Source organism: Manis pentadactyla, chromosome 13 (assembly GCF_030020395.1).
Source record: "Manis pentadactyla isolate mManPen7 chromosome 13, mManPen7.hap1, whole genome shotgun sequence".
In the NCBI taxonomy this organism is placed as follows: Eukaryota; Metazoa; Chordata; class Mammalia; order Pholidota; family Manidae; genus Manis; species Manis pentadactyla.
This window is the reverse complement of record NC_080031.1, coordinates 22737347-22809435: the sequence shown is the minus strand read 5'-3', so window position 1 is coordinate 22809435 and position 72089 is coordinate 22737347. Positions and strand designations below refer to the sequence as shown.

Below are 72089 nucleotides of genomic sequence, written 5' to 3'. Positions count from 1 at the left end.
TACTTTTCTGAAATCCAGATTTTTTATCTAGAAATTTTCAATAGAAATATATAACTTTGTACTATTTTTGTGAGACACAAATATGGTAAAAACAAAAAAAGCATTGAACACATATCAGACACTGCTTGATCCTTTCATCTTAGGAGAGTCACTTTTGAGACTTGGTCTTCACTTCCATTGCATGGATATAGCATCCCAGAAATTTTAAAACTTTTATTTCATTATCACAGTTACAGTTTGACTCCAAGTACTTTTGACCCACATAAAATGTAAGTTTTTTTCTATTTCTATTATCTTAACATTATTTTTTAACTTACATATAGGCTTACTTTAATTTCTTTTAGATGTCTTACCTTCATTCATCTGAAAATCAAATTACCATGAACACCTATAGTGTGTGTGTACATGTACTGGTATTATAGAGATGTAGATTAGATAAATTTGTGATGGATCATGACATTTCAATTCTGTGGTAATTATATATTCCTCCTCATGAATGACATGCTGGGACACCAAGACAGACACTAAGATTCATAATGTCCCAGAAAACAAAAATAAGTTAAAACGCAGTATATGTGTTATTCTACTGAATTTATTTTAAAAGATTCTTTATTAGGAGGACAACATTGGTAGTGACAAGGTTTTACAATTAAATAAAGAACAACAGCATTAAAAATAAAATGGAATCTTACAACAATTACTAAGGAGGTGGTACATTTTAATACACTGAAATAGATGAATATTAAACGTTCATAATGTAACTCCCAGCATGCACATCCAAGGTACAGCTGTAAATCTGCTCTGCCTGCCGTGAGCACCTAAATTCTATTGGCAGTTCTAACATGTCAAAATTCTATCGGGAATTCTAACAATTCTAACAACGCCTTTATTAGGAAAGCACAGGTAGGGAAAGAAAGTGGCAATAATGGGCTGAAATAGTGGATTCTCTCTAACTCCACTAACTAAAGGCAAGTGTAGCGAATACTACCTGACTTTCCTTCATTTCACTGACATACTCCAACTTCACATAAAGTAACACCATCTCTTTTTTCATCAAACCAGGTTCTTTCCAAGTACCTTTGTGTGCTTCAATCCCCAAAATGTAGATTGTATCTGTAGTGTATTTTTAATTTTTATTTCATTTTGAAAACACACTTTTTTTTTTACTTTCTTGCTTCTTGGGTTTATAGAATTCTATTATCATAGCCCCTATTCACCAATCACACAAGTAGCTGAATATTTCAAGGCCTTCGTAACACTACATCTTAAAAATCCCATATATAATGTCTCAGTTATCTAATAGCCAAATAAAACGATAAGTAATAATTTATTAGAATATTCTTACATTAAATATCATATACATATAAAATTTTTTTGACTTACGTATGGAACTTTTCAAAGCTAAACTAACGATGTAATAAAGCTAACTTCTTGATACACAAAATTAGTTCCTTTGCTTTGAAGTGTTGAAGAGAAAGCAGAATACCTAATTTGAAATATGCTCTGGAGGACTTACCAATCATAGTGAACAAGCTACATGCTGTTTAAGGATCCTCACATGTTTGAACAGATGTGATTATACATATATATGTCTTTCTTCTTATCAAACTAGACTGCCTACTGTGTTGTGAGATTATTTCACAATCAGCAAAGCCAGAATTGAATGCTCAGAAAAAGAAAGAGTCAGGATGAGGATGTTTGGAAAGCTACTAGTTTGTGGACAGAACAAAGAAAGGTAAGGAAATCACGTGCATTATATTTGAGTGCATGGAGGAGTCAGGCTGCACACTATGATACTGATATCTGTAGAGAACCAGTTAAACCGCAACACAAAAAGTATTCATCCAAGGCCCTCAATTAATCTTTTGCTTTCAGAGGTAATTTTGATATGCCATAGCTTTCTCATGGCATTTTTCACTTCTGCATTCCTCAGTGTGTAGATCATGGGGTTGAGAAAGAGTGTCCCAATAGTATAAAATACGAACACCATACTGTCTATGGGGAAAGTGGTTGGGGGATGTGTATAGATGAATATACACGGACCAAAGAATAAGATGACTACAGTGATGTGAGAAGTGCAACGGGAGAGAGCTTTTATCCTCCCTTCTGCACTGTGGTTTCACATAGAATGTAAGATGACAATGTATGAGGTCATCAGAATCACAAAACTGAATGAGCAAAGGGCCCCACTATTAGACACCACCAGTAGGTTGATCACATAAATGTCCATACATGCAAGTTTCAATAAGGGCTGCATATCACAAAAAAAGTGATCAATCAAATTGGGTCCACAGAAAGGCAACTTCAAGGCCAGGTTAATCTGAGCCATAGAATGTATAAAAGACCCAATCCATGCTAGAACAATCAGAATGATGCAGACCTGCTGACTCATGATGGTTGGGTACTGCAAGGGCTTGCAGATGGCCACATAGCGGTCAACAGCCATGAGGTTGAGGACAAAGATCTCCATGGAACCAAATAAATGTAGTGCAAAGATTTGAGTCATGCACTCATTATAAGATATGATTTTCTTTGCAGAGAGAGCATCCACAATTAGTCTAGGGGCTGTAGAAGTTGAAAAGGAGGTATCAGCTAGGGACAAATAAAACAGGAAGAAGTACATGGGGCTCCCAAGTGTTCGGCTGGACTTGATGGTCATGGTAATAAGTAAATTCCCCACTGCAGTTCCCACATAGAATATAAAGAAGATTACAAAGACCATTTTCTGCCTCATAGGATCCTGTGTCAGTTCCAAAAGTATGAATTCAGTTACGCTGTTATTTTGCTGCATTGTTTAACCCACATAGTGAAAGCACAGCTTAGAAATAATCTGCAAAGGAGAAATTTTAAAAATTATAAAATCAATAAAATATTTGGAAGTCAAATACATGTGCTTGGTCGCTTATCAATGCGTAATCACTTAGAGGCTGTGTACTGTTTTTATCTGAATAAAATGCAATCCATAATATTTACTTGATCCTTTTACCTGATTCTTTATGAAAATACTGAAGTAGAAATAGACAAATAATGAAAAAATTAATGATGCTTCACATACAATAATCACTAACTGGGGTGATTTGGCATAAGTGAATGAGTTCTTCAGCTGAACGCTGTCTTTAGTTTTCATCAAGGACTTATCAATATTTACAGCGGCATGTTTTAGAAGCAGAGGAAACTCTTGCCTGATTTACTCAGTATCCCTTTACATTCCTTGAACCAAGTCCAGTTATAAAATACTCTTCCATAACATGTAAATATGAAAGAATGATTGCCTAAATTTAGAGTGTCTTTCTTAATAAACCTAAACACACTCACACACACACGAGATGGGGGTAGGTGTAGAAACAGAGACAATAAAAATGAAATTTTTGCAATTAATGCCCAGGCAGTTGGCCCAGTTCATTATGAGACTGAAATACATTGTTTTGAGTAAGTATGTTTCTTTCATTTTTATCTCTCATACCTTTCTAGTTGTTTAGGCTTAAATTCAGCTGAATTAAACTTTGTACTTTTTTACTCTACTATGTTGTCTAAAGTTAAATCCTTCCCCTATTCATTGTTTTTCTGAGTCTTTCAACACGTTTTATTAATTGGTCAATGAGACTAAAAGGAAGGAAAGAATAGGAGAAAATTTGCTGTAAATCAAAATATTCTTTAAAATTTCTGGTTTACTGTTAAACACCAGGAACTGAGAAATGAGCTCTGGAAGCTCTGAATCACTGCTGAAACTTCGAGTAGAATTTTTGTGATATGTATCTTGAACATTCTATACTCTGATTTCAAGTAAGAAGTGATAGAAATAAAAAGGGAATTAATATTTATTAATGTCTAACTATGTGTCAACTGGTGGACATATTGTATATGTACCTTTATATTCTCCAAATAGTAGAATAGTCCATAACAAATTATTAAGTGCCAAATAGGTAAAATACATTTACAACTCGCATGCCAGATAAAAGCATAATTTTGAAGTCTCAATGGATTTCACTCTTCAATCTTAAATACACACACACACAAATGAATAATCGGCAAAAGAACCAATTATAAATAACTTGCTCTTTATTAAATATAATTGAACATATGGAAAGATGTTCAATTTCATTCATAGTTAAATAGATTCAAATTAAATTTCCAATTAGATTATCATTTTCACCTGTGTTGAATAGAGTACTCTTTACAATAAAAGATTGTTGACATATAGTGCTGACAGATTGTGGCAATAGTCAATTCCACACATTTTGGTAACAGTTTAAGTGGGTGCAATTATTAAGGAGTGATTTTCAACACATATAATATCATAACTGCATAGATGTTGATCCAGTGATTCCATTTTCTACAGATAAACTCACTACAAGGACAGAGAAAATTATTAAAACTCTTTCCATGATAGCACCACCCACTGATAAAGTTACTGATGAAAACAAAGCAGACATATATGAAATGGTCCTGAAAATGTTTTCTAAAATGTAAAATAAGAGAACAGAATGTTTGCTTAGGATGGTAAGCTTTAATTAAAAGCAGGATAATACATACACAATTATATAAATGAAATGTATTTAGAAAAGTACCAAAAAAGCATATACTTGTACTGTGTGAAGAAGCTGCATTCTTTGCATTAGAGATGTGAGCAATAATTGTCGAAATGTGTGCTTATGTCATGTTTCATAATACATGACTATCATGGTGATCGGTGCTGCACTGGAAAGCACAACATTTAACATCTTATCCTAAGAGACGGTTTATTATTCACACTGCCGTCAAACTTCCATGTGGTATAAGCAGGAAGGACAGAAATATTTTTAAGACAATAATAAGACCCAAAAGCTTAAAACAGTAAGTCAACTCTAGAGGTCGCTCTGGGACTCAGTGCTTTTCAATCACATCATACACCACCACACTACCTTTAACCACACGTTTGCTGGCCCTTGGATGTTTCCAAATGTGCTCTTGTTAGAGCTGTCCAACAGACAAATGAAAATTTATTGGTTAGTTATAGCAATTAAGAATACTAAATAAAATATAATCTAAACCTGCATGTGTATGTCTAGATATATAGATATAAGAGGGGTATGTACATATGGACAATTCACATCATTTATATACCTACATAAAGTATATGTATATATTATGTGCATTATATGTATCTCTTTATATATAGATACATAGAGATACACTTATACACATATTTTAAAATTAAATACACAAAATGTCATATTTCAGAAAGAAGCAAGGTAAAGATGAGAATTTATGCCAATAAATAATGAATTTCATCAACTAGGTGAAAGTAGGCGGTCAAGAAATATTTTTTTTTTTGAGAGGGCATCTCTCATATTTATTGATCATATGGTTATTAACAACAATAAAATTCTGTATAGAGGACTCAATGCACAATCATTAATCAACCCCAAACCTAATTCTCAACAGTCTCCAATCTTCTGAAGCATAACGAACAAGTTTTTACATGGTGAACAAATTCTTACATAGTAAATAAGTTCTTACATTGTGAACAGTGCAAGGGCAGTCATCACAGAAACTTTCGGTTTTGATCACGCATCATGAATTATAAACAATCAGGTCAATTTATTATTCGTTTGATTTTTATACTTGATTTGTATGTGAATCCCACATTTCTCCCTTATTATTATTATTATTTTTAATAAAATGTTGAAGTGGTAGGTAGTTGCAAGATAAAGGTAGAAAACATAGTTTAGAGTTGTAAGAGGGCAAAGGTAGATGATCAGGTGTGTGCCTATAGACTAAGTATTAATCCAAGCTAGACAAGGAGGGCAACGAAACATCCACGGATGCAGAAGATTTCTCTCAAAATGGTGGGGGGGGGGTGAGGTTCTAAACCTCACCTCTGTTGATCCCCAATTTCGCACCTGACGGACCCCCTGCGACGGTGCCTGTCTTAGGTTGTTCCTCCCTTGAGGGATCTTAACCGTCTCTGGCTAACCAGTCATCTTCCGGGGCCATGCAGGGAAATGTAAAGTTGGTAAGTGAGAGAGAAGCAATATTGTTTGAAAAGGTTAGCTTCTTACTTCTTTGCAGATTTATGCCCTGTGGCTTCTATGCCCAGCATTTGTCTTGAGGTATCTTTACCACTTGGAAGAATTACGAAACTCAGTAATTTTGATATGAGGCACGAATTCTACTTAGGAGTTGTAATTATGAAGGAAGAAGAGAAGCTATAGAAGTAACAGATGGAAGAAAACTTGGGAAGATTGATTATTTCTTTGACATATCTTCTTGTAGAGTAACACAAGCGTGTATAGGTTTTAAATTACTAATTAAATTGCGTGCACACATTAACATAATAGGAATACAGCTACATAACCAAAGCATACCTACAATTACCAGCCATATCCAGTGAAACCAAGAAAACCAGTTAGGCACCCTAGGCATTTGTGAAAACTTATCAATGATATGATGGATATTGTCTAACTGAATTAGAGTATTTTGAGAAAAACCAAATTAAAACAACACATTCCTGGGAGCTGTTCACACCCTATATGTTCTTTTAACAGTAGTCTATAGTTGCAAGATTTTGGAGTGCTGCAACTTGCACTTCTCCTAATTTTTGGTCGAGTTCCAACAGTATAGATCCAGTCAAATTTGTTGTTTTACTGTATGCACAGGCCAACTTAGATATCTCCTTCTTCATTCCAATGGCAAGTCCAAGAACCCGTGGGATGAATGCAGCTACAACTGCAACAGCACCAGGATCTCTGTTGAAGATTTTTGATGACCATCTTCTGGAATGACTCTTCCAGAGAATGTTGATGTTGGAAGTTCTTCTTCATATTGTATCTTAGTTCATTTTCTGGGTAGCCAAAGTAGGCTTTGATCCTCTGTATAAACACAAACAAACCCTTTGCCCACACTTTGATAAGCCCTTTATAACATTGTGAAGAATGTATTGGAGGTCACCACACAGGAAATGCTTCTTTTTTTTTTAAGAGAAAGTAATATTATCAGAAAAATGTTCTTCCTTATCTGATCATCTGACACCCTTTAAATGATCAAAATTAAGGATATTTAAAGCATGCATTAATCGGTGATTTGCAGTTAGTTTAATCCTATCAGGGAGTAATCCCCCTTTTCTTTCTTTTTTTTTCTTTTTGTTTTTTTTTTGTTATCATTAATCTACAATTACATGCAGAATATTATGTTTACTAGGCTCTCCCCTATACCAGGTCCCCCTATAAACCCCTTTTACAGTCACTGCCCATTAGCATAGCAAAATACTGTAGAATCACTACTTGTCTTCTCTGTGTTGAAAAGCCCTTCCCTTTCTCCCACCCCCCCATTACACATGCTAATCTTAATACCCCCCTTCGTCTTCCCCCCTTATCCATACCTTCACACCCATCCACCCCAGTCCCTTTCCCTTTGGTACCTGTTAGTCCATTCTTGGGTTCTGTGATTCTGCTGCTGTTTTGTTCCTTCAGTTTTTCCTTTGATCTTTTACTCCACAGATGAGTGAAATCATTTGGTATTTCTCTTTCTCTGCTTGGCTTATTTCACTGAGCATAATACCCTCCAGCTCCATCCATGTTGCTGCAAATGGTAGGATTTGTTTTCTTCTTATAGCTGAATAATATTCCATTGTGTATATGTATCACATCTTCTTTATCCATTCATCGACTGATGGACACTTAGGTTGCTTCCAATTCTTGGCTATTGTAAATAGTGCTGCGATAAACAGGGGTGCATCTGCCTTTTTCAAACTTGAGTGCTGCATTCTTAGGGTAAATTCCTAGGAATGGAATTCCTGGGTCAAATGGTAAGTCTATTTTGAGCATTTTGAGGAACCGCCATACTGCTTCCCACAATGGTTGAACTAATTTACTTTCCCAGCAGCAGTGTAGGAGGGTTCCCCTTTCTCCGCAACCTCGCCAACATTTGTTGTTGTTTGTCTTTTGGATGGTAGCCATCCTTACTGGTGTGAGGTGATACCTCATTGTGGTTTTAATTTGCATTTCTCTGATAATTAGTGATGTGAAGAATCTTTTCATGTGTCTGTTGGCCCTCTGTATTTCTTTTTTGGAGAACTGTCTGCTCAGTTCCTCTGCCCATTTTTTAATTAGTTTATTTGTTTTTTATTTGTTGAGATGGGTGAGCTCTTTATATATTTTGGATGTCAAGCCTTTATCAGATCTGTCATTTACAAATATATTCTCCCATACTTTAGGGTACTTTTTTGTTCTATTGATGGTATCTTTTGCTGTACAGAAGATTTTCAGCTTAATATAGTCCCACTTGTTCATTTTTGCTGTTGTTTTCCTTACCTGGGGAGATATGTTCAAGAGGTCACTCATGTTTATTTCTAAGAGGTTTTTGCCTATGCTTTTTTCTAAGAGTTTTATGGTTTCATGACTTACATTCAGGTCTTTGATCCATTTTGAGTTTACTTTTGTATATGGGGTTAGACAATGGTCCAGTTTCATTCTCCTACATGTAGCTGTCCAGTTTTGTCAGCACCATTTGTTGAAGAGTTTGTTATTTTGCTGTTGTATGTCCATGGCTCCTTTATCAAATATTGATTGACCATATATGTTTGGGTTAATGTCTGGAGTCTATATTCTCTTCCACTGGTCTGTGGCTCTGTTCTTGCGCCAGTACCAAACTGTCTTGATTACTATGGCTTTGTAGTAGAGCTTGAAGTTGGGCAGTGAGATCCCCTCTACTTCATTCTTCTTTCTCAGGATTGCTTTGGCAATTTGGGGTCTCTGGTGTTTCCATATGAATTATTGAACAATTTGTTCCAGTTCTTTGAACAATGTTGCTGGCAATTTGATAGGGATTGCATCAAATCTGTATATTGCTTTGGGCAGGATGGCCACGTGGACAATATTAATTCTTCCTAGCCACGAGCATGGGATGAGTTTCCATATGTTAGTGTCCCCTTTAGTTTCTCTTAAGAGTGATTGTAGTTTTCATGGTATAGTTCTTTCACTTCTTTGGTTAGGTTTATTCCTAGGTATTTTATTATTTTCGATGCAATTGTGAATGTAATTGTTTTCTTGATTTCTCTATTGGTGCATTGTTAGTGTATAGGAAAGCTACAGATTTCTGTGTGTTAATTTTGTATCCTGCAACTTTGCCTCATTCTGATATCAGCTCTAGTAGTTTTGGAGTGGAGTCTTTAGGGTTCTTTATGTACAATATCATGTCATCTGCAAATAGTGACAGTTTAACTTCTTCTTTACCGATCTGGATTCCTTGTATATCTTTGTTTTGTCTGATTGCCATGGCTAGGACCTCCAGTACTATGTTAAATAACAGTGGGGAGAGTGGGCATTCCTGTCTTGTTCCCAATCTCAGAGTAAAAGCTTTCAGCTTCTCGCTGTTCAGTATAATTTTGGCTGTGGGTTTATCATTATGGCTTTCATTATGCTGAGGTACTTGCCCTCTATGCCCATTTTGCTGAGAGTTTTTATCATGAATGGATGTTGAATTTCCTCAAATGCTTTTTCAGAATCTATGGAGATGATCATGTGGTTTTTGTCTTTCTTTTTGTTGATGTGGTGGATGATGTTGATGGATTTTCGAATGTTGTACCATCCTTGCATCCCTGGGATGAATTCCACTTGGTCATGGTGTACGATCCTTTTGATGTATTTTTGAATTCTGTTTGCTAATATTTTGTTGAGTATTTTTGCATCTACGTTCATCAGGGATATTGGTCTGTAGTTTTCTTTTTTGGTGGGGTCTTTGCCTGGTTTTGGTATTAGGGTGATGTTAGCTTCATAGAATGAGTTTGGGAGTATTCCCTCCTCTTCTGTTTTTTGGAAAACTTTAAGGAGAATGGGTATTATGTTTTCTCTGTATGTCTGATAAAATTCCGAGGTAAATCCGTCTGGCCCAGGGATTTTGTTCTTTTGGTAGTTTTTTGATTACTGTTTCAATTTCTTTGCTCGTGATTGGTTTATCAACTTTTGTGTTTCTTCCTTGGTCAGTCTTGGAAAGCTGTATTTTTCTTGGAAGTTGTCCATTTCTTCTAGGTTTTCCAGCTTGTTGGCATGTAGGTTTTCATAGCGGTCTTTAATAATTCTTTGTATTTCTGTGGAGTCTGTCGTGATTTTTCCATTCTCATTTCTGATTCTGTTGATTTGCGTTGATTCTCTTTTTCTCTTAATAAGTTTGGCTGGAGGCTTATCTATTTTGTTTATTTTATCAAAGAACCAGCTCTCGGTTTCATTGATTTTTGCTATTGCTTTATTCTTCTCAATTTTGTTTATTTCTTCTCTGATCTTTATTATGTCCCTCCTTCTGCTGACTTTAGTCCTCATTTTTTCTTCTTTTTCCAGTTTCGATAATTGTGATGTTAGACATTTGGGATTGTTCTTCCTTCTTCAAGTGTGCCTGTATCGCTATATACTTTCCTCTTAAGACTGCTTTTGCTGCGTCCCACATCCCACAGAAGTTGGGTCTTTGTGTTGTTGTTGTCTTTTGTTTCCATATATTCCTTGATCTCTATTTTAATTTGTTCGTTGATCCACTGGTTATTTAGGAGCATGTTGTTAAGACTCCATCTGTTTGTAAGCCTTTTTGTTTTCTTTGTAGAATTCATTTCTGGTTTTAAACCTTTGTGGTCTGAAAAGTTGGTTGGTAGAAATTCAATCTTTTGGAATTTACTGAGTCTCTTTTTGTGAGCTAGTATGTGGTCTATTCTGGAGAATGTTCCATGTGCACTTGAGAAGAATGTATATACTGTTGCTTTTGGATGTAGAGTTGTGTAGATGTCTATTAGGTCCATCTGTTCTACTGTGTTGTTCTGTGCCTCCATGTCCTTACTTATTTTCTGCCCGGTGGATCTATCCTTTGTGGCGATTGGTGTGTTGAAGATTGCTAATATGAGTCCATTGCAGTCCATTTCCCCCTTTAGTTCTGTTAGTATTTGTTTCACATTTGCTGGTGCTCCTGTGTTGGGTGCATATATATTTAGAATGGTTATATCCTCTTGTTGGACTGAGCCCTTTATCATTATGTAGTGTCCTTCTTTATCTCTTATTACTTTCTTTGTTTTGAAGTCTATTTTGTCGGATATTAGTACTGAAACCCGTGCTTTCTTCGTTCTGTTGTTTGTCTTAAATATGTTTTTCCATCCCTTGACTTTTAGTCTGTGCATGTCTTTGGGTTTGAGGTGAGTTTCTTGTAAGCAGCATATAGATGGGTCTTGCTTTTTTATCCATTCTATTACTTTGTGTCTTTTGATTGGTGCATTCAGTCCATTTACATTTAGGGTGACTATTGAAAGATAGGTACTTATTGCCATTGCACGCTTTAGATTTGTGGTTACCAAAGGTTCAAGGTTAGCCTCTTTAGTATCTTACTGCCTAACATAGCTCGCTTATTGAGCTGTTATATACACTGTCTGGAGATTCTTTTCTTCTCTCCCTTCTTATTCCTCCTCCTCCTCCTTTGTTTATATGTTGGTTGTTTAATTCTGAGCTCTTTCGTGTTTCCTTTAACTGCTTTTAGTGGGTAGTTGATTTTATTTTTTTGTCTTTAGTTAGTATTTGGTTGATCTGCTTTCTTTGCTGTGATTTTATTTTCTTTGGTGACATCTGTTTAGTTTTAGGAGTGCTTCCGTCTAGAACAGTCCCTCTAAAATACCCTGTAGAGGTGGTTTGTTGGAGGCAAATTCCCTCAACTTTTGCTTGTCTGGGAATTGTTTAATCCCTCCTTCATATTTAAATGATAGTTGTGCTGGATACAGTATCCTTGGTTCAATGCCCTTCTGTTTCATTGCATTAAATATATCATGACATTCTCTTTTAAGAGTTTCTTTAAGGTTTCTGTTGAGAAGTCTGATGATAGCCTGATAGGTTTTCCTTTATAGGTGACCTTTTTCTCTCTAGCTGCCTTTAAAACTCTTTCCTTGTCCTTGATCTTTGCCATTTTAATTATTATATGTCTTGGTGTTGTCCTCCTTGGGTCCTTTCTGTTGGGAGTTCTGTGTATTTCCATGGTCTGTTCGATTATTTCCTCCCCCAGTTTGAGGAAGTTTTCAGCAATAATTTCTTCAAAGACACTTTCTATCCCTTTTTCCTCTCTCTTCTTCTTCTGGTACCCCTATAATACAGATATTGTTCCTTTTGGATTGGTCACACAGTTGTCTTAATATTGTTTCATTCCTGGATATCCTTTTATCTATCTCTATGTCAGCCTCTATGCGTTCCTGTACTCTGGTTTCTATTCCATCAATGGCCTCTTTCATCTTATCCATTCTGCTCATAAATCCTTCCAGATTTTGTTTCACTTCTGTAATCTCTTTCCAGGCATCTGTAATGTCCCTCTGGACTTAGTCCCTTAGCTCTTGTATATTTCTGTGCATCTCCATCAGCATGTTTATGAATTTTATTTTGAATTCTTTTTCAGGAAGACTGGTTAGGTCTGTCTCCTTCTCTTGTGTTGTCTCTGTGATCTTGGTTTTCCTGTAATTTTGCCTTTTCATGGTGATAGAGATAGTTTGCAGAGATGGCATGAGTCATGGCTGGAAGAACTTCCCTTCTTGTTCGTTTGTGGCCTTCCTCTCCTGGGAGAACAGCGACCTCTAGTGGCTTGTGCTGGGCAGCTGTGCGCAGACAGGGCTTCTGATTCCTGCCTGGCTGCTATGGAGTTTATCTCCACCTTTGCTGTTGGTGTGGCCTACCTTGGGTTTCTGCTCCAATATGGTGGAGCCGCATTGTTAGGGGAGTGGCTGGAAGGCTATTTATCTCTGTGAGGGGCCTCCATACTCCCTGCTGCCCAGGGAGTTAGAGTGCCCAGATATACCCTGATTCCCTGCTTCTGGACTAAGTGTCCCTGGTTGCTTCTGTCTGGTTTTGGGGTCCCTGTCCCTTTAAGACTACCAAAAAGCACTCACACACACACAAAAATTAAATTAAATAAATAAGTAATTAAAAAGAAAAAAAGCTCCTCGCTTTTCTTTTTCCCCGGGCACCCGCTCACAGGTTTTGCTGTCCTGTTTCCCTAATATCCAGGACCCCACGCATGCACTGTGTCTGCGCTCTCGTTCGGATGGCTTGGGCTGGGTGTTTAGCAGTCCTGGGATCCCTCTCCCTCCCTGCTCCAACTCCTCTCCTCCCACCAGGAGCTGGGCTGAGGGCGCTCGGGTCCCACCAGGCTGGGGCTTGTATCTTACCCCCTTTGCGAGGCGCTGGGTTCTTGCAGGTGTGGATGTCATCTGGATGTAGTCCTGTGTCTGCTGGTCTCTATTCTGGTAAGAGTTGTCTTTGTTATATTTTCATAAATATATGTGGTTTTGGGAGGAGATTTCCGCTGCTCTACTCATGCCACCATCATGACTCCCAAGAAATATTTGTTGAACGAAGAAAAGAATTAAGAAAACATCCCAGAGGTACACTTAGATCGTGTTCCACACTATTCCACATTCAGTTGCCATTGAGAAAAAGGGTAGCCTGCATTCTGCTGTATCCACATCAAAATCATCATCTCCAGGGAGCATTTACAGGAACACCCAAACTTGTATTATTTCTGTGTGCTCGACTCCAAAAGCCCTTACCTAGTAGTTCCCATTTCCATCAGGAGCTGCTGTGCACACCTTTTATTTCCATCATCTCACTGTAGAATGTAAGGCACTCCTAGAAATGTCCTAAACATTCCATCCTTCCACCGATGTGTTGTGTGTATGAGATAATTACAGTGGCATTGATCAGTCTCATCTTCCAAGTAAGAAATACAACTAGCTTAATCCCCAATTCAAATCTTACCAGATTTGGTAAGACTTTAGGCAGAGAAGAAGATGTTCAGTTGCCCTCATTTCTTCCCAAGGTACTGTAGACACCCTCTGCTCAAATTACATGAGGAAGTGCTTCTAAAATTCCACCTGATAATCTGGAACCAGGGTATCTTTGATCTCACTAAGGGACCAGGTTCTCCCCTACACGCCAGATTTCAGGCTAAACTGTTCTGATTCACCTCAGACTTCCTGAAATCCACTCTCCAAGAGCATTTTGACTGGGAAATGCTTCACTTTCCCTTTCCCTGGAGGAATATTTAAACATGAATGATGTAAAATATCAGAGTCTGGGAAAGTCATTCCCTAGCATCTCTTCCCTTCCTAATTAAGAAACATGAACCTGATATGATAAATAATTTAATTTCCAATACGTATTATGAAATCATGGAAGAAAGATGGCCTATTCTTTCAATTACACAAATGTTCATATGGGCCATAAATGACATCTTATTGACTTAAAATACTAATATGCACCTAGTGCCCAGGACTTGATTTCCCATGGTTTCTCCAATAAAATGAAATAGTGTTTTTTGAAGAAATGGCTGATTCTAGGTTTGGGACCGGGAATGTACCAGAGGAACTGGAGTATATTGTAATGCTTGACAGAAAGGAAGTGCTAACACGCACATGCTCACACACAAACACGTACTCACCCCATGATGAGGACATGTCAAAGGGACACAAAAGCCTGTAAAAGAGGCCCTAGTGCCCAAAGCTGGAAAAAAATTGAGCATCAAAATAAAAAACACAAAATTTAAACATAACCCAAAGTATAAAATAAGTATTTATGAGTTAAAATGATATAAATATTTCAGTAAGTAACTAGATAGAGGATAGGCAAAATAATTCCAAATGGTTATGTAGAAATTCTGCCCTCAAAGTCTCCAACTCTGTTAAGTGTGGGTTGTACATAGTGAATTCCTTCCAAAAGGCACATATGGAGAGGGGAGGGCGAGACTTCAGAAAGGGGACATGTGACAAATGCTGCTTCAGCCAGGTGAGCAAGTTTAACAGCAACAAGTGATAAATCACATTGAGATTGTGTTCCCGTCGATATGATGTGATGAAACTAGCCTTTTACCGCTGTAATCTTTCTCCCAATAATCCCCAACCCTTAATCTTGAGTAAAATATCAGACAAACTCAACTGAGGGCCTTTGTACAAAATGTCTATTTTTCCTCAAAATGCGAAGGTCATCACTAATAAGGAAAGTTAGAAACTGTCACTGTCGACATTTTTTGGATGTAAACGGATTTATTTTGTCTTTTTGGCATTTTTTTTTTTAACTGTTTCCTCACTTTCATACCAATTAAAAAAACAATGCAACGAAACTTTCACCGAGTAAGCTCATCTCCTGCGCAGAGCGCTCAGCGGGAGCAGGCGTGGGAGCGCGTGGCGCCCGTGGGAGGCCGGGTCGGGGTGTGTGGCTGGAGGGCTGCAGGGGCCCGCGCGCCGCCCTCCCCGCCCTTCTCCCGCCTAGTCCAAAGAGCCACCGGGCTTTGAAAAAGATTCCACGAACAAAACGAAACACAATTTCAATTAAAATAAAAACACTTTCTTCAGCCGCCCCCGTGCTAGGAGGTTCAGGCCAAAACCTCCTCCTAAAAAAATTTTTTTTCCACTAGAAATGCTGTGCATTACTTTTTTTTCCCTTTTGCTTCTTTTGAAGGTTAAAAGAAGATATATTTCCCCAGGAGTCATAAATAGGTCTAGTGCTTAAAGAAATAGCAGCACTGGAGTCTGGGCCAGCCCCCTCCCCCATGGAGAACAGCGCGGCAGCGGGAATGAACACGTGTTCTCTACCATAACATGACAACTTCACTAATGTGGTATCCTGGACCAGGAGAAAAGAAAATTAGTCAAGACTAATCTGTTACCAATCTGGTTAAATATGGATTTTAGTTAAAAGTAATTTATTAAAAAATAATTTACTAACATTGACTGATTTATTTTGACAAATGCACCATGCTAATATATGATGATGATAAGGGAAACTGAGTGTGGAGTTTATGGAACTGCATTAGTTTTACAACTTCCTGTAAATATAAACCTGTTGTCTACCATAAACTTTATTAAAAATGAACGGCATGTTTCATTTAACACCTTCTCAAATTTAATCTGTCTTGTAGCAGGTGAGAAACTCCTTCCTTTTCCACACTGAGTGATACTCCCTATGCAGGCCACATTCTGTTTATCCACTTATGTGCTGATGGACACTAGGGTTGCTTACGCATTTTGGCAGTTGTGAATAATGTGCCAGAAACATGAATGTACAAGTATGTCTTCTTTCCCTGCTTTCAGTTCTTTTGATATACACAGAAATCCTTCTTGCTGGATCTAATGGTCATTTTATTTTTAACTTTTTGAGGAATGGCATACTGTCTTTCAAACAGGCTGCCCCATTTTACATTCTCATGAACAGAGCACAAGTGTGTGTAGTTTTGTTGGGTATCTTTTCATATTTTCATTTCCATTTATATATATTCTCTGCCTACTTTTTATTCATGTTGTCACTGAATTGTAGGAATTCCTCGTATGTTCTGGATAATGGCTCCTTATCAGATAAACATTTACAAGTGTTTCTTCTACAACATGAATCATTTTTTCCCTCTCTTAATTGTGGTCTTTGATTCATAGAAGGTTTTAATTTCACTGTAGTCCAATTTATCTATTTTTTTCTTCTGTAGCCTATGTCTTTGATGCCATATGCAAGAAATTATCTGATGTCCTGAAGGTTTCCATTTTCTCCTATTTTATAATTTCAGTTGTTATATTAAGGTGTTTGATTCATTTTGAGTTATTTTGTATCTACTGTAAGTTAAGGTCAACCTTCATTCTTTTACATGGAATATCAAGTTTTCCCATCACCATTTATTGAAAAAAACTATCCTTTCCTGATTGGATATTCTTGGTACCCCTGTAGAAAGTCATTTGTCCAAAAATAATAGTATACTTCTTGGCTTTCTGAAATATTCCAGTCACCTAGACACCTGTCTTTATGCAAGTATCACACTGTTTTGAAAATGGTAGCTTCAAAACAGTAGCTTCAAAAATGGTAAGTTTTGAAATCAGGAAGTATGGCCCCTCTACTTAGCTATTCTCAAGACGTTTTTGTCTATAGGGTCCCTTGGGATTCCACATGAAATTTTTAGATTCTTCTGTATCTTCAAAAACCACCAGGGAGTTTTGGTAAGGAATGTATTGAATCTGTATTAGGTATTGAATCTCTATTTTGGTATCATTGACATCTAAACAATATGTCTTCTAATCCACAAAAATGTGATATATTTAAGAACACACATATATTTGTATGTGTATATTTATACATGTATATGAAGAGATTTATTATAAGTGGTAGACTCTTGTGTTTATGTCAGTTGACAAGTGCAAAATCTGTACAGCCAATGTCTCATTTTGACTTGAAAGACCAGGAACCGCTGTGAACCATAGCATCCACTGTCCCGATTCAGGTCCACAGGCAGGAAGCTACTGGAGAATCTGGAAGAGTTTACATGCCTGTGTGCAGACCATGGGGCAGGAAGAGCTGGTGTTTCAGACCTCAGGCTCCCAGGCAGGAGAATTCCCTCTTACTCAGAGGAGTCAGCCTTTTGTAATTTTCAGGCCTTCAGTTGATTGGATGAGGACACCTACATTAGTGAGGGCAATCTGCCTTCAGTGCACCAGGTCAGATGCTGATACCATCTAGGCAAACCTCACAGTCACAACCCCAAGCATATGCAAGGAAATATTTGTGTACACTGTGGCCCAGTGAAATGAACACATAAAATTAGCCATCATAAGTCCATTGCTTCAACTTAGCATCTAGATACATCTCCTTAAAGTGTACTTAATCTCCCAATAAAGTCATTACTGAGGTCATAACTTGAGCTAACATCATACAACTGTCCTGTGTACAACTGAAAATTCATGAACCCTACGCAGAAGGGAAGGTGTAGTCTTTGGGTTGTTTGCTCTTCTCCTTAATATCCTGTAACTTAAATACTGTGTTAGTAAATTGAAAATACTAAAATACTGTGGTGGAAAGTCAAGATTCGTACATTAAATAATCAGGTAATAAGAGAGGAAAGAAAATAAAGATATTGGCTTTATGTATATATTCAGATATATAAACATATAATAGGAGGACAAACAACAATTATCGTCTTGGTTTTGTAAGTGGCCACATGGTTATAGATGTTTTCTCTGTCACTCGTTTGTGTTCAGTGTGCCCTCATCAAGCTCCAAAGCTGGTCATGGCTCTTCACCTGGTGGGGTGGCACAGACCTTCACTACTGAAGGGTCTGGGCCATTAGTAGCTCTGCCTGTTTTGGCTTGTTGTGGTTTTCCATTGACCTTAATCACCAGTAAGACTTGAGTAGGTTTCCAGTACCAGTTCAGACGCTGACACCATCTAAGCAAACCTCACAGTCACAACCCCAAACACATGCAAGCAAATATTTGTGTACACTGTGGCCCAGTGAAATGAACACATAAAATTAGCCATCATAAGTCCGTTGCTTCAACTTAGCATCTAGATACATCTCCTTAAAGTGTACTTAATTTTTCTGTCTATTTCTCTTCTAGGAGCACCATGATAAACTAGCAACACTGTTAGTCCACTGCTGTTGATTATTCTGATGCTTGCTTTCATTCCGCTGCCCCTTATGGAAGCCATGCCCCACCTTGCTTTGGAGGGTTGAGTGGCACCACTTGGCCACTGCTATTTGGGATCAAATGACTCGCATCTCTTTTAGATTTCCCAGTCCAGTGACCATACATACCATCAGAGATGTCTGGCCTACAGAAAACAGTGACCACAGAGCTTTTCAAGTATGCTGGGGCTCCCCCTACACATTCATTACTTACGGTAATGGTGAAAGGGATGCTTTCTGGACCTCCCTGTGTGGTTAAGAAGATCTTAAATGGAAAATCCATTCTAACTTTCCACTCTCCCTAGGCCTTTGAACCCCTTCCTCTACATTATACCAAGGGAGGTCTGGCATTTCCAATTTCCTTACTGTCGGCCACCTTTTGGTTCATGTTTAGCCACCAACCAGACAAGCTGTTAGACCTTTCTGGACTTCCCAACTGCATAGTTAAGTAAAGACAAATACCATATGACTTTACTTATTTGTGGAATATCAAAACAAAGCAAAACAGAATGAACAAAACAGCAGTAGACTCAGAGACACTGAGAAGATTACTGGTTACCAAGGGGGACAGGTTAGAGTAGGCTGGGGGAGGGACTGTGATGGGGATAAAGGGGCACAAAAATTCTCAGTCATAATATAAGTTGGTCAGGGGATGGTAGCAGAAAGGATACAGTCCTGACTGGAGCCTGGAGTCTGGCTTCAGCCTGGAGCTAGGGAAGCTCCGGGTTACTCACTGGACTCTAGACCTGGTTCCACCTTGAGGCAAAGGGACCAGCCTGCTTTAACCCCCATTCCATTCATTCATTAGTCAGCGGTGGATTCTGTGATAATGGGCATTACCCCCAGGTGAGGCAGCTCCAACTTTCTCCGGTGCTGGTGGACAGGGAAGGATGGGGCTCTGGCTCTCAGCAGCGTGGCACAGCGGCTGGAGCGCAGGTGGGCTGGCCTGTAACGGGGCCCGGGGCTGGGAGCAGCAGGGCTCACCAAACACTGTCTCCTCACGGGCACCACCAGGGTCCAGGCCTCCCTCCTTTCACAACTAAAGCATGTCAGTAACCTCCTAACTGCTCTCCATCTCCCAGTCTTGGCCCCTTCAGTCCATTTCCACTCTAATAACCCATAAATTATTGTTCTAAACTCAAACCACATGCACTACTCACTTACTTAAAAGACTTTGCAATGTTTTCCCCAGGGTGCTTAGCATTGGCCTTAACACAACTATGAGACCTTTCTTAATGTTCCTATTCCTATCTCTCCAGCTTCATGTCTTGCTATTTGCCCTTTATAAGCTTAGTGTGCAGAATGGTGCCCAGCACACAGCAGGTGTTCAACCAATAATTGTTGAATGAATAGATGAATAGCAACCACAGTTATGTTGAATTGATTTCATTTCTTGCATAGCTACTTTCTTCTTCTGGACTTTGTTATGCGTTCTCTCTCCTGGGAATCTTGTCACTCCAACTGATGCCTATTTCTCTGCCAACTCTTTTTCATGGTTTGGATCCCATCATTATGTCCTTTTATCCTGGGACACCTACTGGTCCCCTATATTTTTGTTGTGTGTCCCCCAATCATGCTTTCATACTACCTGGGTTTCCACTGTCTTAACATTGATAACATACTATTGGAATTTCAAGATCCCTTTGGGATGCTTCTCAATGAATTGTAAGCTGTGTGATGGTGACACCTGCATTTTTCTTTTTTTACCACTGAAGCATCAGGAACTATTAAGGTGCCTGATACTTTCTTTAAGCTCAGGTATAATTGTTGGCTAATAAATAAAGGATGGAAAGAATGAATGGGACATATTTAACCTGGAATTGCTTTGTTTATAGATGAAGCTACATATTTTTAAGAGCAGCTTTTCATAATGAAATGTACCCCCAAAAAAACTGAAGTAGCAGAGAAAAATAAGAAACAGCCTATATTCAAGAGACAAAGAAAAAAGCTGAGACCAGGGAGAATATCTAGACATACTATGTGCTCATTTACTGAGAAGCTCAGTTTCAATATCTTTCTCATTTTTTCCAAAGTTGAAAAAGTTTGGTTCCCATTAGAAAGCTAGTTAGAATCCTCCTTAGAGTCTACATCAAAGTAGGAAAAAAAATCCCTGTACTCTAGTATCACTTTTGTGCTATATTTTATTGAACTTATTCATCTTCCTTTATACTTACATTTATTAATTCACTATTTATCATGCACCACACATTGTTTTACTTACAAATACAATCGTTAGGTACCAGGCAAGTACTTTTATAGAGTGTGAATGTATATTTAGTAAATAGAAATTCCTTCTGACATTAAAATATTCTTTTAATTTAAAATATAAAAATCAATTCATCACACTATGTAAAGTGTCATTAGCATAAGATGATGAATTTAGCAAAACAATGTGATTCGGAAGCCTACAAGGAAATTTGAAAATACCATATAATATTCATCACTTACCCCTTAGATGTCAAATGACCCATAGCTTTTATATTCCTAAAATAGTTACATATCACAATATTACAGATTATAACCAACATATTATCATCACCCATGCTACTATATAAGAATGAGCTGAGTTATCAATGAAAAATTAGAATTTAGTTATAGGTAAAAAACTAATATACAAATAATATATATATATATATATATTATATTTGGATACTTTCCTCAGTAAATGGGGATAACAGGAGTGCTTATCACTGTGTTTTTATTATATCAATACCAATAAATTTTTATTTATTTATTTACTTATTTTTGTATTAGAATGAAAGCTTACAAATCCATACACATGGATGAAGTTATAAAACTAATTTTGTAGAGTGTTCCAAATATGTAAGATTTGCCTTATATTAGGTTTTTATTCCATTGCTTGCATTCATTTCTGTTCCTTTCAATACAAAATCCATCATTTATAGCAGTTCCTATTTTCTTTATCCTGTAGGTATTTCTTGCTGAGATCTTCCAAAATGTTCTTCTGTGCGTTGCCTCAATTGAATCAATATGGGGCTTCAGGAACATTTATTAGTCAGCTGAAATAGATTTCCCACTACATAAGTTTTTAATGGCAACTTTCATCTGGATATTTCTCAAGGTATAGATTAATGGGTTTAACATAGGGGTTATCATAGTGTAGAAAACAGAAACTGCTTTATCAATTGATAAAGTAGCTGTAGGTCTTAGGTACACAAATATGCAGGGAACAAAGAATAAGATCACAGCTGTGATGTGGGAGACACAAGTGGAGAGGGCTTTTCTCCTTGCCTCCAAGCTATGGTTCTGTAGAGAGCGCAGTATAACTACGTAAGAGCCCATCAAGAGGAGGAAGTTTAACAGACAGATGAAGCCACTGTTGGCAGCAATGAAGAGCCCCAGTGTGTGGGTATCAGTGCAGGCAAGATTGAGCAAAGGAATCAGATCACACATGAAGTGATCTATGATATTAGGGCCACAGAAGGGTAATTGGAAGATGAAGAGGATCTGTATGGTTGCATGAAGAAGGCCTCCCACCCACACCACTCCCACTAAGAGGCCACACACCCGCTGATTCATGATTGTTGTATAGTGCAAGGGCTTGCAGATGGCCACATAGCGGTCATAGGCCATCACGGTCAGCAGGATGACATCGGCACCTCCAAAGAAATGTTCCCCAAAGATCTGTGTCATGCATCCATTGAATAAGATGGTTTTCTTCTCATGGAGTGAATCCACAATCAGTTTAGGGGCACTTACAGAGGAATAGCTCGCATCAATAAAGGAGAGATAGGCCAGGAAGAAGTACATGGGGGTTTCCAATAATGGGCTGGAGGTGATGGTGACCAAGATGAGCACATTTCCTACCATAGAAATGATGTAGATGAGAAAAAACACAACAAATATGATTCTCTGCATCTTTGGATTCTCTGTGAGCCCCAGTAGAACAAACTCTGTCACATTGTTCTTATTCACCATGTATTTCATATTTGTTAATTACGTTACCTGAAAAAAAAATCACTGCTTATTAACACAACCTTGAGTTTATTAAGCTCTCCATCTAACATATAATAACTACCTAGATTCTATTTAGATGTGAATTTGTATGAGGTTTTTTGAGATCATAAGTAGGTTCTGAGTTCCTGAATACTACTAAAATTATCTCCTCAGTAAAGGTTCTGTTAAGAGTATGGACATGAGGATCTTTTGTGAACACAGAAGCAGTGGATCATTTGTGAACACTTACTCATCAGAGATGTCTAAGAGCCTAACTTGAAGTAGTAGGTTGCACGTATCCTGGCTGCTAAGTAAGGAAAAGGAGGTAGAATATGGATCTATAGGCCCTGAATGCAAAGCTAAGTATTTTTCCATGTGTTTCTTGGAAATGGGGACCCATGGAAGGAAATTAAAAATATGAGTGGAAAGATGAAGAGGAATGTGAGGTAGGGAGAATCTTGGATATAACTCTCCTAAAGATCTTTGTATGTCTTGGATGAACTGGACTGAGGTTCAGTAAAAGGATGGAAATCAGGGACAGAAAACCTAGTATCAGTTAGACTATAATCCACATGAAGTCTAACAATGTGTTGGTAATAAGGATTAAATGGAAAGATACAGGAGCTACTGTGAATAATTTATAATGCATTCAGTCTAAATCTGATGATAAATCTAATCAATATACTGTTATTAATAGATTGTGATGTGCATGGCATGGTATCCATGTAAGTTGGTATTATTTCAACCATTTGGCAAATGTGAAAACAATCTCAGAGACTGTTAATAATAATAATAATGACAACGTTAACTTAATCGTACTAAACCCTCAGTGAGCTTTAATTAGTTTTGCAGACATTTGGTTATGGAATTCTCACTACAAACCTGAGAAATGATTATTGCTATCATTTTTATTCTTATTTTAAAGAGTAGGACAGAAAGACATACAACAGTTAAGTGTCCTACTCAAGACCAAGCAGGTAATAAAAGGCAGAGCCAAGATTTGATCAGATTATCCTTGTTAACATATTTTTCCTCCAAATTCTTAATCTATGCTCTCCAATGTTATGTTATAATGAACAATGTTGAACTAGTAATCTCCTTTTGATATGACCATAATAATTATTATTGCCTTATTACCATTTCAGAGACAAGTGTACATGAAGCAATTTCTTCAAGATGCACAGACACACACTCACACACACACATTAGAATCCCAAAACATTAATAAACATGTGGTGCTACTTTCATTGAAGGTCACTTTTATCTTGGCCTGTCCCTCAGCCCCATTTCCTCCTTCCCCAGTTGTCCTCCATGGCCTGGACCCCAGACACCACTGCAAGATGTTGAAAATGACAACCGTAGTGGTTGTGTACTGGTTTCCTGGAAACTGCCTTTTCCACTTGTAACTTTTTTTTCCAGGGGTGCTTTTCATGGCACCCTTAAAACTTCTTTCCTCACCTATAAAATGAGGATAAAATATCTACCTGATAGGTTGTATGGAATTAATAGAGGAAAGATATATGTGAACATATTCTCCACACTGCAGTGGACACTGAAGACTTTCATCTATTATTACGATTGTGTATGCACCTAGCAGATGGGAAGAATTGACATTTTGAGTTATGATACAGAGATACATTTAAACATATCATAAGTTCAGGAAGATTCATCTAAAATTTTACTTTTAAAGGAGCCAGAGAGACACATATTTTGCAAAGCACTTGATCCTAGAAAGGGTGCTCTATATTCATGCTCAGACTGAACAATTGATTATTTGTGTCATTTGATATTCATATATATGTCCTTTCTGTGTGTGAAATGTATTTCTATTTTGATCTCAGTCTCAGTATTATTCTTGAATGTATTAAAGTGGATGCCTCATTTGGGCAAAAGAATGGTGTCTAGTATCACCAAGTCCTCCATGTAACTTAATGTCTGTGAGTCTCAAATACTTTATCTCTCAAATTAGGTTAATCATATTTACAAACTATCTTTTGAAGAATTAAGGTGAGGATGAAATGTGCTTTTACTATATTTTAAAAGTGTTGAAACATAAACATTATGTATATCTAGAAATATATATATTGATGTATATATATAAAAAGTAAAAATCTTTGAGATTCATCTGCCCCATTAAAAAACTTACCTTATAGACTTAGATGAACTTAATGAAGTTCAACATTGTTACAAACATCTTCAGACTAACTTCTTCTTAAAATAAGTCATTTTCAATATGAAAGATATGACATACTCAGAAATAAACTGCTCAAATTACTCAATATCAACAGTTGTTAGGCATATGTTCCATCTAGCCTATAGCCTCAGAATATTTTCATAGAAAACCTGGCATTGAGTTTAGAATGGATGTATTTGAAACACTATAGATAAATGATCTTCTATGGATGGCTCTGTTCCCATAGGCAAGAGGAAGAAAGTGTGGAGGAGACACATTCAGGCAGGTCATTTCACCCGTGATGAATCTTGCTCTGCAGATGTGGTCAACAAAAATCATTTCACCTTGCACTTAATGGGTATTTAAGGAGGTTTTCATTAAGGACCTTGTCTTGTAGTTGCTACTTTCCCTCCCAGGAATTAATTATCTCCTCTGATGGAAAGTCTTTGTCATAGAAATGGGTATTCTGGAGACACATGTTTGATAAACTCCCATTTTTTAATTTGAATGGGGAACTGTGTTCCCTGCACTTGGAACCTAAACTTCTGTAAGTCCCCTTTCTCTGTCTAAACCTGAGTTTCTAAGAAAGCTGACAGTCATGTGAATAGCAGGTGGCACACTTCCAGTGAGGGATCCCATGATGTGTGCAGCTGAAATTTTGAAGATCTTTATGCCAAAAGCTGTTTTTCACATCCATCAGAGGGTTATGCAAGTAAAAAGAAATCAAGTTATCTTTGGGACCCATGTTATGGTCAGTATGAAAAAACAGACAACGTAAAAAATGGGGAAAGATGTCCAAACACAGGATTCTTATTTCAAACATAAGAATTGTTCCACATTCTTGTTCCTTGGTAATTTTAGTTATTTCCCTTTTAGTATTTCTACTAGGTATTTGTCAGAATTACTGTGGTTTTAGTTTGCTTTCCCTGATGACTAATGATGTTGAGCACTTTTTCATGTTATTCTTGCCCAGTTGTGGATCTTTTTAAAAATAAGTTTCAGAAGTTTCTCTTAATGTCCTTTGTCCACAATTTTAAAATAGCAGTTCTGGGTTTCCTTTTACTAAGTTGTAAGCATTCATTAAATACTATAGATACACGTCTTCCATTACATATATGTCCTATCTATATAAGTACATAGACATTATATGTATTTTTATGTAATATAAAGGCATGCATTATATACAAAACTTTTTAAATTATAAATCTGTATTGAGAGAGATAGAAAAAAGACAGCGGTGTAAGAAGTGAGGCAGAAACCTCCTCCAAAAACTACATAGAACATGAAAAGATGGAAAATACACTAATCCTGAAAGAGCAACAAGAGGACTGCAGAACAGATTGTCTAACCTGGGGGAAAAAGAAGACCTCCCAGAAAAGGGTAAAGTTGCAGAGCCTCGATCTGGCAGGATCTAAGCCCTCACCCCAAACACCAGCCTACAGGTGGTAGGAAAAGAAACAGAGCAGGGAAGGAGTAGAAGCCCAGGACCGCTGAACACCCAGTCCTGGAGATCTGTTTCAGAAGCATGAGTGCACATTGCACAGTGCTCTGGAGATCAGAGGAGTTGGGAAACAAAGACTGGTGGAATACTGAGAAAGACTGAGATTCCAGCTGTTTGTTGAGAACAGGTATGCACAACCAGCCTCCCTGGGGCAAAAGAACAGTGGGAACTTGAAAGACTTCCTAGCAGTGAGAGGGGTGCATAAGGGGCCAACATTTCCCAGAGCTTGCTGCTCAGGAACAGCAGCAGGTGGAAAAAATTGTCCAGGCACCCTCAGCCCAGTAGATTGGGAACTCTCAAGAGCTTCAGACACTCCATCCCCATGGCTAGCAATGCAGACCCCAGGTCCCACACTGCGGTACACAGCCTGCCACTCCTTCCTCCTGACAGGCACCAGTCCCACCCACCTGCTGCACCTACCATCATGCCAGGCAGCTGAATAGTGGCCAAGCCTTCAGAAGCTATGGGGGATAACACAGAGTCACCTCCCCAAGTGCTTGGCCCACTGGACCTGGCAGCAGAGTCAGGCACTACAACTGGCAAGGCAAGAGCTCTTTCCTCCTGGCAGGCACCTGTCCTACACACCTGAGACCCCCGATGCTGCTAGAGATGCCTAGCAGTTCCAGAAAATAGAGCTTCTGGGCACTAGAGAGCACCTCCTACACAAATCTATTATCATAAAAGAAATGCTAAAAAATAAAATAAAATAAAGAGACTGGGGAATTTTGTCCAAACAAATTCAAGGAAAGACTCCAGGAAGAGGCTTTAGTAAAACAGAAATCACCAATTCTATTGATTATGATTTCAAAATAGAAATGATAAATATGCTCACTGAACTACAGAAAAATATTCAAAATCTTAGGGAGGAGTTCAAGAAAGAGAAAAACTTTGAAAAATACAGTATATGAAATGAAACATACTATGGAGGGATTTAAAAGTAGATTACATGAAGTATAGAAGAGGCTCAATTAAACTTAGAGAACAGGAAAACAAAGAAGCTGAGGCACAGAGAGAAAAAAGGATCTCTAGGAATCAAAGAATAATAAGAGAACTGTATGACCAATCCAAATGGAACAATATTTGCATTATAGGGGTATCCTGAAGAAGAATAAGAGAGAAAAGGGGATAGAAAGTCTCTTTGTGGAAATAATTGCTGAAAACTTCTCCTGACTGGGGAAGGAAATAGTTTTTCTGGTCATGGAAGTGCAGAGATCTTCCAACACATGGAACCCTATGAGGACAACACCAATACATACAATAAATAAAATGGCAAAGATCAAGGATAAGGAGAGTGTTGAAAGCAGCCAGAGAGAGAAAAAAGATCACTTCTAAAGGTAACCACAACTGGCTATCATCAGACTTCTCAGAAGAAACCTTACAGGCCAGAAGGGATTGGCATGGTCTATTCACTGCAATGAAACAGAAGGGCCTCCAACTGAGAATATTCTGCTCAGCAAGATTATCATTTAAATGGGAAGCAAGGGTTAAACAATTTCCAGATAAGCAAAAGTTGAGCAAATATACCACCCACAATCCACCTCTAAAGTGTATCTTAAAGGGACTGCTCTAGAAGCCAGTTCTCCTAAGGCTAAACAGCTGGCACCAGAGAAAATAAAATCAAGGAACAACAAATACTGGTGAGGACGCAGAGAAAGGGCAACCCTTCTACACTGTTGGTGGGTATGTAAACTAATTCAACCATTGTGGAAGACAATATGGAGGTTCCTCAAAAAACTAAAAATAGAAACACTGTGACCCAGGAATTCCACTCCTAGGAATTTACCCAAAGGAAACAACATCCCTGATTCAAAAAGACATATGCACCCCTATGTTTATCACAGCACTATTTACAGTAGCCAAGATATGGAAGCAACCTAAGTGTCCATCAGTAGATGAATGGATAAAGGAGATGTGATACATATACACAATGGAATATTATTCATCCATTAAAAGAAAAGAAATCCTACCATTTTCAACAACATGGATGGAGCTAGAGGGTATTATGCTCAGTGAAATAAGCCAGGTGTAGAAAGACAAGTAGCAAATGATTTCACTTGTCTGAGAAGTATAACAACAAAGCAAAACTGGAGGAACAAAAAATAGAAGCAGACTCACAGACTCCAAGAAGGGACTAGAAGTTACCAAAGGGGAGGGATTGGGGAAGGTGGGTGAGGAGGGAGGAATAAGAGTATTAAGGGGCACTATAATTACCACACACAATATAGGTAGGTAACCTGTACAGTACAGCATGGAGAAAACAAGTAATGACTCTATAGCATCTTACTACACTGATAGTGTCTGCAATGGTTGGGGTTTGAACTTGGTAATATGGTTGAATGTTGAAACCACAATGCTGTTCATGTGAAACCTTCATAAGATTGTATATCAATATATCAATGATACCTTAATTTAAGAGAAAGTTGACCAAGGAAGATACATGACTAGCAAATCATCGTATGGAAAATAAGCTCATATTGAATGGTAATGTACATTAAAACCACAATGAGATACCACCCAATTCCTATTTGTGAGGCTAAAATGATAAAGACTGACAATACTAAATGCTGGTGAAGATGGTGAGCAACTGAAATTCTCATACACTGCTAGTGGGAATATAAAAGGGTACAGACACTTTGGTCCACAGATTGGTTGTTTCCTATAAAGTTAAAAATACAGTTACAATGTGTTCCAGCAATTCTACTCCTAGGAATTTATCCAAGACAAATGAAAAACATGTTCAGAAAGACTTGTTCTTGAATGTTAACATCTTAATTTGAAAATAGCCACAAAATGTAAATTGTCCCCAAATCCAATTGTTTGGTAATAGAAAAACAAACCATGGTATATGCATACAATGGAGAGAAGAAAATGACTTACTGATACAATAACATTGAAGAAACTCAAAAGCATTATGTTAAGTGAAAGAATCTAGAAACAAATCCCAAATACTATATTATTCCACTTATATAAAATTCAAGCAAAGGCAAAACTCTAGGAATCAAAAAACAAATTAGTAGTTGCCAGATTCTAGGGACTGGGAGAGATTGACTTTAAATAGACATAAGGGAATTATGCAAAGAGACATTTTTGGAGTGATGGAAATATTCTATGTTATGATCATGATGGTACTTACAAAATGGTATATGTGGATTAGGTACATAGAACACTGTGAATTCTATAAATAAAGCTGGATCTAAAGGAAGCAGGTTCAGTTGAAAAAAGTTTATATTGAAATAAATTTTTTAAATTTAAATTTAAACAATAATAATAAATGATGATTTTAAATTTAATTAAAATAAAATTGTGGTTTATATAGAGTTTTCTTCTAGGCTGTGGATGCCTTTTTCTTTTTCTATAAATTTTTTAATTTTGGTATCATTAATCTACAATTACATGAAGAATATTATGTTTACTAGGCTCCCCACTTCACCAAGTCCCCCCCACATACCCCTTCACAGTCACTGTCCATCAGCATAGTAAGATTCTGTAAAATCACTACTTGTCTGCTCTGTGTTGCACTGCCCTCCCCATGCCCCCCCCAACATTATGCATGCTAATTGTAATGCCCCCTTTCTTTTTCCCCACCCTTATCCCTCCCTTCCCATCCATCCTCCGCAGTCCCTTTCCCTTTGGTAACTATTAGTCCATTCGTACGTTCTGTGATTCTGCTGCTGTTTTGTTCCTTCAGTTTTCCTTTGTTCTTATACTCCACATATGAGTGAAATCACTTGGTACTTGTCTTTCTCCACCTGGCTTATATCACTGAGCATAATACCCTCTAGCTCCATCATTGTTGTTGCAAATGGTAAGATCTGTTTTTTTCTTATGGCTGAGTAATATTCCACTGTGCATATGTACCAGATCTTCTTTATCTGCTCATCTACTGATGGACATTTAGGTTGCTTCCATATCTTAGCTATTGTAAATAGTGCAGCGATAAACACAGGGGTGCATCTGTCTTTTTCAAACTTGAGTGCTGCATTCTTAGGGTAAAGTCCTAGGAGTGGAATTCCTGGGTCAAATGGTAACTCTATTTTGAGCATTTTGAGGAACCTCCATACTGCTTTCCACAATGGTTGAACTAATTTACATTCCCACCAGCAGTGCAGGAGGGTTTTCCTTTCCCCACAACCTCACCAACATTTGTTGTTTTTTGTCTTTTCTATGATGGTGATCCTTAGTGGTGTGAGGTGATATCCCATTGTGGTTTTAATTTGAATATCTCTGATAATTAGTGATGTGGAGCATCTTTTCATTTGTCTGTTGGCCATCTGAATTTCTTCTTTAGAGAACTGTCTATTCAGCTCCTCTGCCCATTTTTTAATTGGATTATTTGCTTTCTGTTTGTTGAGGTGTGTGAGCTCTTTATATACTTCAGATGTCAACCCTTTATCGGATCTGTCAATTATGAATATATCCTCCCATACTGTAGGATACCTTTTTGTTCCATTGATGGTGTCCTTTGCTGTACATAAGCTTTCAAGCTTTATATAGTCCCACTTGTTCATTTTTGCTTTTGTTTTCCTTGCCCGGAGAGATATGTTCATGAAGAAGTCGCTCATGTTTATGTCCGTGAGATTTGGATATGTTTTTTTCTAAGAGTTTTATGGTTTCATGACTTACATTCAGGTCTTTGATCCATTTTGAATTTACTTTTGTGTATGGGGTTAGACAGTGATAAAGTTTCATTCCTTTACATGTAGCTGTCCAGTTTTGCCAGCACCATCTGATGAAGAGACTGTCATTCCCCCATTATATGTCCATGACTGTTTTATCTTATATTAATTGGCCATATATGTTTGGGTTAATGTCTGGAGTCCCTAATCTGTTTCACTGGTCTGTGGCTCTGTTCTTGTGCCAGTACCAAATTGTCTTGATTACTGTGGCTTTATAGTAGAGCTTGAAGTTGGGAAGCGAGATACTCCCCACTTTATTCTTCCTTCTCAGGATTGCTTAAGCTATTCAGGGTCTTTGGTGTTTACATATGAATTTTTGAACTATTTGTTCCGGTACATTGAAGAATGATGTTGGTAGTTTGATAGGGATTGCATCAAATCTGTATATTGCTTTGAGCATGATGGCCATTTTGACGGTATTAATTCTTCCTAGCCAAGAGCATGGGATGAGTTTCCATTTGTTAGGGACCTCTTTAATTTATCTTAAGATTGTCTTATAGTTTTCATGGGATAGGTCTTTCACTTCCTTGGTTAGGTTTATTCCTAGGTATTTTATTCATTTTGATGCTATTGTGAATGGAATTGTTTTCCTGATTTCTCTTTCTATTAGTTCATTGTTGCTGTATAGGAAAGCCACAGATTTCTGTGTGTTAATTTTGTATCCTGCAACTTTACTGTATTCTGATATCAGTTCTAGCAGTTTTGGAGTGGAGTCTTTAGGGTTTTTTATGCACAATATCATTTCATCTGCAAATAGTGACAGCCTGACTTCTTCTTTACCAATTTGGATTCATTGTATTTCTTTGTTTTGTCTAATTCCTGTGGCTAGGACATCCAGTACAATGCTGAGAAACAGTGGGGAGAGTGGGCATCCCTGTCTTGTTCCAGATCTCAGAGGAAAAGCTTTCAGCCTATCACTGTTCAGTATGATGTTAGCTGTGGGTTGATCATAAGTGGCCTTTATTAGGTTGAGGTACTTGCCCTCTAAGCCCATTTTGTTGAGAGTTTTTATCATGAATGGATGTTGAATTTTGTCGAATGCTTTTTCAGCATCTATGGAGATGTTCATGTGGTTTTTGTCCTTTTTGTTGAAGTGGTGGATGATGTTGATGGATTTTCGAATGTTGTATCATCCTTGCATCCCTGGGATGAATCCCACTTGGTCATGGTGTATGATCCTTTTGATGTACTTTTGAATTCGGTTTGCTAATATTTTGTTGAGTATTTTTGCATCTACGTTCATCAGGGATATTGATCTGTAGTTTTTTTTTTTTGGTTGGGTCTTTGCCTGGTTTTGGTATTAGGGTGATGTTGGCTTCATAGAATGAGTTTGGGAGTATTCCCTCCTCTTCTATTTTTTCGAAAACTTTAAGGAGAATGGGTATTACAGGTAATTGGTCTGTTTAGATTTTCTCTTTCTTTCTGAGTCAGTCTTGGAAGGTTGTATTTTTCTAGGAAGGTGTCCATTTCTCCTAGGTTTTGCAGCTTATTAGCATATAGGTTTTCATAGTATTCTCTAATAATTCCTTGTATTTCTGTGGGGTCAGTCGTGATTTTCCTTTCTCATTTCTGATTCTGTTGATGTGTGTTGACCCTCTTTTTCTCTTAACAAGTCTGGCTAGAGTCTTATCTATTTTTTTTATTTTCTCGAAGAACCAGTTCTTGGTTTCATTGATTTTTTCTATTGTTTTATTCTTCTCAATTTTATTTATTTCTTCTTTGATGTTTAAAATGTCCCTCTGTTTGCTGACCTTTGGCCTCATTTGTTCTTCTTTTTTCAATTTCTATAACTGTGACATTAGACTATTCATTTTGGATTGTTCTTTCTTCTTTAAATATGCCTGCTTGCTATATACTTTCCCCTTAAGCCTGCCTTCGCTGTATCCCACAGAAGTTGGGGCTTTGTGTTGTTGTTGTCATTTGTTTTCATATATTCCTGGATCTCCATTTTAATTTGTTCATAGATCCATTGATTATTTAGGAGCATGTTGTTAAGCCTCCATGTGTTTGTGAGCCTTTTTGCTTTCTTTGTACAATTTATTTCTAGTTATGTCCCGCGGGACATGAGCCCCCCTCCCCACAGCTCCTGGTGGGAGAAGAGGAGATGGAGTGGGGAGGGAGAGGGAGCCTAGGACTTCTGAACACCCAGCCCCAGCCAACTGGACCAGAGCACAGACACAGTGCATGCGTGGGGTCCTGGATACTAGGGAAGCAAGGCAGCAAGACCGGTGAGTGGGTCCCTGAGGCTGGTGAAGGAGAACAAAGAAATGTGAGTGGCCGTTTTTTTTTTTTCTTTGTCTCTTTTTTTACGAGTGCTTTTTGGAAGTCTTAAAGGGGCAGGGCGGGACACTTAGTCCAGAGGTAGGGAATCTGGGGATCTCTATGCACTCTACACCCCTAGGCAACACGGAGCTCGATGGCCCCTTATGGAGATAAATAGCCTCATGACCGCTCCTCCTCCAACACGGCTCCACTATTTTGGATCAGCAGCCCGAGCAGGGCCACGCCCACCGCAACAGTGGAGATAAACTCCATAGCAGCCGGGCAGGAAGCAGAAGCCCTGTCTGCGCGCAGCTGCCCAGGACAAGCCACTAGAGGTCGCTGTTCTCCCAGGACAGGAGGGCCACAAACCAACAAGAAGGGAAGTTCTTCCAGCCCTCACTCGTTCCAGCTCTGCAAACTATTTCTATCACCATGAAGAGGCAAAATTACATGCAAACCAAGATCACAGAGACAACACCAGAGAAGGAGACAGACCTAACCAGTCTTCCTGAAAAAGAATTCAAAATAAAAATCATGAACATGCTGATGGAGATGCAGAGAAAAATGCAAGAGCAATGGGATGAAGACCGGAGGGAGATCACAGATGCCAGGAAGGAGATTACAGAAGTGAAGCAAACCCTGGAAGGATTTATAAACCGAATGGATAAGATGCAAGAGGCCATTGAAAGAATGGAAACCAGAGAACAGGAATGCAGAGAAGCTGACATAGAGAGAGATAAAAGGATCTCCAGGAATGAAACAATGTTAAGAGAACTATGTGACCAATCCAAAAGAAACAATATCTGTATTATAGGGGTACCAGAAGAAGAAGACAGAGGAAAAGGGATAGAAAGTGTCTTAGAAGAAATAATTGCTGAAAACTTACCCAAACTGGGGGAGGACATAATCGAACAGACCACAGAGGTACACAGAAGTCCCATGACAAAGGATCCAAGGAAGGCAACGTCAAGACACATAATAATTAAAATGGCATAGATCAAAGACAAGGACAAAGTATTAAAGGCAGCCAGAGAGATAAAAAAGGTTACCTACAAAGGAAAACCCATCAGGCTATCATCAGTCTTCTCAACAGAAACCTTACAGGCCAGAAGAGAATGGCATGATATACTTGATGCAATGAAACAGAAGGGCCTCGAACCAAGACTACTGTATCCAGCACGAATATCATTTAAATATGAAGGAGGGATTAAACAACTCCTAGACAAGCAAAAGTTGAGGGAATTTGCCTCCCACAAACCACCTCTACAGGGCATCCTACAGGGACTGTTCTAGATGGGAGCACTCCTAAAAAGAGGACAGAACAAAACACCCAACATATGAAGAAAGGAGGAGGAGGAGGAAAAAGAAAGGAGAGAAGAAAAGAACCTTCAGACATTGTATATAACAGCTCAATAAGTGAGCTAAGTTAGGCAGTAAGATACTAAGAGGTTAACATTGAACCTTTGGTAACCACGAATATAAAGCCTGCAATGGCAATAAGGACATATCTCTCAATAGTCACCCTAAATATAAATGGACTTAATGGACCAATCAAGACACAGAGAAACAGAATGGATAAAAAAGCAAGACCCAGCTATATGTTGCTTACAAGAAACTCACCTCAAACCCAAATACATGCACAGACTAAAACTCAAGGGATGGAAAAACATATTTCAGGAAAACAACACAGAGAAGAGAGCAGGGATTGCAGTACTAATATAAGACAAAATAGACTTCAAAACAAAGAAAGTAACAAGAGATAAAGAAGGACACTACATAATGGTAAAGGGCTCAGTCCAACAAGAGGGTATAACCATTCTAAATATATATGCACCCAACACAGGAGCACCAGCATATGTGAAACAAATACTAACAGAACTAAAGGGGGAAATAGACTGCAATGCATTCATTTTAGGAGACTTCAGCACACCACTCACCCCAAAGGATAGATCCACAGGGGAGAAAATAAGTAAGGACACAGAGGCACTGAACAACACAGTAGAACAGATGGACCTAATAGACATCTACAGAACTCTACATCCAAAAGCAACAGGACATACATTCTTCCCAAGTGCACATGGAACATTCTCCAGAATAGACCACATACTAGCCCACAAAAAGAGCCTCTATAAATTCCAAAATATTGAAATTCTACCAATCAATTTTTCAGACCACAAAGGTATAAAACTAGAAATAAATTCTACAAAGGAAACAAAAAGGCTCACAAACACATGAAGGCTTAATAACATGCTCCTAAATAATCAATGTATAGACGAACAAATCAAAATAGAGATCAAGGAATATATAGAAACAAATGACAACAACAACACAAAGCCCCAAATTCTGTGGGATGCAGAAAAATCAGTCTTAAGAGGAAAGTATATAGTGATACAGGCACACTTGAAGAAGGAAGAACAAAGCCAAATGATTAGTCTAACATCACAATTATCGAAACTGGAAAAAGAAGAACAAATGAGGCCTAAAGTCAGCAGAAGGAGGGACATAATAAAGATCAGAGAAGAAATAAACAAAACTGAGAAGAATAAAACAATAGCAAAAATCAATGAAACCAAGAGCTGGTTCTTTGATAAAATAAACAAAATAGATAAGCCTGCAGCCAAACTTATTAAGAGAAAAAGAGAATCAACGCAAATCAACAGAATCAGAAATGAGAATGGAAAAATCACGACAGACTCCACAGAAATACAAAGAATTATTAAAGACCGCTATGAAAACCTATATGGCAACAAGCTGGAAAACCTAGAAGAAAGGGACAACTTCCTACAAAAATACAACCTTCCAAGACTGACCAAGGAAGAAACACAAATGTTAAACAAACCAATTATGAGCAAAGAAATTGAAACAGTAATAAAAAAACTACCCAAGAACAAAATCCCCCGGGCCAGACGGATTTACCTCAGAATTTTATCAGACACACAGAGAAGACATAATACCCATTCTCCTTAAAGTTTTACAAAAAATAGAAGAGGAGGGAATACTCCCAAACTCACTCTATGAAGCCAATATCACCCTAATACCAAAACCAGGCAAAGACCCCACCAAAAAAGAAAATTACAGAGCAATGTCCCTGATGAACATAGATGCAAAAATACACAATAAAATATTAACAAACCGAATTCAACAGAATATCAAAAGGATCATACACCATGAACAAGTGGGATTCATCCCAGGGATGCAAAGATGGTACAACATTCGAAAATCCATCAACATCATCCACCACATCAACAAAAAGAAAGACAAAAACCACATGATCATCTCCATAGAAAAGCATTAGACAAAATTCAACATACATTCATGATAAAAACTCTCAGCAAAATGTGTATAGAGGGCAAGTAACTCAACATAATAAAGTCCATATATTATATACCCACAGCCAACATTTTACTCAACAGTGAGAAGCTGAAAGCTTTTCCTCTGAGATCGGGAACAAGACCGGGATGCCCACTCTCCCTACTGTTATTTAACATAGTACTGGAGGTCCTAGCCACGGCAATCAGACAAAACAAAGAAATACAAGGAATCCAGATTGGTAAAGAAGAAGTTAAACTGTCACTATTTGTAGATGACATGATATTGTACATAAAAAACCCTAAAGACTCTACTCCAAAACTACTAGAACTGATATCGGTATACAGCAAAGTTGCAGAATACAAAATTAACTCACAGAAATCTGTGTCTTTCGTATATACTAACAATGAACCAATAGACAGAGAAATCAGGAAAACAATTCCATTCACAGTTGCATCAAAAAGAATAAAATACCTAGGAATAAACCTAATCAAAGAAGTTTAAGACCTATACCCTGAAAACTACAACTCACTGTTAAGAGAAATTAAAGGGGACACTAAAAAATGGAAACTCATCCCATTCTCATGGCTAGGAAGAATTAATATCATCAAAATGGCCATTCTGCCCAAAGCAATATACAGATTTGATGCAATCCCTATCAAATTACCAGCAACATTCTTCAACGAACTGATACAAATAATTCAAAAATTCATATGGAAACACCAAAAACCCCGAATAGCCAAAGCAATCCTGAGAAAGAAGAATAAAGTAGGGGGGATCTCAATCCCCAACTTCAAGCTCTACTATAAAGCCATAGTAATCAAGACAATTTGGTACTGGCACAAGAACAGAGCCACAGACCAGTGGAACAGATTAGGGACTCCAGACATTAACCCATACATATATGGTCAATTAATATTTGATAAAGGAGCCATGGACATACAATGGTGAAATGACAGTCTCTTCAACAGATGGTAGTGGCAAAACTGGACAGCTACATGTAGGAGAATGAAACTGGACCATTGTCTAACCCCATACACAGAAGTAAATTCAAAATGGATCAAAGACCTGAATGTAAGTCATGAAACCACAAAACTCTTAGAAAATAACGTATTCAAAAACCTCTTAGACATAAACATGAGTTACCTCTTCTTTAACACATTTCCCCGGGCAAGGAAAACAAAAGCAAAAATGAACAAATGGGACTATATTAAACTGAAAAGCTTCTGTACAGCAAAAGACATCATCAATAGAACAAAAAGGAACCCTACAGTATGGGAGAATATATTTTAAATGACAGATCCGATAAAGGTTTGACAACCAAAATATATAAAGTGCTCACCCACTTCAACAAAGAAAAAACAAATAATCCAATTAATAAATGGGCAGTGGAACTGAATGGACAGTTCTCCAAAAAAGAAATACAGATGGCCAACAGACACATGAAAAGATGCTCCACATCGCTAAGTATCAGAGAAATGCAAGTTAAAACCACAATGAGGTATCACCTCACAACTGTAAGGATGGCTACCGTCCAAAAGAAAAACTAGAACAAATGTTCACGAGGTTGTGGAGAAAGGGGAACTCTCCTACACTGCTAGTGGGAATGTAAATTAGTTCAACCATTGTGGAAAGCAATATGGAGGTTCCTCAAAATGCTCTATAGACTTACCATTTGATCCAGGAATTCCACTCCTAGGATTTCACCCTAAGAACACAGCACTCAAGTTTGAAAAAGACAGATGCACCCCTATGTTTATAGCAACACTATTTACAATAGCCAAGAATTGGTAGCAACCTAAGTGTCCATCAGTAGATGAATGGATAAAGAAGGTGTGGTACATATACACAATGGAATATTACTCAGCCATAAGGAGAAAACAAATCCTACCATTTACAACAACATGGACGGAGCTAGAGGGTATTATGCTCATTGAAATAAGCCAAGCAGTGAAAGAGAAATACCAAATGATTTCACTCATCTTGAGAGTGTAAGAACAAAGGAAAAACTGAAGTATCAAAACAGCAGCAGAATCACAGAACTTAAGAATGGACTAACAGATACCAAAGGGAAAGGGACTGAGGAGGATGGGTGGGTAGGGAGGGATAAGAGGGGGGAAGAAGAAAGGGGGTATTAAGATTAGCATGCATAATTGGGTATGGGAGAAAGGGGAGGGCTGTACAACACAGAGAAGACAAGTAGTGATTCTACAACATTTTGCTGTGCTGATGGACAGCGACTGTAAGGAGTTTGTGGGGGGGACCTGGTATAGGGGAGAGTCTAGTAAACATAATATTTTGCATGTAATTGTAGATTAAGAATAACCAAAAAAAAAAAAAAAGAAGGAACGTAAAGGGGGATTACTCCTTGATAGGATAAAACTAACTGTAAATCAACGATTAATGCATGCTTTAAATTTCCTTAATTTTGATCATTTAAAGGGTGTCAGATGATCAGCTATGGAAGTACATTTTTCTGATTATATTCCTTTCTCTTAAACAAAAAAAAAAGAAAAAGAAAGCAGTTCCTGTGTGGTGATCTCCAATAAGTTCTTCACAATGATGTAAAGGGCATATCAAAGGGTGGGCAATGGTTTTTTTGTGTTTATATAGGGGATCAAAGCCTAATTTGGCTACCCAGAAAACGAATTAAGATACGATATGAAGAAGAACTTCCCACATCAACATCCTCTGAAAGAGTCATTCCAGAAGATGATCATCAAAACTCTTCAACAAATATCCTGGTGCTGTTGCAGTTGTAGCTGCATTCATCCCACTGGTTCCTGGACTTGCCATGGGAATGAAGAAGGAGATACCTAAGCTGGCCTGTGCATACAGTAAAACAACAAATTTGACAGGATCTATACTGTCGGAACTCAAACAAGAATTAGGAGAAGTGCAAGTTGCAGTGCTCCAAAATTTTTCGACTACAGACTATCTACTGCTAAAAGAACATATAGGATGTGAACAGTTCCCAGAAATGTGTTGTTTTAATTTGTCCTATTTTTCTCAAACTATTCAAATTCAGTTACACAATATCCATCATATCATTGATAAGTTTTCACAAATGCTTAGGGTGCCTAACTGGTTTTCTTGGTTTCACTGGAGATGGCTGGTAATTGTAGGTCTTCTTTGGTTATGTAGCAGTATTCCTATTACGTTAATGTGTGTGTGCAATTTAATTAGTAGTTTAAAACCTATACACACTTGTGTTACTCTACAAGAAGATATGTCAAAGAAATAATCAATCTTCCCATGTTTTCTTCCATCTGCTACTTCTATATCTTTTCTTCTTCCTTCCTAATTATAACCCTTAAATAGAATCCTTGCCTTATATCGAAATTACTGAGTTTCATAATTCTTCCAAGTGGTAAGGATACCTCAAGACAAATGCTGGGCATAAAAGTCACAGGGCATAAATCTGGAAAGAAGTAAAAAGCTAACCTTTTCAAACAATATTGCTTCTCTCTCACTTACCAACTTTACGTTTCCCTGTATGGCCCTGGAAGATGACTGGTTAGCCAGAGACGGGTAAGATTCCTCAAGGGAGGAACAACCTAAGACAGGCACCGTCGCAGGGGGTCCGTCAGGTGCGAAATTGGGGATCCACAGAGGTGAGGCTTAGAACTTTACCCCCCCTGTTTTGAGAGAAATCTTCTGCATCCGTGGATGTTTTGTTGCCCTTGTCTAGCTTGAATTAATACTTAGTCTATAGGCACACACCTGATCATCTACATTTGCCCTCTTACAGCACTAAACTATGTTTTCTACCTTTATCTTGCATCTACCTACCACTTCAGCATTTTATTAAAAATAATAAGAATAAGAATAAGTATAAGGGAGAAATGTGGTGTTCACACATATATCAAGTATAAAAATCATATGAATAATCATATCGATCTGATTGTTTATAGTTCATGATGCGTAATCAAAACCGAAAGTTTCTGTGATATGACTGCCCTTGCACTGTTCACCATGTAAGAACTTATTCACTATGTAAGAACTTGTTCACCATGTATAAACTTGTTCTTTATGGTTCAGAAGATTGGAGACTGTTGAGAATTAGGCTTGGGGTTGATTAATGATTGTGAATTGAGTCCCCTATACAGAATTTTATTGTTGTTAACAACCATATGATCAATTAATATGAGAGATGCCCTGTAAAAAAAAAAAACTTATGTGAGGCTTACTCATGTTGCTGTAGTATCCATATTTTGTTCTTTTGTATTGTCATGTTATACTCCACTGTGTGACTGTATCGCAGTATATTTACCCATTCTCCTGTTGATGGACATTTGGCTTGTTTCCATAGGTTACTGTGAATCAAGCTCCTATGGCCATTCCCAGCCTTGCCTTCTGGTACACAGAGGACTCATCTCTGTTGGGTATGGGTCCAGGAGTAGAACTGCTGGTCATAGGGTGTATGTATGTTTAGGTTTAGTAAATGCTGTGAAAGTTTTCCAAGGTGGTTGTACCAGTTTACATTCTCACCAACAATGTGAGATTGTCCTGGTTTTTCATCATCCTTGATATTAAGTTACATGACTTTTTTAAAGGACTGAAGAATAATGTCATCATTTTAAAATGTGAGGGGTGTCTGTGTGTATAAAATAAGAGATGTCTGAAAAAAAATGCCAAAGCTGTCCATTTTTGACATATAAAACCTTTCAAAGACTATACATAACTTAGATACTGAATTTGTGAGTCCCTATTGATGGTGGTTTCTAAATAATCTTAAAAGAAGAGCATTTTGTGCTTTTTAAATAGACACTTGGGTGCCAGATAGGACTTTCACTTCAGATCCAGAGTAAGGTAGAAGGTGTGCTAGCTTTTACAAAGCCACTGGGGTCAGATTATTCCTCATCAGAGGTAAGATAGCTCCTGGAAGTGCTTTCTCTCTATCCTACACTCATTTTGCAGTAAAAAGTAATGACTTAAGATTGACAATAGGTATTAAAGATGCAAATTCCTGAACTTTTCGTTGATGTATTTTTACAACAATACAACTAGCCATGAAGTTTGTAAATTACCTTTGTATCATCTTTATCTTGTTCCTTCTTAAGGTTGAATCTCAAAAAAGAACTTTCTAGCAAAAGCCATGATACAGACACAATTCAAATATATTTGTGCAATTTAATGACCTTATCTTCACCAATCACCAGCACAAATTTAAATGACATTACATTGAATGACATTACATATTAAATTATCTTCAACACATGAATTGTAAATATGAGAAATGAATACATTTTCTGAATGCTTTTAAAACTTTTTGTCATAAATTGATGTTTTCTTTTGCAGTATAGTTTTAAACTATTCTTTCCCTGTTAAGAAACAGTAGTTTCATTGGTTTAAAATGGCCCATTGAAAATATTTGATCACATAGCATAAATTATCATAATCTACACAAATTAAAGTTCTGTAGTTCAAGTAGGGGTGTCTAAATTCATTTAAATTTCTTTTACTTTCATTCCCATAAAATTGACAGAATTTGGTCAGATAATTTTTAAAGAAGGAAAATTGATTGTATATATGTAAGGCACAAATATTAAAAAGTACTCAAAAAATTTCCTTGTTTTTATTCAGTTAGACTAAATAATAAAGTGAACAGTTCTTGTTTTTTAAATAAAATAATTAACATTAATAAAATGTTTTTATTTTCAAAATAATACTTGAATACTTTAATCATTAACAGTAATATTAAGGAGAATGTATAGTTATTTTACCATTACACAATTATTCCACAGTGAATATGTAAATCAAGAGACATAATAAAAGAAAAAACATTCAATTCAATAAATCAAGCATTATTAATATTAAGATCCATTCATGTCAATCTACTTTGTAGTAGATATTGTATCATTGTGTTCATATTCTTAATTTTTCACAAAATTTACATTTTATTTCTTTCAGATATATAATTCATTTGTGTTTCACATACAATAAACACAAATTATGAAAATCCATAGAAACATCTCAGAATTCATTTTTTGGGGACTTTCTTATGACGAGAACAAACAAATATTTTGATTTGTGCTCTTCTTATTCTGTTACATGGCTCTCTTGCTAGGAAACCTTCTGATCCTTGTCTCCATCCAATGCAGTCCTCTTTTTCACCAACCAATGTACTACTTCCTCATTCACTTAGCCTCAATTGACATCTGCTATACTTCTACTGTGACACCAAAATTAATTGCTGACCTTCTAGTGGAAAGAAAAACCATCTCCTACAGTAACTGCATGTTACAGGTCCTTACCATGCACTTCTTTGGCGGTACCGAGTTCTTCATCCTTACGTCCAAGGCCTTCGATCGCTGCGTTGCCATCTGCAGACCTCTCCACTACATGACCATCATGAGCAGGTCAAGGTGCAACCTGCTAATCTTAGCTGCTTGGGGTGGTGGGGCTCTTCATGCCTTTCCTCTGTTTTCTACAGCAGTTGGGCTGCCCTTCTGTGGTCCTAATGAGATTGATCACTACTTTTGCAATATTTTTCCTCTGCTGAAAGTTGCCTGCACTGACACCTACATCACCAGTGTTCTCGTGATTGCCTTTACATGTATGGCTGCCTTAGTAACCTTTGTTGTCTTATTTGTTTCTTACGGCATTATATTGTTCACTCTAATAAATCTCTTGGCTGAGGGAAGACGCAAAGCTTTCTCTACCTGTTGGTCTCATGTCACTGTGGTCATCTTATTTTTTGGGCCTGACATCTTTATCTACCTCCTACTACTTTTCCTGAGGACAAAATACTTGCACTATTTTACACCATCATTGCTCCTATGTTCAATCCCTTAATCTACACACTGAGAAATACAGAGATGAAAAACACTATGAGAAAAGTTTGGTTTCAAACATTATATTCCAAGGGAGCACACAATTAATATGAGAAGGCTTATTGGCTAAGCAACTTCGTGAAAGAAGAGGATAAATGTGAAAGAAAAAGCCAGGAGCTACCTCATAGATTATATCCTCCACCACTATCCTGAGTGGAATGAAAGAGAATATAAACTATAGATGAAAGTAAAAATTAAATGAATACTAATCCTTGTGTATAAAAAGTACCATCAAACTAAGTTCATTTGCGGGGTTTATATAGGACTGTCTTTGTGAAAAGTGCAATTGGGACAAAGCAAATAAGTTAGTCTTGTATTGATCAGTAAATTATAAAGGAAAAAGATTATTGATAATTTTATTAGAAACTTTGGATATAGGGGTGAGCCTACATAGTGACACATCTTCTGTTGTTGTGTAGAATTGAAGTCTAAAATTAAAATAATAAATTTAACTTTTTGATCGAAAATGTATGTATACATTTTCTAGTGTTATTCAGAAATCTGTTGTGCAAGAAAAATATTTAAAGTAGAAGCTGTTTTAAGCTGGTTCCTGGGGTTGACTCTCCAATGTCCCATCAAAACAAATAATCATAACTAGTGAGGTCATAATGAGAATCTATAATGCAGAATGCTGAAAACAATTATATTCCATGTATTCACCAGAATGTAATAACATTTCCCACTAAACTCAAGAAACTGTATAATAAAATTTAAGTGTGGACCTGCTCAAAATTGATAAGCAAATTGGCAGTCATTATATCCAACAAACTTGGCTGTCATTGGATCCAAAGATCTTTCCTACAACATTAAGAAAAGAAAAACTGGAAAAGACAAGTAAGATAGGTCTAAAAACAAATAAAATAACAATTAAAAAGCAAAATGCATGTTGCCTACACTCAGATGTTTATAGCAACTTTATTCCTAATTGCCAACTCTGGGAAGCAATGAAGCTGTCCTTCAGTAGGTGGCTAGATGTATTTAATACAACAATGGCATATTGTTTAATGCTAAAATTAAATTAGGTGTCAAACTTGGAAAAGACATGCAGGAAATTTAAATGCACATTACAAAGTGAAAGAAGACAATCTGAAAGTTCTACCTTACTGTATGATTTCAACTATAAGACACTGTGGAAAATGCAAACCTATAGGAAAAAAATCGGTGGATGACAAAGGTTAGAGAAAAGGGAGGGATGAATGGGCAGAGCGCAGAGGATTTTTTGGGCAGTAAAACTTCCGTATGTCACAGTTTTGGATATTGTCATTATACATGTCAAAACCCATGGATTGCACAACACCAAGCATGAACCCTAAGGTAAGCTGTGAATTTTGGGTGATAAAGATGTGACAATGTAGATTCATTTGACTGTAACATGTGGAACACTCAGGAGGGGAGGTTGTCCGTATGTGAGGGGAAGGGGGATATGGGTTCTCTCTGTACTTTTCTTTCAGGTTTGCTGTGAACCTAAAGTTGTGTAAGAAATAATATCTATGAAATAAAAATGCATTGTGACACAATGTATCAAGCAAATTGTCTTGTCAGGACAATGAAGAAACATCTGCCAAATCCTTTAGAAAAACCGGAAGGAACTTTTAAGAAAGTATATTTGTACATCATAATAGGATTTGAACTAAGATCTCTTAAGATATAGACATAGGTAAGACATAGAACACCTAGATCATTTATTATCAAAGGCTTTTGGTTTTTAATGTTAAAGGCTCTATTACTAAACTTACAACAGATTTTAAAAGAACTATAAGGTATTATTTTGAATATAATATGGCCAATTAATTGAAAAATATATAGAATGCACAAAATTCTCAAATGATATAAACTACCACAACTCATTTAAAAATGATTAATAGACAATCTCAATATCTCTATATCTTAAAGAACTGAATTTTCTGTCTCAAAACTACAAAATAGAAATCTCTTTCCCCATTTACCCCTTTATATATTGCTTCACTGGTGAATTCTTCAAAAACTTAAAGAAGAAACCACACTTACTCTACATAAATGTTAAACAAAAAAAGGAGCAATTGCATCTGAATTCACTTTATACCACCACCATTTCTCTGATACCCATTTTTGAAGTTTTGTAATACATTCTTTAGATTTTTTCCATAGATAGTAATAGCACTTATGGAAAAACAGGTTTATTTCTTCCAGTCTGAATGAATTTTTTTTCATTGTAGTGAGTTTTTCAAGATTTCAGGATATCAAATCAATATACAAAAAATTATTGTATTTTCCACTAGTAAAAAATAATTAGAAAATGAAATTTGTAGATGTCATGTGCAGTAGAATCAACGCATGAAATATTTAAAGATAAATCTCACGACAAGATATAGGTAACAGCATATATGAATTACAGAAGTCTTTAAGAGAGAAATTTACGAAGACATTAATAATAGAGAATAATTCCATGCTTACAGATCACATGACTGGACTTCAGTAGGAAGTCTGTCTACACACCTGAAATTGCTATCTAAGAAAGCACCCCCAACATTAGAGCACTCTTCTTTATTGCAACTTAAAAGATTTTTCTAACATTAATTGAAATGAAAGGCATACACATTAGCCCCCACACCATTATAAAAAGCTAAACTTGAAGAACTTACCCAACCTGACTTAATTAAGTAGATTATGAAACTTCAGAAATCAAAGCACTATGATATTTTTATAAATGTAGACAAGAGATCAATGAAATAGCATGTCTCAAGGATGTCCAATGGAAATGTCTTACATACAGGTTTGTGGACTATGGAGGGAAGTTGATTAACTGACCTTACATGTGCACGTTTTGGGCTTATATGACCTGGTTAACTGATATCTCAAGGTCCACTTTCTATGTAAATCTATGTCTAAAACTTAAACCAATATACATATCCTAAAACATATTAAGATTTTCAAAATAATTTCAGAGAATTGTCCCAAATGTGTTTGAATAATTGGTTTTTAAGTCTCTGCATTTTATTTTATTTTACTGGAAAAGATTCAGCAGAATGAATATCTGAGGAGACAAGTCTTCCCAAGGTGACTAAAGCTACTCTTATAGCCACTTAGACATGATTAAGCAAGTGAGTTAACCATGCCACCTGTTCTGAAGAACTGTCTGCCAACTGTGTTTTAGGGCAGTTACATGCTACTTAAGTGTATTCCATTCAATTTCATTGTTATGTCTATATTTTCTCTTGCCATAGAAGATAATTTCATTACTATGAAAATACCTAAGCTCACTTTAGTTTAAGTGTATATGAATCACAAGCGGAATTCCAGTTGATTACGAGAGCAGTAAGTTAAGAGTTAATAAAATCTTCAAATTGCAGTGGACTGTACTGAGTCCATTTTCATGCTTTTATATTTTCCTGTATTATTATCAAGGAATGGCCAGGTTTTTGATAGCATATCCCAGTGATATGTAATTTCTTAACTCTGAAAAACCTGCCATCCTAAAAGAAACTTGTTTCTTCTGATTCATTTAAGGTAAGTGTTTAAAAGACCATATTCTGATATCATGAGGAGAATAGTTGGACTTATGGTGAACACTCTACTTTAACTATAAGAGTAATTATTCTTATAAATTTGGTAGCACCACCAGAAGAGATTGCAGCATTTTTATGCAATACTCCCAAGGAAATAAGGCAATAATTTGACTACGTTTTGATTAAAATCCAGGGAAATTTCAGGGAAGTGATCAGTGTTAAGGTCTGCTTTACAACAACTAATTGTTTCTTAATTTTCTTTCTTTTCACTTCACAGATTCCCAAAACTGAATGTATCCTGATCATTTCCATTACATCTGAACTGTGATAAACATTTATTTTCTTTCTTCATATACATTGTTTATATGGAAATTTCAGAATTTCTCACTCAAAAAATGCAAAAAAGGCAAAGGAACTTTTGAACCATGTTATGTGCATAAACCGTGTTATGTGTATGAACCATGTATGGGACTGCAGTGTTTCATATTGTTCCCTGTGTTCCTCATTATATTTCTGAATTCTGTAAAGTTATGTCAGCTCTATATATGTGGACAGTGATGCTGAGACGGGTTAGCAATAACCTCAATCTTCAGAAAGTCATGGAAGGAGAGAAAGTGAATCCATTTCCTGAGATCCTTATGAAAGCTTTTGATATGCATTAAAGGAATACTTTAAAAATTGGTGAGTATAATGTCTATGCTTGTCCTGGGTGATTGATTTCTTACAGTACATTGGCAAGACTGAAGATTTTATAATCTACACACCAACCCTATGTAATACAACTAAAGTGAAAAGAGAAATGTAAAACAACATTTCACTTAATATCCAACATCTGAAGTTAACTAGGTAACTGGTTTTAATTTTATACTCAGATGATTTCTGCTATGGAACTACAATTTGAATTAAAAAAAGGTCACCGTTTAGTTTATTGTACATGTCTTCAAGCTTCTATGCTTTTCATTGCTATTGCTAGTCCACCACTTGCAGAGTGGGTCCATTAATTGACAAATTGAGCAAATGTGCTCTAGAATATATAATATTATGTGTTGCAATGATTACAACAATTCTCTTACTGGACTGCATTCAACCACCCCTGTCACTTCTTGCTAACTGAAGTGACCATAATAGCATTTCCCTATGATTTCAGGATGAGATTTCAAGAGCTACTGTGGAGGAAACATTTATGATGAAGAGAAAACAAACCAGAATCCTACCTGAAGAATGAACATTTTGCTGAAACTTATGGAAAATTATTTCACAATGATTTGGAATTGAAAATGTTTGCATTTTTATGAACTGCAAGATATACACACATAAACCTTCAGAAAGACAGACTGAGTGATCTGTAATCTCTCACCTTTCATATTTTTTTTCTATTGAGATGATGATTCTTCTTCTTGTCACTACCCTTTGTGTCTCCAGAGAGACACCCCCTCTCAGTCTGCTCTCAAGTGGGGACACAACCCTGACTGAGTGGGTGTCAGCACAGCTGTCCACTAATACACAGCCTATTACTTTCTGATGCAAATAAATCACTTAGATGCCCTTGATCTGGGTCTCTTTCTATTGGGTCTTGACTATTAGGGTTTTGGATATTTAGAGTTGCACCCAGTTTAAGTTGTTTACCAACCTACTTTTCTATCCATTATCTTGAAAGCAATTTGTTTTAGTAAAAACATATATGTATATAGTAAAGACTATGCCCTCTCCTAAACAAGGAATTGGGGTTAGCTGTAATAAGGTAAGGAGTAAATTGATCAATGAACTAAAAAATCATAGAACTCCATTTAAGTACTGTTCATTGTTGGATGCTATGAGCCTGATCACTATTTTTGCTTTGTAAAGAAAAATGGAGACTAGGAAGCCTTACTGCAATACAATACTAAGCTCATACGAGGAAAAAAATTGTGACTTTTTTCTTGATGAAATTAGAGTGGAGTAATAAAATAATATTTGTCAAGACAATATTTGTATTGCTAAAATTTTCCAATTAGTTAGTGGCCACAGTTCTAGAAATGAAATGAAACCTTATAACAATTACTAAGGAGGTGGTACACTGAAATCAATGAATGTTAAATGATCATGATACAACCTCTTGCACAGCCAAGGTACAGCTGTTAATCTGTTCTGTCACGTGTCACGTTATCATTTGTAACATGTCAATCTATATGACACTGTGAGGGGATGAAGCAGTTTCAGACATTAAAATAGGACACAAAGCTCTCTGTAAAGATAGCCCCAGACCCTAGTCATGTACCAACTTCTGAGAAACTAAAAGAAAACATATAAATCCCATGAGAAACAGGATGCTCAACTAACCCCAGCCTATTTTTCTTCTGTACATTGCTTTGTTAGAGACCAGCAGTATCACCCATTTCCTGCAGCAGGTGGGTAAAACAGGATGCTTAAGCCCCCAAAGCATTAAACAAGAAATATAGCTTGCTGAATTTAGGCGAAGGCAGAAAAGTTGCAAAAACCAAGCAAGATGTGGTAAAAATGCCTAAAAAGATATAAGAAGGGTTCGGAGCTGCACTTGGAGAGGTTGCTCGTTAAGTAGCCGGCCGGCTAAATAAAGCCTCCCTTTTTATAATCTACTTTTCTGTGAGGACCTGTTTCCTTCCTCCTGCTCCGGTTTGCCTGATCTGAGACCCATAACAACACCTTTATTAGGGATGTACAGGTAGAGAAAGAAGGTGACAATAATGGGCTAAAACAGTGGGTTCTTTCTAAGTCCACTGACTGAAGACAAGTGTCAGTGATCACTACCGGGATGCCTATGGTGCTTTCCTTCATTTGACTCACATATTCCAACTTCACATAGAATAATATCATGACTTCTTTTCTTATCAAACCAAGTTATTTTCAGATACCTTTAAGTACTACTTCAATCTCAAATGGTATGCTGTATCTCTGGTGTCTTTTTATTTTTTATTTAATCTTGAAAATGTGCATTCTGTTACTTTCTTAATTCTTAGAGTTACGGAATTTCATTGTTGTAGTCTTCTATACACCAATCATATAAGTAGCTGAATATGTCAAGGCCTTTGTAACACTACATTTAAAAAATTCCGTACATAAGTCTCATTTATCTTAAGAGCTAAAGAAAGCAATCAAAACTATAATAGAAAATCATTATATTAAAAAGTCTTTGATACAGTAGTATGGAACATTTCAAGGCTAAATTAATGATAAAATGAAATGAACTTCTTGATACACAAAGTAAGTTCCTTTGCTTTGCAAGTGTTCAAGAGAAAGCAGGACACCTTATTTCAAAAGTGTTCTGGAGGGAATTATAAATCATAGCAAACCAGCTACACTCTATTACGAATTTTCACATATTTGAGCTACTGTGATTTTATATATATATACATATATATATTTCTTTCTATCAAACCAGAGTGTATACTATGTTGTGAGGTATATTTAACATTCAGCAATGCCAGTATTGAACTCTCAGGAAAAGAGGGAGTCAGGCTGAGGATGTTAGGAAAGCTACTGGTTTGAGGACAGAAACACAGAAAAAAGTAAGGTCAGGTGCATTGAATTTGAAGGCATGGGGGAGTCAGGATACACACTATGATATTGATCTGTAGAGATTCAGTCAAACTGTGACTCAGAAAGTACTCAACCAAGGCCCACAGTTCATCTTTTGCTTTCAGAGGTAATTTTGATATACCACAGCCTTCTCATGGCATTTTTCACTTCTTCATTCCTCAGTGTGTAGATCAGGGGGTTGAAGAAGGGTGTCCCAATAGTATAAAATACAGACACCATCTAGTCCATGGGGAAAGTGGTTGGGGGATGTGTGTACATGAATATACAGGGACCAAAGTTTTATGGGTTTTTACTTGTACATTATGTCATGTACCCTTACGGTTATCATAAATAATAGTTTCCCTTCCTTAAAAAATGATGTGCATTCCACTTAGTCATCTCCTTTTCCCCTCTTCCTGAATCCCTGGCAACCACTGAGTGTTTGCTGTTTCCCAACCTTGCCTTTTCCAGAAAGGGAATTCATAATTCATACCTGTCGTGTAGAGCTGCCTGCTTGAAAACCTAACTTTCCTCCTTGAAGCTATCTCATTCACTGTTTTGTTTCATTACTACCTTAAAATTCAGTAATATCAACTGCTTACACTCCCTACTTCTAGATCACATAATATATCACTCTAAATTTGGACCATATATGCCATGATTAATTTATATAATTCAAGAGAAACCATACTACAACCCCCAAATTAGAAGAAATCAAATTAGGATCATAAAGTAGATTTTACTAAAAAACTCTTTTGAGTATAAACACAACAGTCAAACTTCCCTAAGGTCACAGACCTGTCTGAAAAGGGTGAATTTCATCACTGTTATGTCACTGTTCTAGAAGAATCTAAAAAAACTGATAGTAAGAATTAGGAATGAGCACTCAAGAATTGGGAGGGAGACTACTAGATTTAATATTGCCCTTACTGCATGACCTTCTACAAGTATTTGAATCTGGCACTTTCTTTTGGCTCAGGAAGGACAATTATGTCACAGCCCTATTACCGAACATGGGGAGACACAAGCATCTAATAAGTGAAATTCTTTGAAAGAGGTAAAACTAGCCAGGCTGTGAATATGAGGGGTGTAATCTAGATGTAAAGAACACTGGATATTCATGTGGTGAAAAGCAGGGTAAACACTAGGTTAAAACCATGGTGATACTAGGCAGACAAGAGAACACATAGGTGAACATCTAGGCAATGGATAATATATAGTTGTTTATACCTCACTCTGTCTCTTCTTCTACATAAATTTGACTCAACACTAGCCAGTGGAAGTATTCACATTCCCTATTTTCCTAAAGGAAATAACTCTCATGTTCCAAGTTAGCATTATAATAATTCTAAAATAAGAAGATAAACTGTTTTGTAGAGTTTTAGATAAGCCCAAACTATGAAGAAGAATTTGAAACTTCCATTCATCTTTTGTCTTCTGAGGTCAACTTCTTGCTCTGTAAATTTTCCATGGCATTTTCATTTCTTGCATTCCTCGGTGTATAAACCAGATAGATGAGCAAAGGTGTTCCAATTATATAAAACACAACTCTGTCTTGTCCATCGGGAAGGTGGTTGCAGGGCACGTGTATATAAATATGCCAGGATCAAAGAATAAGATTACGATGATGTGCAAGGTACAGGTGGAGAGGGCTTTTCTCCTCCCTTCAGCACTGTGGCTCCTCAGAGAAGGCAAGGTGATAGTCTAGGAGAACACCAGCATGACAGGGCTGACTGTACAGATGGCCCCTCTGTTGGACACCAAGAGGAGATTAACCATGTAGATATCTCTAGAGACAAGTTTCAACAAGGGCTGCAAGTCACAAAAATAGTGATAGAGCACATTGGGACCACAGAAAGGTAAACTCAAGGCCAGAAAAATCTGAGCTGAAGAATGCACACAGGACCACACCCAGGCCACAGACACCAGCACACCACCGAACCTGCTACTCGTGGAGGCTGTGTAATGCCAGGGCTTACAAAAGGCCCACAGAATCATTCATCACAACCAACTGAGATTTATACCTGGGATGCAAGGATGGTTCAACATGCAAAACATCAAGAAATATCATGTACCACATTAACAGAATGAAAGATGAAAAAGCAAATTATCATCTCAATAGATGCAGAAAAAGCCTTTGATAAAATTCAATACCCTTTCATGGCAAACACTTTCAACAAAACAGGAGAAGTGGAACCCATCAAAAAAGGTTATGCATGAAAAGTCTGCAGTTAATATACTAAATGGTGAAAAACTGACATTTTTTCTTCTAAGATCCAGAACAAAACAAAGGTGCCACTCTTAGCACTTCTATTCTACGTAATGCTGGAAGTTCTAGCTGGAGCAGCTTGGCAAACAAAGGAAAGGCAACCAAGTCAGAAGGGAAGAGGTAAAATTATCTGTTTCCAGATGACATGATCATATACATGGAAAAAACAAGGACTACACACACACACATGCACACACACACGTTAGAACTAATGATTCGTCAAAATTATTATTAAAAAATCCATTTATAAAAATCAGCGGTGTTACTATGCACTTTCAACAGAGTATTCAGAATGGAAATAAGAATATGAACACCATCTCATTCATATAAGCAATAAATAAATGGATACTTAAGAATTAGCCTAACCAAAGTGATGAAAGTTATACACTGAAAATTATATACCAGTGATAAAGAAACTGAAAAGTACACATAAATGGAAAGGCATCCTCTGTTCATGTATTAGGAGAATAAATATTGTTAAAATATCTTAATACCCAAAATTATCTTGTGATAAATGATAAATGCCATCACTGTAATATCCCAATGATGCTTTTTAAGAAATAGAAAAAGAAAATCCCAAAACTCATGTGGAATCACGAAAGACCTCCAATAAGCAAAATCTCTTATGCAAGGAGAAAGCTGAGATATCACAATTCTTGAGATTAAATTTTATTACAAACCTATAGTAACCAAAAAGTAAGGTATTGGCAAACCAAAAACAGGGATATAAACCAATGGAGCAGAAAAGAGAATCCACAACTAACCCCATATATATATATGATATATAATGACCGTGGATCTTCCACATGGGAGACGATAACATATACACACATGCACACTCAGCCATGAGAAAGAAGGAAATACTGCAGTATGGGACAGCATAGATGGCATGGCTGGACATTGAAGGCATTGTGATAAGTGATATAAGTCAGACAGAGAAAAATACATACTATATGGTGTCACCTAAATGGAGAATTTAAAACAGCTGACTGAACTCATGGAAACAGAAAGTAGAATGGTAGTTACCATTGGCTGCGGTTTGGGGTATGTGGGGAAGATTCTGGTCAAAGGGCACAAACTTAAGATGAGCTCTGGGGATCTAATGTACAGCATGATGATTATACTGTATTTATAGACATGAAATACTGTCAGACTGTATTACATAGCTGGAAGTTGCTAAGGGAGAAAATCTTAAATTTTCTCACCACAAAAAGGAAGTGGAAATTATGTTTTCTTATAGAGGTGTTAAGAAATGTTATGGTGGTGATCATCTTGCAATGCATATGTGTATCAAATCAACAGTTTGTATATCTTTAACTTACACGAGGTTTTATATTAATTATATCTCATCTAAACTGGAAAAAAAGCACCTCACACCTGTCAGGATGGCTTTATTAAAAACTCATGGTAACAAGTATTGTTGAGAATGTGGAGGGAAGGGAATATATCTGCACTCCTGGTGAAATGTAAATTAGGATATCCACTGTGAAAAGAGTACGGAGGTTCCTCAAACAGGTTAAAATAGAACTACAGTCCATCAATCCTACTACTGGCTATGTATCCAAAGGACCAGAAATCATGATCATGGAGGGATACCTGCACGCACACGTTCACTGCCGCATTATTCACAATGGTTAAGGTATAGATGCAACTTTATTGGCCATGATGGATGAAGAAACATACAGAATGTGATATATATGTTATTATTCAGACTTAAAAAGAGAAATCCTGCCATTTACAACATAAACACAGTGTTAAATGAAATAATCAAAGCACAAAGATAAACTGCATTATCTCAATTATATGGGAAATCACATAATCCAATTCACAGAAGCAGAGTGTCAACTGGTGGGTAGTTGGGACCAGGGATTGTGGGGAATAGAGAAATACTGGCAAAGCATAGAAGGTATCAGTTATGTGGAATTAATAAGTTCTAGAGATCTATTATACAGCATGTTGACTATAGTTAACAATACCATATGGTATTCTTGAAATTGCAAAGAGGATAGATCTTAAATTAAATCTAATCACACACAAATACACACACACACAATGGTAACTATGTAAAGACAGTGTACATGTTAGTTTAATTGTGGTGCTCTTTCACATTATACATAAAATAAGAAGTTGCACACCTTAAATATATACAAATTTTGTATGTATTAAAAAATATCTCAAGAATGTTGTTGAAAAAAGTGGTAGAGTCACTATTTGGATTCATGCAGTGACCCCAGGGGTCATACTCTTCGTCATTATAATCTACCACCTACCTTGAAGCTAAAACAAGTGCAGTTTATGATGACTGCATCAATTTCTTAAAGTTTCCTGTGTTTCAACCAGGTTTAAAAAGATATTTTAAATAAGGCATAATATAGGATACGTGTTAGTTATTGGCTTGGGAAACAAAAAACTCATTGAAAAGCTTACTTCTGGTACTCCTTAGCAGAACACCCTTAAAGAATTTGTTGACTTTCCTCAACTTCAATTTTTCATCTGTAAATTTTTAATAGGAATACATAACTTTGTGCTATTTTTGTAAGACACAAATACGATGAAAACAAAAAAGTATTGAACGCTTATGAGACACTACAGTTCTTAAAATTAAAGGATAATTTGGATTCACAATTTCTCTTTGGGTGATTCACTTTTGAGAGTGGGTCTTCACTTCCACTGGATGGATATAGTATCCCACAAATTTTAAAACATTTATCTCATTTTCACAGTTATAATTTGACTCCAAGCATTGTTGACCCACATAAAACCCTCTGAAATTCTTTCCCTATATAACTTCTTATTCTATTAACTTAACATTATTTTAGCCTACATATTAGCTTATTTTAATTTCTTTTATATCTCCTACCTTTTTTTATTCATTCCTCTGAAAAGCCAATCACCATGAACACCTCAAGTGTGTGTATGTGTACACGTACTGGTGTAATAGAGATGTAGATTAGATAATTTTATGATGGGTCATGACATTTCCATTCTGTGTTAACTACATATCCCTTCTTATGAATGGCATACTAATTTGGGAAACCAGCACACACACTGAGTTTCATAATGTCCCAGAAAGCAAGAAATAGTCAGAACACAGAAAACATGTTATTTTACTGAATTTATCTTGAAATAATCTTTCTCAAGACAATATTGGTAAAAGTTTTCTATTTAAATAGTGGCAATACTCTTGGAAATGAAATGGAACCTTAGCAATTACTAAAGATGTGGTACACTTTAATACACTGAAATATTTTCCTATTAAACCAGAGTGTATACTGTGTTGTGAGGTGTATTTCACATTCAGCAATGCCAGTATTGAACTATCAGGAAAAGAGGGAGTTAGGATGAGGATGTTACAAAAGCTACTAGTTTGAGGACAGAAACACAGAAAAATGTAAGGAGGTCAGGTGCATTATATTTGAATGCATGGGGAAGTCAGGATACATACTATGATATTGATCTGTAGAGGTTCAGTCAAATCATGACTTAGTAAGTACTCAACCGAGGCCCACAGTTCATCTTTTGCTTTCAGAGGTAATTTTGATATACCACAGCCTTCTCATGGCATTTTTCACTTCTTCATTCCTCAGTGTGTAGATCAGGGGCTTGAGGAAGGGTGTCCCAATAGTATAAAATACGGACACAATCTTGTCCATGGGGAAAGTGGTTGGGGGACGTGTGTACATGAATATACAGGGACCAAAGAATAAGATGACTACAGTGATGTAGGAAGTGCAAATGGAGAGAGCTTTTTTCCTCCCTTCTGCACTGTGGTTTCGCAGAGAATGTAAGATGACAATATATGAGATCATCAAAATCACAAAACTGCTTGAGCAAATGGCCCCACTATTAGACCCCAACAGCAGGTTGATCACATAAATGTCCATGCATGCAAGTTTCAATAAGGGCTGCATATCACAGCAATAATAATCAATCAAATTGGGTCCCCAGAAAGGCAACTTCAAGGCCAGGATAATCTGAGCCATAGAATATATAAAAGACCCACTCCATGCAAGAACAATCAGAATGATGCAGACCTGCCATCTCATGATGTTTGGGTACCGCAAGGGCTTGCAGATGGCCACACAGCAGTCAACGGCCATGAGGATGAGGACAAAGATCTCCATGCAGCCAAATAAATGTAGTGCAAAGACTTAAGTAATGCACTCATTATAAGATATGATTTTCTTCGCGGAGAGAGCATCCACAATCAGCCTAGGGGCTGTGGAAGTTGAAAAGCAGGAATCAGCAAGGGACAAATAAAACAGGAAGAAGTACGTGGGGCTCCCAAGTGTTTGGCTGGACTTGATGGTCACAATAATAAGCAAATTTCCCACTACTGTTCCTACATAGAATACGAAGAAGATTACAAAGACCATTTCCTGCTTCATAGGATCCTGTGTCAGTCCTAAGAGTATGAATTCAGTTACGCTGCTATTTTGTTGTGTCATTTTAGTTGATGTGGTGAAAGCACAGCTTAGGAATAATCTTCAAAGGAGAAATAAAAAAGTTTTATGAAATGAAATATTCTGGTGGTCAAATATATATGCTTGGTTGATTATCAATGGATAATCACTTACCTGCTATGAATTGTTTTATCTTTGATCTCACATCATACACCACCACGATGACAGTGGAATCAATAATATTTATTTGATCCATTTACCTAACTGTATATGAAAACATTGATATAAACGTAGACAAATATGAAACAGTCAATGATTCTTCACACATAATAATCACTAACTGGCATGATTTGGCATGAGTAGGTCACTTCCTCAGCTGAGTGCTTTCTGGAGTTTTCATCAAGGACTTGTCAATATCAGAGTGCCATGCTGCAGAAGGAAAGAAAACTTTTGCATGATTTACTCAGTATGATTGTACATTCCTTGAACCAAGTCCAGTTACAATATATTGTCTGAAAATATGTAAATATGAAAGAATGATTGTCTAAACAATTCAGTCTTCCTTAATAAACCTAAACACACTTGCGCATACAGGAGATGTGGTGTAAGTGGAGAGACACACAATAAACATCACATTTTAGCAATGAACACCCAGCCAGCTGCCCATCATGAGACTTCCTTAGATGCATTGCCTTGACTAAGTTTATTTCCTCTCATTTTACCTCTCATATCTCTCTAATTGTTTAGATATTCAGTTCTATTAAATTTTGTACTTTTTTACTATACTATGTTGTGGAAATTTAAATCCTTCCCCTATTCATTGTTTTTCTTGGTCTTTCAATATGTTTCATTAATGCATAAGAGTCACTGAGACTAAAGTGAAGAAAAAATACAGGGAGAAAATTTGCTGAAAATCAGAATATTTATTGAAATTTCTGGTTTACTATTGAGCACCAGGCATTGAGAAATGAGCTCAGGAAGCTCCAAATCATCACTGAAACTTTTCAGTAGAATTCTTGTGATATATATCTTGAGCTTCCTGTACTCTGATTTCAAGTAAGAAAAAATAGACATAAAAAGAGAATTAATATTTATTAATGTATTAATAATTAATAAGGATAAATAGCACATTTGAACACACAATTGTATAAATGAATTGTACATGAATACAAAGCATGTACGTGTACTCCCTGTGTAAAGAAACTGCATTCCTTAGCCAAAGCAATCCTGAGAAGGAAGAATAAAGCAGGGGGAATTATGCTCCCCAACTTCAAGCTCTACTACAAAGACACAGTAATCAAGACAATTTGGTACTGGCACAAGAACAGACCCATGAACCAATGGAACAGATTAGTGTGCCCTGATATAAACCCAACCATATATGGTCAATTAATATATGATAAAGGAGCCATGGACATATAATAGGGAAATGACAGCCTCTTCAACAGCTGGTGTTGGCAAAACTGGACAGCTACATGCAAGAGAATGAAACTGGATTATTATCAAACCCCATAAACAAAAGTAAACTCAAAGTGGATTAAAGACTTGAATGTAAGTCATGAAACCCTAAAACTCTTAGAAGACAACATAGGCAAACATCTCCTGAATATAAGCATGAGCAACTTCTTCCTGAAACCCTTCTCCTTGAGAAAAGGAAACAAAAGCAAAAATGAACTCATGGGACTACATCAAACTAAAAAGTTTTTGTATGGCAAAGGACATCATCAACAAAACAAGAAGGCATCCTACAGTATGGGAGAATATATTTGTAAATGACGTATCTGACAAGGGGTTAACATCCAAAATATATAAAGAACTTACACACCTCAACATCCAAAAAGCAAATAACCCGATTAACAAATGGGCAGAGAATATGAAGAGATGGTTCTCAAAAGAAGAAATTCAGATGGTCAATAGACACATGAAAAGATGCTCCACATCACTAATCATCAGGGAAATGCAAATTAAAACCACAATGAGATATCACCTCACACCAGTAAGGATGGCCAGCATTGAAAAGCCTAAGAACAACAAATGTTGGCGAGGATGCGGAGAAAGGGGAACCCTCCTACACTGCTGGTGGGAATGTAAGCTAGTTCAACCATTGTGGAAAGCAATATGGAGGTTCCTCAAAAAACTAAAAATAGAAATACCATTTGACCCGGGAATCCCACTTCTTGGAATATACCCAAAGAATACAACTTCTCAGATTCAAAAAGACATATGCACACCTATATTCATCGCAGCACTTTTTACAATAAGCCAAGATATGGAAGCTACCTAAGTGTCCGTCTGTAGATGAATAGATAAAGAAGGTGTGATACATATATACAATGGAATACCATTCAGCCATAAGAAAGAAACAAATCGTATCATTTGCAACAACATGGATGGAGCTGGAGGACATTATGCTCAGTGAAATAAGCCAGGTGGAGAAAGACAAATACCAAATGATTTTCCTCATTTGTGGAGTATAACAATGAAGCAAAACTGAAGGAGCAAAATGGCAGCAGACTCAGAGACTTCAAGAATGAACTAGTGTTTACCAAAGGGGAGGGGTTTGGCAGGGTGTGTGGGGAGGGAGGGAGAAGGGGACTGAGGGGTATTATGTTTAGTACACATGGTGTGGGGGATCACGGGGAGAACAGTGTAGCACAGAGAAGGCACATAGTGGATCTGTGGCCTCTCACGGCACTGACGGACAGTGACTGTATTGGGGTATGGGTGGGGACTTGATAATATGGGTAAATGTAGTAACCACATTGTTTTTTCATGTGAAACCTTCATAAGAGTGTATATCAATCATACCTTAATAAAAAAATTAAAAAAAAAAAAAAAGAAACTTCATTCTTTGCATTAGAGATGTGAGCAATACCTAATTGTTAGAAACTGCCCTTTCATAAAATTTGATAATACATCACTATCATGATGATTGTGATTCACTAAAAAGTTCAGCTTTTAAAAACCGTATCCTAAGAGATGGTTTATTGTTCACACTGTCATATTACTGACCCATCATAACTTTCTTGTGGTATAAGCAGGAAGGATAGCAATATTTCTAAAGCAAAAATAAGACCCAAATGTTTAAGGTGGTGAGTCCACTATATAGGTAATTCTGGAACTAGGTGCTTTTCAGTCGTATCATACGCCACCACAATGACATTAACTACATGTTGGCTGGCTTTCTTGGATTTTTTCCAAGCATGCTCTTGTCAGAGCTCTTAAACATACAAAATTTTTGGAGGTTTATAGCAATTAAGAATAAACTATTAAATATCTGTATCTGTGTATCTATACATATATATAGATACATAGGTACATATGCATAATTTGCATGGTTTATATGTATCCACTAATAAATATACATAAATTATGTGAATTATATATGTGTGTGTGTGTGTGTGTGTGTGTGTGTGTGTATATATATATATACTTATATATAGATTCATAGGCATACAAATATACACATTTTAAAATTATATACCCAAATGCCATATTTTAGATTGAAGCAACATAAAAAGGGATGATAATTTTGGACAATAATGTATGAATTGCAGCAAGTAAAAGCAGGTGATTAAGAAATAATTGTTGAATGAAGAAAAGAATTAAGAAAATATCCCATAGGTACAATTAGATAGTGTTCCATGCTATTCTACATTCAGTTGCCATTGAGAAAAAGGGGAGCCTGCATTCTGCTGTATCCACATCAAAATCATCATCTCTAGGGAGCATTTACAAGAACACCCAAACTTACATTATTTTCATTTACTCGATTCCAATAGCCCTTACCTATTAGTTCCCACTTCCATCAGGAGCTGCTGTGCACACCGTTTATTTCCATCATCTCACCGTAGAATGTAAGGTACTCCTAGAAATGCCCTAAACATTCCATCCTTCCACCAATGTGTTGTGTGTATTAGATACTTACAGTGGCATTGATCAGACTCATCTTCCAAGTAAGAAATACAACTAGCTTAAGCCCCAATTCAAATTTACCAGCTTCGTAAGAGCTTAGGCAGAGATGAGGATGTTCAGTTTCCCTCTTTTCTTCCCAAGGTACTGTAGACACCCTCCGCTCAAATTACATAAAGAAGTGCTTCTAAATTTCACCTGATAATCTGGAACCAGAGTATCTTTGATCTCACTAAGAGACTAGGTTCTCCCCTACATGCCAGATTTCAGGCTAAGACTGTTCCAGATTCAGCCCACACTTTCTGAATCCACTCTCACACAGGATTCTGACTGGGAAATGCTTCACTTCTGCCTTCCCTGGAGGAGTACTTAAACATGAATTATTCAAAATATCGGAGTCTGGGGAAGGTCATTCCCTGAGGTGCCCCTCCTCTTCCTAGTTAAGAAACATGAACCTGATGTGATAAAGAATTTAATCTCCAATATGTATTATTACATCATGGAAAAAAGATGATCTATTTTTGCAATTACATGGTTATTTTTCCCTAACTGACATCTTTTGGCTAGAAAAATCTAATGATCACCTAGTGCCCAAGACTGGGTTTATTATGTCTTCTCCAATAAAATGAAATAGGGTTTCTTGAAGAAATGACTGATTCTAGGTTTGGGACAGGGAATGTATAAGAGGACCTAAGGCATATTGTAATGTTAGGAAGTAAGGAAGTGCTAACACACACACACACACACACACACACACACACACACACACATACTCACACCATGTAGAAGATATGCCAAAGGGAACACAGGGGCCTATGAAAAATGCCCCAGTGCCCAAAGCTGGAAAATATTTCAGCATCAAAATGAATAACACAAAATTTAAACATAAACCAAGGTATAAAATAAGTATTTATGAGTTAAAATGATAAAAATATTTGAAAAAATAAATTAATTATAGAGGAGAGTAGGCCAAATAATTCCAAATAATTTATGTAGATATTCAGCCCTCAAACTCTCCATGTCTTAAGTGTGGGCTGTACATGGTGACTTCCTTCTGAAAGGCACATGTGGAGTGGGGGAGGGCATGATTTCACAAAGGGGACATGTGACAGACACTACTTCCTCCAGGTGACCAAGTTTAATAGCAACAGTGATAAGTCACATTAAAATTATGTTCCCACTGATTTGATGTGATGAATGGCCTTTCACCTCTGTGGTCTTTCTCCCAATAATCCACAACCCTTAACCTTGAGTATCAGATTCTCAGAATAGCAGACAAACCTCAGCTGAGGGTTTTTGTACAAAACATGCATCTAGTTTTCCTCAAAACTTCCAAGGTTATCTCTAATAAGGAATGCCAGGGAAACTGTCACTGCCCACAGGTGCCAAGCCACATGTGACAGCATCATGTGATGTGGTATCCTAGATGAGGTTCTGGAGAAAAAAACAAAATTAGTAAAGATTAATTCATTAGAAATCTGGTTAAAGTATGGATTTTAGTTTCTAATAATTTATTTAAAAAATAATTTATTAACATTGATTTATTTATTTTGACAAAGGAATCATACTAATATAAGGTGGTAATAAGGGAAACTGAGTGTGGAGTTTATCAAAACTCTGTATTAATCTTACAACTTCCCTGTAAATATAAACCTGTTATCTAACAAAAAACTTATTAAAAATGAATGGCGTGTTTCATTTAACACATCCTCAAAATTTATCTGTTTTGTAACATGTCAAAAACTCCTTTCTTTTTAATGTTGATAATATTCCATTGTATGCAGACCACATTCTCTTTATCTATTTATATGCTGACGGGCACTACGGTTCCTTACATATTTTGGCAGTTGTGAATGTGCCATAAACACAAATGTACAAGTATTACTTTTGGTCCCTTCTTTAAATTCTTTTGGTATATATCCCAAAGGAGAATTGCTGGATCTAATGGGCATTCTATTTTTAAGTTTCTGAGGAATGTCATACTGTCTTTCAAACAGGCTGCTCCATTTTACATTCTCATGAACAGGGCACAAGGTGGGTAGTGATGTTGGGCATCTTTTCATATGCTCTTTGCCCATTTGTATATATTCTTTACTCATTTTAAAATCAGACTGTCATTGAGTTGTAGGAATTCCTTGAATATTCTGAATAGTGACTCCTTATCAGATGTATATTTGAAAGTTTTTCTTCCTATTCCATTAGTTGCTTTTCCCTCTGTTGATTGTGGTCTTTGATGCACAGAAAATTTTAATTTCAATGTAGTCCATTTATCTTTTTTTTCTTCAGTAACCTGTGTCTTTGGTGCCATATTAAGAAATTATTGCTGCATCTAATGTCCTGAAGCTTTTCCTCTATATTTTCATCTAAGTGTTTTAGTTTTAGCTCTTATGTTTAGTTCTTTCATCCATTTTGAGCTATTTTGTGTATGGCATAAGTTAAGGGTCAACCTTTATTCTTCAGCATGGGAATATCAAGTTTCCATAACCATTTTTTGGAAAAACTATCCTTTCCCCATTAGATGCTCTTGGTACCCCTGTAGAAATTCATATGACCAAAAGTGATGGTATATTTCTGGGCTTTCTAAACTATTTAATTAGCCTAGATGCCTGTCTTTATACAAGTATCACACTGTTCTGACAACTATAGTTTTATAATAAGTTCTGAAATTAAGAAGTATGCCACCCCCAACTTAGTTGTTCTCAAGTCTTTTATGATTATGGGGTCCTTTCAGATTTCACATGAAATTTTCAGATTTTTCTATATCTGCAAAATCGTCATGAAGATTTGGTAGGGATGTTATTGAATCTGCTTTAGGTATTATTGATGCTAAGCAATATTAATTCTTCCAATCCATGAAAATGTGATATGTTTCAAAACACGCACACACACACACACACACACACACATATAAGAAGAGATTTATACTAGGAATTGGCTCTTGTTTATATGTAGGTTGGCAAGTACAAAATCTGTACAGCCAATGCCTCATTTGGGTCAAAAGACCAGAAACTATTGTAAAGCAGTAATATCTGCTGTCCCAGTTCAGGTCCATAGGCAGGAAGCTGTTGTAGAATCAGGAAGAATTAATGTGTCAGTGTGTAGACCGTCAGACAGGAAGAGCTGATGTTTCAGTTTGAAAGCTCTCAGGCAGCAGAATTCCCTTAGAGGAGGTCAGCCTTTTGTAACTGTCAAGCATTCAGTTGGATGAGGACCACCTATATTAGTGAGGGCAACCTGCCTTGCAGTCTACCAGTTCAAATGTTGATATCATCTAGGCAGACCTCACAGTCACAACACCAAACAATATTAAAGTAAATATTTGTGCACACTCTGGCCCAGAAAAATTAAAACATAAAATTAACCAAAACAAGTCCATTGCTTCAACTTAGTACCTAGATACATCTCCTTAAAGATACTTAATCTCCAAATAAAATCATTACTAAGGTCATAATTCCATATAACATCATACAACTGTCCTGTGTACAACTGAAAAGGAATAACCCCTGCCCTAGAAGGGAAGGTAAATTCTTGGGGTTATTGTAACTCCAGGGGAAAATCTGTCTCTCAGCTCAGGGTAAATTACCTTTGAAACCCAAATCAGTCAAAGGGAGAAATTAAGTGGGAGAAACCCATTTATTGCTTACAAGCACTTGTCCACTTCTGCTCTCCCATGTCTTTCATGAACTGGCTGCAAAAATGGACCCAACCCAACCTCTCCAGTCCAGATATGCCATCACTCCCCCCATGTAATCATGTATTGACATGGAGATGAACTACTCTCCACCCCTTGGAAACACCTATTGATATGGAGATGAATTAAGCCAGGCAAGAGATTCTGGAAATATTGGAATTTTATCCACAGTTATCTTTGTTCTTCTCCTTAATATCTTGTAAATTAGATACTGCAATAGAAAATTGGAAATACTAAAATATTATATGGAAACTCAAGATATCTTATGGTACATGGTAAGGTAAGAGAGGAAAGAAAACAAAGATGTTAGCTTAATGTATGTACTCACATACACAAACATATTCATAATATAAAGAGGACAAAGAACAATTACAGTCTTTATTTCTGAAACTAGTCACTTTGTTAGGAATGTTAGGTAGAAAGATACACGTGAGCAGCTGGGGAAGGGGAAGATAAGGTTCAAGGAAAATAACTGCCCAAATTGCCCATGTAGGGGTGCCCACGTGAAAACAACAAAGGTTTTGCAGGGAGATAACTTCTTGCCTATTGGGCACAGGACAAACCATTCCCAACAAGGTCCCAACGCGGGTGCAAACAAAACTAAGAACCGCCAAACCACACCTCCACATAATCTAATTAAAGTGAAATTGCTATTTTGCTGTCCTCTCCACCATGAGCTTTTCTGTGTGCATTTTGGGGAAAGACATGCTGACCAAGAGGAATGGGTATATAACTAGAACTGTCAATCAAATGACCTCACCCTGTCAATCAAAGAAGTGTCTCCCAGCTAGGTAAGGATAAAGAGACCCTCCCCTAAAAGTTTTTGGCATCTGTCTGCCTTGAGTCTGGCCCACTTCCCCCTTGGAGTATATTAAAATAAAACTTTCACTCTGCTTCACTATTGCGTCTCTGCCTTTCAATTCTTTGCTGCAGCGGGAGGAGAACTGAGGCAAACAAACTCAGCCATAACAACATGGTCATAGCTGGTATTTCTAATTTCTTTTTCTGTTTCTTATTTGTATGCAGTGTGCCCTCAGCAAGCTCCAAAGCTGATCAGGGTTTTTCACCTGGTGGGGCGACACAGAGCTTCACTGCTGAAGAGTCTGGGCCATTAGTAGTTCTGCTTGGATTGGGTTGCCATGGTTTTCAACTGAACTTAATCACTGGTAAGACTTTAGGTTTCCTGTCTTTTTCACTTCAAGAACACAATGATAAACTAGCAACACTGTTAATCTGCTTGTGTTGATTATTCTGACGGCTGCTTTCTCTCTGCTGTACCTTGGGGTAGCCATGCCCCACCTTGCTTTTGAGGGTTGAGGGGCAACACTTGGCCACTGTCACCTGGGATCAAATGACTTGCATTGCTTTTAGATTTCCCAGTGCAGTGACCATAGTTCCCACCACAGGTCTGGCCTACAGAAAACAGTGATCACAGAGCTTTTCAAGTATGCTGTGGCTCTGCCTCCAAATTTATTTCTTATGGTAATGATGAAAAGTATGCCTTCTGGACCTTCCCAGGGTGGTTAAGTAGATCTTAAAGGACAAATTCATTCTAACATTCCGCTCTCCCTAGGCCTTTGAATCTCTTTCTGTACATTGAACCAAAGGAGGTCTGGCATTGCTAATTTGCTCACTATGGGCCAAGATTTGGTTCATGTTTTAGGCACCAACCAGACAAACTATTAGACTTTTCTGCAATATTAAATGAAGAATTTCTTCTTAGTGAGCCCATGGCACTAAATTTGGCATGATCGAAATTATGGCTCTTCTCTAATTGTCCCACACCTTTAATGTCCACTGCTATATATATTCCACAAAACTCTTCCTGTATAAATTAGGAGTTCCTGTATAAATTAGAGAACTCAAGTAGCATTTGTAATATAGAACATCTCCTCCTGGGTCACACTTTGTACCTCACCTTTAGGGACCTCCTGGGACTTGAGTGTAGTTCCAAGTCTGGAAGCAAGGAAAGGTAGTGGGGGGGGTGTCCTGAGGAGAATCAGCTTTCTTTCATGGCAACTGCCTCAGGGGAGGCCATTAGAGGTTCCTCAAAGGATGTGGAATGATCCTTCAGACCGAGGGAGAAGCTTCTCCGGCTGACAAGGACGACTCCTCTAACTGTTTCATCTTCTCAGTTTCCTCAGTCTTCCTGGAATCTATGTCAGGGTCTAGTTTTTATCCATGACTCTTCCTTCTCAAATCATCATCACATATCAAGTCTTTTCTTTATAGTGCCTAAATAATTTTTGATGCCTTCTCTAATTCTCCATTAGGATTCCCTAAACGCAGACCTCGTATTGGTATTTTTATAACAGTGATTTATAAAGAGTAAGGTTGAAAGGAGCTGAGTAGGGAGAAGAAAGGATACAGTCCTGACTGGAGCCAGGAGTCTGGCTTCAGCCTGGTTGATGGAAGTTCTGGGCTGCACACTTTGCTGCACAACTAGCTCCACCTTGAGGAAAGGGAGCAGCCATTTTTTACCCCGATTCCAATAATTCATTGGTTCCGGTCCTGATATAACTGGCATTCCCCTCCAGGTGAGGCAGCTCTAATTTTCTCTAGTGCAGGTGGACAGAGAAGGATGGGGCTCTGGCTCTCAGCAGCCCGGCACAGAGGCTGGAGCGCAGGTGCACCAGCTTGTGACAGGGCACGGGGCTGGGAGCAGCAAGGCCCACCAAACGCTGCCTCCTCACGGGCACTGCCAGAGTCCAGCCACCATCCTTTCACACCCATAGCATTGCAGTAACCCCCTAACTCCTCTCCATCTCCCAGTCTTGATCCCTTCAGCCCATTTTCCACTCTGATAACCCACAGAGAATTGTCTTCTAAAACTCAAAATCAAACTAAACCACTCACTTGTTCAAAAGACCTTCCAATGTTTTCCCCACAATACTTAGCATTGGCCTTGAAACAATTATGAGAACTTCGTTAATCTTCCCTGTTCCTATCTCTTCAGCTTCAGATCTTACTATTTACCCTTTATAAGCTCAGTGTCCAGCATGGTGCCCAGCACACAGTAGGTATTCAACAAGTAATTGCATGGATAGATGGATTAAACACCACAGCTATGTTGAACTCATTAGGTTTCTTCCTAGCTATTACCACCTTCTGGACTGTATCACGCATTCTCTCTCCTGGAATGATCTCAGTCCAACTGATGCCTCTGTGCTCTGCTGACTCCTTTGCATGCTTTGGGTCCCATTATTATGTCTTTTCATCTTGGAACTCTTCCTGACTACTTATGTCTTTGTTCTGTGTCTCACAAACCTGCTTTCATAGCACCTGGGCCTCCACTGTCTTACCACTTATAACATAATATTGGAATTTCAAGCTTCCTTTTGAATTTCTCTCAGTGGATTGTAAGTTCTCTGATGGCAAGACCAGCAGTTTTCTTTATTTACCACTAAAACACCAGCCCCTATCAAGGGGCCTAATACTTTCTTTGAGCTCAAAAACATTTGTTGATTAAGGAATTAAGGAGGGAAGCAATGAATGGGATATAGTTATCTTGGAATTGCTTTGCTTATAGATAGAGCTACATATTTTTAAAAGCATATTTTCATAATGAAATGTTACCAAAATCAAACCCATTAACAGAGAAAAATAAACAGCCCACATTCAAGAGGGCAAACTATTTGCTCTTTCACCAAGCATCTCAGTTTCCATTTCTTTCTCATTTCACAGTTAAACAGAAGTTAAAATAAATTGTGGTTCCCAAAAGAGGTCTAGCTAGAATCTTCCTTAGAGTCTGAATCAAAGTAGGAGAAAAAATCTCCAGTATCATTTTTTACCTCCATATTTTATTGACTTTATTCATCTTACTTTATACTTACATTTATTCATTCAATATTTATCATGCACCAGACATTGTCCTACTTGTAGACAATATCATTAGGCAGCAGGCAAGTACTTTATAGGCTATGAATATATATTTAATAAATAGAAATTCCTTCTGACTTTGAAATATTCTTTTAATTTAAAATATAAAAATTAATTCATCACACTTTCTCAAGGGTCATCAGCATAACAGTCATTAGCAAAGCAGCATGATTCTGAAGCCTATAAGGAAATTTGGAAATATGACATAATATTCATCACATACCCCTTAAAGATTAAATCACCCATTGTTTCTATATTTCGAAAGTAATCACATATCACAATATTACAGTCAACCCATTATCATCAACTATGATACCATAGGAAATAAGCAGAGTTATTAATGAAATATTATAATTTAGTTATATACAGTGAACTAATATGTATTATAACTAATATATATTATATATAGTCTACAGCACAATCCCTAGCTGAATAAATTGTAATAACATAATTACCTTACCTTGCTATCATTATTGCCCGGCAGGGTGTCACAGAGGCTAAGAGCGTGGTCTGAGGGAGCAGGTGGGTTCTCCTTACTAGCTCTTCACTGCACCTCTGGATACTCTCCTCAGTACAATGGGGGACAATAGAAGTGCTTGCCAGTTTGAATTGTTATAGAGATCACTGCTCAGTATCCATATATTTTTATTTATTTTATTTCATATTTTGTATTAAAATGAAAGTCTATTAATCCATATCATGAATGAAGTTAGTAGAACTAATTTGGCAGAATTTTCCAACTATGGTCTTAGGTTAAGATTTTATTCCTTTGCTTGCACCCATTTCTATTCCTTTCAATGCAAAATCAATGATTTATAGAAATTCATCTTAATTTTTTATCTCATATGCATTTCTTAGAGAGATTTTCCAAAATATTCTTCTATCCTTTGCCTCAGTTGAATCAATATGGGGCTCCAGAAACATTTATTTATCAGTTCAATAAACATTTAATTATCAGCTTTCCTACAACACAATTTTCTAATGGCATCTTTCATCTGGGCATTTCTCAAGGTATAGATTAAGGGGTTTAACATAGGGGTTATCATAGTGTAGAATAAAGCAACTGCTTTATCAATTGATAAAGTAGCTGCAGGTCTCATGTACACAAATATGCAGGGAACAAGGAATAAGACCACAGCTGTGATGTGGAAGACAGGTGGAGAGGGCTTTTCGTCTAGCATCCAAGCTATGGTTCTGTAAAGAGTGCAGTATGACCACATAAGAGCCCATCAAGAGGAGGAAGTTTAACAGACAGATGAAGCCACTGTTTGCATCAATGAAGAGCCCTAGAGTGTAGGTATCAGTGCAGGCAAGATTGAGCAAAGGAATCAGGTCACACATGAAGTGATCTATGATGTTAGGGCCACAGAAGGTTAATAGGAAGATGAAGAGGATCTGTATGGTTGCATGAAGAAAGGCTCCCACCCACACCAGTCCCAGTAGCAGGCCACACACCCACTGACTCATGATGGTTGTATAGTGCAAGGGCTTGCAGATGGCCACATAGCGGTCATAGGCCATCAGAGTCAGCAGGATGACATCGGCACCTCCAAAGAAATGTTCCCCAAATATCTGGGTCATGCATCCATTGAATAACATGGTTTTCTTCTCATGGAGTGAATCTACAATCAGTTTAGGGGCATTTACAGAGGAATAGCAGGCATCAATAAAGGAGAGATAAGCCAGGAAGAAATACATGGGGGTTTCCAATAATGGGTTGGTGGTGATGGTGACCAAGATGAGCACATTTCCTACCGTAGAAAAGATGTAGATGAGAAAAAACACAACAAATATGATTCTCTGCATCTTTGGATTCTCTGTGAGCCCCAGTAGAACAAATTCTGTCACGTTGTTTCTATTCTCCATGTATTTCATATTATCTTAATTACATAACCTGAAAAAAATTAATTTTTATTAACACAACCTTCAATTTATTAAGCTTCTCCATTTAAAATATAATAACTACCTAGATTCTACTGAATGTGATTTTTTGTGAGAGACTTGAGAGAGTAAATAGCTCTGAGTTTTTGGTTATTACTTAAATTATCTCCTGGATAAAGATTCTGTTAAGAGTGTGGACATGAGGAACTTTTGCAGACACAGAGCCAGTGATCATTTGTGCACACTTAGTCGTCTGAGGCGGCTTAGAGCCTAACATGAAGTTGTACCTCATGCATATCCTGGCAGATAAGAAAACGGAGGTAGAACGTGAATTTAAAGGCCATAAATGCAAAGCTAAGGATTCCTCCCTGTATTCTTTGGAGATGGGGGACCATAAAAAGGAATTGAGAATATGAATGGACAGATGAAGAGGAATTTGAGGAAAGGGAATTCTTGGATATAACTCCACTAATGATCTTGGGGTGTCTTCGATGAAGTGGTTTGAAGTTCAGTAAGAGGATGGAAGCCAGAGACAGAAACCCCAGTGTCAGGCTATTTATAATATATTAATATAGTATAATATAATGAAGGATAGCAGGGTATTGGTGATGGGAATTAAATGAAAGGATCCCGGAGCTAGAGTGAAGAATGTATAATGCATGCAGTCTAATTCTCATACCATTATAACAGCTAATAAACATACTTTTAATGATTGATTGCTACTTGGAAAGCATGGTAGCAACTTTTATAGTTGGTATATTTTCAACCATTCAGCAAATGAGGAAACAATCTCAGAGGCTATGTTAATAGTAATAATAATGGTAACATTAACTAAAACTTATTGAATACTTACTAGGCTCCAAGTATTTTGCAGACATTTGGTTAAGGAATTCACACTACAAACCTAAGAGATGATTATCATTTTCATTCTTGTTTTACAGAGTAGGAAATAAGAGGATAGAAAAGTTAAGTGTCCTACTCAAGATAAAGCAAATAATAAAGAGCAGAGCTAAGCTTAGGTCAGATTACACATGGAAACTTTCTTCCTCCAAATTCTTAATCCATGCCCTCCATTGTTATAAAAAACAATGTTGAACTAGTAATCTTTTTAGTGTATATGAAACAATTTCATCAATGGATGTACACACACACATACACACACACACAAACACACACAGTAGCATATTGGAATCTCCAGATATTAATAAAAATGTGGCAGTGCTTTCACTGAAAATCACTTTCATCTTGGCCTCTCCCCCAGCCCCATTTCCTACCTCCTGGGCCCCTGACTGCTCTGCCGAATGTTGAAAATGAGAGCCACAGTGGTTGTGTATTGGTTTGAGAATTGGAAAGACAGGACTGGAATCTGCCTCTTCCACTTGCAACTTCTTTCTCCTGGAGGTACTTCTTAGCATCTTTAGTCCATCTTTCCTCATCTATAAAGTGAGAATAAAATATCCACTTGACAAGTTATTAATTAGAATTGATAGAGGAAAGATACATGAACATATTCTCCACAGTGTTGTGGACACAGAAAGGACTCATCTATTATGATTGTGTATGTACACTCCAAGACAGGAAGAATTACATTTTGAGTGATGATACAGAGAAACATTTAACCATGCTGAAGGTCAGGATTCATCTCTGATTTTACTTTTAAAGAAGCCGGAGAAACTGATGTTACACATCCTAGGAAAGGTGCTCCATGTTCATGCTTGGACTAAACAACTGATGATTTGTGTCATTTGATATTTATATTTAGGCCTTATCTGCAGGTGAAATGTACTTAAATTTTGATTTCAGTTTCATGATTAGTCTTGATTATTAAAGGAGATGTCTCATCTGGGCAAAGGAAAGTGTTTAATATTAGTGAACAGAGTCCCACCATTTCCTTAATA

At 37.1% G+C, this 72089-nt stretch overlaps 1 protein-coding gene and 4 pseudogenes across 2 annotated transcripts; 1 reads left to right on the top strand and 4 right to left on the bottom strand.

Annotated features, from left to right (window-relative positions):
• Positions 1-1840: 1840 nt before the first annotated feature.
• On the bottom strand, positions 1841-2791 carry LOC118915932 (olfactory receptor 4C11-like; annotated as a pseudogene).
• Positions 2792-20126: 17335 nt separating this feature from the next.
• On the bottom strand, positions 20127-22374 carry LOC118932415 (olfactory receptor 4C46-like). 2 transcript variants are annotated; one of them, XM_057490374.1, is made up of 2 exons: positions 21467-22371; positions 20127-20133 (listed from the first exon to the last, which is right to left on the bottom strand). In XM_057490374.1, exons 1-2 carry the CDS (start codon positions 22369-22371, stop codon positions 20127-20129), a joined length of 912 nt encoding a protein of 303 aa, XP_057346357.1. The 2 variants fall into 2 exon arrangements, with proteins under 2 accessions (XP_057346357.1, XP_036781740.2); XM_036925845.2 differs by lacking the exon at positions 20127-20133 and having other exon boundaries at positions 21436-22374.
• A 19882-nt stretch (positions 22375-42256) lies between these two features.
• Positions 42257-43185, top strand: LOC118931536 (olfactory receptor 4P4-like; annotated as a pseudogene).
• A 12752-nt stretch (positions 43186-55937) lies between these two features.
• LOC118931534 (olfactory receptor 4C11-like) lies at positions 55938-56861 on the bottom strand (annotated as a pseudogene).
• A 12396-nt stretch (positions 56862-69257) lies between these two features.
• On the bottom strand, positions 69258-70185 carry LOC130680163 (olfactory receptor 4C46-like; annotated as a pseudogene).
• Positions 70186-72089: the final 1904 nt, after the last annotated feature.

Bases quoted from the DNA above. Each gene is read 5' to 3' on its own strand.
- LOC118932415 (XM_036925845.2), bottom strand. From the start codon at position 22,371: ATGAAATACATGGTGAATAAGAACAATGTGACAGAGTTTGTTCTACTG.